This window comes from Thunnus thynnus, chromosome 15 (genome assembly GCF_963924715.1).
Source record: "Thunnus thynnus chromosome 15, fThuThy2.1, whole genome shotgun sequence".
Lineage (NCBI taxonomy): Eukaryota > Metazoa > Chordata > Actinopteri > Scombriformes > Scombridae > Thunnus > Thunnus thynnus.
This window is the reverse complement of record NC_089531.1, coordinates 19174076-19226457: the sequence shown is the minus strand read 5'-3', so window position 1 is coordinate 19226457 and position 52382 is coordinate 19174076. Positions and strand designations below refer to the sequence as shown.

Here is a 52382-nt window from a genome sequence, read left to right as displayed (position 1 = left end):
TGTGAGAGATCCATGGTTAATGCCTGAGAGAGAGAGTGAGCTGGGCTGACTGGTCATGCTGGCCTAATCCACAAGGACCACCGTGATAGAAAGAGCTATCTTACTAGGTTCAGGATCAGATCTTAAGAATGAAAAGAATATGTAAACTGAAGCTGTGCAATTATAAAAATTGCACCAGTAATGATGGTTAATTCACTCATGTACTAAAACAAATGAGACCTGAAATAGTCAGGTTTATAAGGAGAGACTTTAAATCACAATAGTGAATTATCACCCAACTATGTAAAACAAATGTTTTGGAAAGAATTATTAAGTTTAGTTATTGTTGTCTACTCAGTCTTTTCTTTAGAAAAGACCTGTCAGTCAATTGGGAGTGATAACAGGGACCAATGCTGTGTTTCACTTTTGATGGCGGGTCTAACATTTTGTTTACATTTGGAAAGTGACAGTAACATGTTTAAAATTCAGGAACAGAAAATTCAGTAAATACTATTAACTGACTTAAGACTGCAATAGATCCTGACACAGTAACATATTGCATAAAAATGACCCTGTGTGTCTAACCCTTTCTGTCATCTAAAAGGTGATCAGCCTTAACTGACAGCCCACACTAACTAACAGCATAGTAGAGCAGATATTGGGCAAATCCAGCTGCTTTTTAATTCAAAGCCTATGCTGTACAATCCCCTACTAACAAGCCTTTAGCTATCATTAACTGAGATAATTATCATTAGGTTAGGCAACAAGTACAGCAGGAAAGCAGACAAAGTCAAAATGATTCAGCAGGCCAACAACAATCAACAATGAACCCAGCATTACTAACATGAAAAAAATATGATCATGATAATTGGGTGGATTGCTCTTTCTTGTCATTATAATAAAGCTAATTGTGTTTTACCAGAAGAGTACTTCACCTTCAATAGATCTGAAGTACAGATTAAAATGTAATGAGTGGGGTAAGTGAGGGTATATATTATATACACACTTAGCGCTAATATGCATTTAAAGTCGGTGTCAAGTGGAGATAAAAACGAGAGCAAAAATTTTATGATCAACACTTTGAAGAGACCATAATCTACGGCCACGCCCGCACATTGCACTATATTGCACCGTGTGTGATCTAAGAGTCAAGAATCAAATAGTGCATTTGTATTTAAGACTTTACACATATTTACTTCACACAATTTTACAAAGAATAAATAAGACAGAATTATAAAAAATATCAGCGATAAAGAGTGCAGAATCTAAGCAATATGAGTACAAAATATAAGCAATATAAATTATAAAGTGCTATTAATGATAAACTATAACAAAAACACAGCTAATGAGGTGCAAGAGAATCAGCCGCAAAAATACAGTACAGGTGTGATGTACAGATATGAGTGATGGTGTATTGGGATGTTGAATGAAAGTGTATTGCACATGATCAGAGGCTTAAAGTGACATGTAAGTAAATAAATATTGCACATGCCCAATGATGGCAGCATATCAGTTTTAGTCTCAGACTGAGGCGATGTCTGAGTTTAATAGTGCCACAGCTTTTGGGAAGAAGCTGTTTGTCAGTCTATTTGTGTTTGTATGGATTGATCTGTAGCGTCTGTCTGATGGAAGGAGCTTGAACAGATGGTGTCCGGGATGTGTAATGTCTTTTATGATGTTCTTAGCCCTCCTCACACAGCGAGCGCTGATCACATGTGTGTATGCACACAAAGACACAGAAAGAGGTTGCACTTTAATTCATGAGGTGGTAAAGAACACACAGTGTAGTACAGTGTGTATGCAAATGCAAATCCCTAACTATATTAATGCCTAGTAAATAAATGAATAGCGAAACATACATGCAGATATTGAAGGGTTTGATGAGTATGAAAACAATATGACCTTTACAGTCACCAAATGTCAACCAATATGAACTCCTATGGGAGATTTTGGAGCGTGTGTTACACATCCATCATCAAAACACCAAATGAGTGAATAACTTTTGGAAGAAAAGTGGTTGTACAATCTACGCCAAGGACTAATCAAGCTGAATAAGGTGTTGACCCACCAGTTCATGGCAGGGCAACACCTTATGTAGAGACTTCATGTTTGATTTGATATGTCATCCATCTGTAGCACATAAACCCTATAAACACAGCCTGTGGCCATCTACTCTTTAGCTCTACAGCCAAGCACCATGTTTTCCCCTATTTTTCTGTCCAATTTGGTATGTCCAGTTCCCTTGAGCTGGATTTTGACTCTGCTAACTCTACTGTTACCCTGGGGAGGGTGAAGTCAGCCACATGCTTCCTCTGTTACATACTGAGCGCCCAGCTACTTCTTTTCACCTTCTAGAGAGGAGTTACTCCCGGAGGGTGTAAGGAACTGGAGGCTTATATAACATAAGCATGAGATTCCACCCAACTAAAAGGAATGACTGGGCCAGCAACCTCCCACCTGTAAAAACTGCTTTTGGAACGCACAACCAAGTTAGCAGCACACCTACTGGGAATTGAACTCCAGCCCCGTGCCACTCCCAAAACAAAAACAACCATAAAAATCCATTAATAATAAACGGTCACTCATGTCACATTCTGATGCCACATGTATGTGCCACATACATTCTGTCTCATTATGACCTAGACACACAGTGGATATGTCTGGACACGTCTGAATGGGGCTTAAATTCTTGAAAGGTGTCAGCTTGTTTGGCAGGGCAAAGACTTCTATTGACAGAAGGAACGAGGGAGAGGTGTACTAGATGACAAGCACGCCTGATGTGACAAGTGTGTTGGCCTTAATGTGAACCAAGCTTTGATTAAGACACCTTAATGAGATTTGGCCAGGGGTGAAATACACCGAGATAACTTTGTGTGCCTACGGATAAACATACACAAGGCACTCACATCTCCCTACGACAAACCAACTCAATGTACAAAGGTTTTATTCGACAAACTATGTGGGTAAGTTATTTGCTCAGGTGAGTTTATCAAAGTCAGACAGAATAAAAGTTAATGCCACTGTCCGCATTTAAACCTGATCACACTATCCAAAGAGCAACAAGTACGAAAAAACGAGGCGACATTTAAATAAGAAATGTGCAAACATGGCTATGAAATCAAATAACACAAGAATGCAAATCATAACAGATAACAAATAACTGACTAATATAAACACTGTGTCATTCGCAGTCCCAGCTTTAACCTCAGAGGTGAAGCAAACAGAGGGTAGTTAAACGGACTGAGGCCAGTGGTTTATTAGCAGAGAGGGTAGGCCTTGGATGATGATGATGATGATGATGATAATGGTGATGAGTGAGGCCTTGTATTAAAAGGTGCCAGTGGCTACATCTACCACAGTATGTCTGACCTTCCCTCCATAATAATGGTACCAATACAAACCTGGTAAAAAGCTAAAACCCTCGTCACAGAAACACAAGCCCATCATTCACTTCAGACTAAAGGTTACTTTGGTGACACATTTTACAAAGAGCAAATGCTACAGTTTAACACCTGACTGCACATTACACAGACGTCAGTACTCCCTGTCAGACATGAAGAATAGTGCAGTGGCAGCTAAAGCCTTATTACCGAGGCTAAACCTGTATTTAAACTGCTGGAGAGACGCCAAGAGGTGGTTAGGTCACCTGCCGCTCAGGTGAGGTGGACAGTGTGACCTGTTTGCTTATCAGCATATGTAATGGTCAATGCTCTTTCTATGTAAACCACACTCAGTCCATGCGTTCAGTCAGGGAACGAGTGTATTGAGAAATTGCATCACATGGGAACTGTAAAACTACAATGTCATCACAAGTCATGCTAAAAAAAAGGGCCAGTCAAGACATAATCACTATAACCACTGACCGGCAACAATGTACTGAGGACACCTTATTAATATTTTAAGACAAGCCAGTGTTAGACAAGTTGTCTGACTGACAGTCTGACTACTGAATGCCACTGGAAACATATCCACTGTGCATTAATGTCTCAGACTCAATGCACAACTAAAAGTAATATGAGAAGGAAATGCTACAACATGCATTACGATCCTTGCATTCAGCTGTCACTGCTTCTTATCAGAATCATCTTTATGGGCCAACTATGTGTACACATACAAGGAATTTGACTCCGGTTTAGTGGCTCTCGGTGTACTTACAATTAAGCAATCCTCAGAAACATACGCAAGAAATGACTATATACATGTGAATATACATATAGTAGATAATATGTATGGTAGCAGGTATGCTTGCCACCAACATAAAGTGTTGCTAACATTTAGAGAAGGCACATAAGTTAACATTAGTACACAACTATGCAGATAATTACCCCTGATACCAAACTTTCTCTCTCCTTTAGCGTCGGGCTTCAGTCTGTCTACCTGTCCAAACAGCTAACGCCCAGCTCACCTGTGTTTGTTGTGATGTAGAAATTCGTTTTTGAGGGACGTTACTCATAATCTAAACGCTTACTACCGACATTGCCTATGTCGAGCTAATTCCAACACGGGTGTTGACAGTACAAATATCCTAAGCTCGTCGTATTAACGTAGCGTTAGCTGTGTAATCCCGGGCTGACTGCCACTTATAGCAGGCAGCCTTTCTGGAGACACAGAGGCTGTGTGCCGCCCGTCCTCTCCCCGCTCAGGCTCTGTGTTTACCTGCGGGGCTCAAGGCGCTAGCTGCTACAAGCTAACTAGCCGTGTCTGTCACTGGAAAACAAACTAAGGTAACGATACACGCGTCTTTTTCACCGGCGCAGACTTACCTCTGCAAACATCGTCTAAAAGGCTGTGCGTGCGGTGGCTCTGGCTAACCCCACCACATTGTTACATACGAACAGGAGTGTTTTTTCTCGGTTAAAATCGCTCGTATTCCCAATCTCCGTACTCTCCTCGGAGCGTCGCCATGTTCGCAAGGTTTACGTCTCTCGGCTGCCCCGTTTCTCGACGTCGTCATGCGATTGGCTGGAAAGCGATGACGCAGAAACACACCCGTCACTGACTGACAGACACAAATGCAGTAACAATCACTTCTGTAATAATAATTATTTCTAACAGCTTTTACACAGATTTACCCCGACAAAAAAATTGACTGTGCAGTTATTCACTCTCAAAATTGACTCTCAGTTCTTTTGGAGTAGACATTAGAAGAATTATTGGCTGACTCCAGAAACACTGATGAAGTGTTATGAAGTTTAAGGAATTTCACAGTAAGATTCTTTTTCAAATATATATTCTTGCAAAGGAATAAAGAATGAACTGTAAAACCTTTCAGGAAATACTAGTTTTGGTTTGATTTTTTATTATGAACATGTTCAAAAAATTAGTAAGAAAACAAAACAAGAATAACAAATAAAATTAACAGAAAACATATACATTAAACTCTTTTAAAACAACATTAATGAATATTTCATGTCCAAAAAGGCTAAGTTAATATAAAAAAGACAAATAACCACACTGAACTGAATGTTGAATCCTCTCATACTAGGCTACTTATTCTACTTATATTTTAGCAAACAAAACTTGAAATATATGAGATCAACTGACAACAAAAAATAACTTTAAAAGATATATATATTTTGATGATTATTTTATATATAGAAAATATGACCCAGAGCATCATTAAAGGAACACTGTGTAGGATTTAGTGGCATCTAGTGGTGAAGTTGCAAATTTCAACCAACTGAATACTCCTCCTCCTCCCATTCCAAGTGTGTAGGATAACCTACAGTGGCTGTGAAACTCACAAAAAACATGAAAAGCCCTCTCAAGAGCGAGTGTTTGGTTTGTTCTGGGCTACCATCGAAACATGGTGGTGCAACATGGCAGGCTCCATGGAAGAGGACCCACCATAGATGTATAAAGAGAACTGGCTACAGCATCGAAGGCGCAGCCCCGTTCATTCCTATGAAAGTTGCTCAGTGGCGCATGAAGCCAAAAAAGCCACTTCCCACTGTAAAAAATTACCTGGATGAAAACATACTGCACACACTCTATGGGCCCAATGTGTCCATTGAGCATGCTCACTAGAGACTGCTAACAACTGGTTTAGCCCTCGGGCTAACTTGAATAGGAATAAAACAATTCAATCATGCGGCTCTTCTAGACTTTCAAAATGTGATCAGACTGAATGGATCAAATTCTGATAGTGAAACGAATCATTTCACAGGGGTTGTGGCGCTCAAAAAAATTATCTGCTGATTTACAAACGTCTCGTTCACAATGTAAGTCTATGGGAAAAAGTCTTCTTGGACCCAATAGCATCATGTGACATTGTAATTACATGGTATGGCCACTATGTCAAATTGATTTCAAAGCCTGGGGCTGTTCCTGGAGTCTTGGGACTCACTCCCTATGTAGATATAAAGAGATCATTCTAAGATAACGGAAACACCATGATTCTTATTTTCAGGTGATTATACACTAATTAAAACATACTTATGGATAATATATTCCATTTCTGCTAAGTTTGTTCTGCTAGATTCCACTAAATTCTATAGACTGCACCTTTAACTTATATTATGTACATCTCTGTTGGTGAGTCAGTACCAAAAAGATACAATTTTATTCTAACAGCATGTGGAGCTCATGTCTGACAGAATTAGGATACTTACACGTGCTGCAGCTATGCTTTAATAATACAGTGTCCCCTTGATATTAGACACTTTGGCCAAATAAAGTGCATTATTAGAAGGCTGCACAAGCAAAGCCAGAGTGCACTCTCTCTGATCACATGGTTGACCAGTGGCTACCTGCAAACCTGGCGATAATGCATAATTCATTTCCCCAGTGGCACCTTCATTAACCTGAGCTAAACCTTACACTGCCTGGCAAAGAGAGAGGAGCAGGAAGGGGAACAGAAACAAAGACGCAGAGACAAAGACTCCCAGAGTGACTGAAAAAGATTTCTAATTACAAGAGATCTCTGTGTTGTTGTAGGTCATGATACCTGTCTCCACGTGGGCAGAGTCCCAACTGGGTCACACAGCAGACAAGGATGAAGCAAAATAAAGTCGCTGGCTCCTCCGTGTTCAGGAGAGTGGAGCGCACTCATCAGGCTGCCCATTCTTTTAATGTCCAGCTGCATACAAAAGAGATCTCCCCTGCTCTCTCATGTTTCTTGTTCATGTGCCTGTCTCTATCTCCCTCTGTCACACACATACACTCAAACACACAGGCAAGTTAGGACAGTAGACTTTAAACCCATGCTTTATGAGTTATAAGGTTGTTATGAGAAAAAACATGTGACAAGCTAATTGGTGTTTTTGCATCCAGTTCTGTGAATACATGAAGGTTGTGATTTCCTGTATGCAGGAAATAAGATAGCGTTGGCTTGTTGATCAACCTGTTTCACGAATGTGCCATAATGTCAAACACAAAAACTTCTTCAAACCGCTGAATTGCACTGTCTCAGAAGACTTCCACTCCTGACACTTAGGTAGTAGTATTTTTAGAGACTGTACAGACTTCACTGGATTGCAGCTCCTACCCTGCAGTGTTATATCTTTACCACTAGAGGTCCCTATCAATCCATCACCAATCCACCTCCTGTAAATGGGGTGAGTATACGGGTCTAAGAAGAGGTATTAGTGGAATGTCTTAAATAAATCACTTTGTGCATGCCAATCATAGCTCCACGACATCCAGTAATCCCTTGGGAGAAAAGCACAATACTACTGCAATGATCCATAACATACTAGAAAGAATTTGAGTGATATTATTGAACATTTACATTTTTATGGTATATTTACCATAACATAGTAAATATACAGGTGTGAGCCAGGCAGAAAATTGCAAATTTGAAGACATTTACTGAAATAGTGAGTCACATACAGATCACACTGCTTCCTCCTCACCCTCTCACCCTTCTTGAAGCTCTTAAGCTCCACAGGAATCAGTGTATTTATGTAAATTTTGGCAAAAGTATGAATGTTTGCAATGTGAGGATCCTGACTGACAGGGATGATTAGGTGCTGCATTGGTGGTTTTAGAAGTTTTCTTCTCCTGAATCCTTGTCACCATCGTAATCCATTGTAAATGACTGAATTAAAGCCGACCACTTGAACCTATCGTTCATATCACAACATATTCCATATTCCCTTTTGATTGTACTGCGCTCCCCACCAAGATGAGCTATGGCCAGAGCTCCTCTGTCTCTGTTTTACCTGCTCCAAAGACTTTGGGCACATGTGCGTGTGCAGACCTCTTCATTAGTTGATTTGACAGGTTAATTTACAGTATCATGGTTAATAAGATATTGCTCCTCTGGAGTACTTTTGGGTTGCTTTTGGCACAAATTTTGGTGAGATACAAAGTCATAATATTCACCTGTGTACATCTGTTGCATGACCAGCAAGCTGCTTAACAGCTCAAAGTTCATTTGTCATTTAAAAGAGTCATTGACTTATTTCCAGACCTAACACACTCTGCTTAGTAAGCCAATGAGTGACCTGAAGCATGGTGGCCATGATGGTTTGGCCTAGAGGAGGAAGACCGGTGTGTCATAGTTCAGAGGTCGGGAGGTGGAATGTGACAGCCAATGGTAATTTAATGATGAAGAAAAGGCAAGTAGGTAAATATATTTGTTGTCGGCTTGGACCCTCAAATTTCCAAAATGTTACCTTTTAAACTACAAGAGAAACAGCTAAGTTTCAGCTTTGCCATGTTTTATTTAGTTTGAGAGGAAAAGTTTGTAAAACCACAAAGTTGTAAAAGCATCTCAGTCGATAACTGAGCATGTAATCTCTCTGTCTTTTTATAGATAGACATTATTGATAGATGACAGATAAACAGTCATAAATTCTATGTTGCAGCATTGTCCAAATGAAGAATACCGATCCAATAAAAGCTATGTATTAAGTTGGCCTGGGTATCATTTAAAACATTACAAGTACCAATACCAGTACCTTAGTGGTACTGATACCAATAATGTGCTTCATTCAATACCTTTTTTCTCCTTCACTCAATACCCATCTTGTGGATAGAACACATTTTGAAACTGTTCAAATTATTGAAATATTTATTAAATAACTGTACAAAACGGTACAATGAAGTATTATCTCCACAGACTGTATGGGTTGTAGCTGATGTGGTAGTGGGCCAAACACACATCGCGTTAAATTGAAGAATGCTTGTGGTGATTGGCTGTGAGCAAAACCACACAAATAGTCATTTTTTTCTAGATCTGGGTATAAAAAGGATTGAATGCAGGTATCGTTTGACTGGAGAAGTTTCTATACTACTTGGTACTGGGTTATTTCGGTCAATACCTTAAAGGTATCAAGTACTGATACCCAGCCCAAGTATTTAGCCATATTTTGGCAAAAACATGAGCCTTTGGAACATACAGAAGAGGTTGTTTATGCTGCAGGAGCAGCTTGAGAAGAATATAACTGACTAAATTCAGTTGACCACAAGCTACTGTTTTCTCTCAAGAAGGGAACTATAAACTTTTTATGACCACTTTGGGTATTTAATATCCAAAAAACAGATTTAGGAACAGTGTATCATTTTATCTCATAAAATACGTCAGTCATAAGGTCGTCACACAGAAGTAACAGAGGGAAGCTGTATTATGTAATTTGTGTGCTCCGTTGCACATTTGTGTGTGTGTTGATATTAAGCCTGTGGCGGGAGGGTGACACAATATAGATTAGGGGTGACACTGACTAAATGTTTGCAGATGAGGGCTCCCAATATCTAATCACCACGGTAACAAGGGTCACCAGAGTGGGCCAGCGGGCCAACTCGCCCAAGGCACTGAGGGTATTAATGGGGCAAGATATTTACTTCAGAATCAACCACTTGTGGGTATGAGTGCATGCATGAGGCTGAGTGTGTGTGTATGCCCTCAATTGTCCCTTGACCATTCGCCCGAGGGGAAAGTGTGTTTGGCCGCTAACACAACCTTCTCCCCCCTGACCTCAGCATAATCCACGCAGTCACAGTCCTGACAGAAGGAGAGGAGTGGACACTTCCTGGTGCACAACTGTGTCATTCTGTGTGCACATTCCTGTGGTCCAATTGTACCCACTGTCACACATGCACAACACAAGACGTATAGTTTACTGTCCTTGTGGGGAACATATTTCTCAGTGAATAATATTTGGCATGACATTGCACAAAGACAGAATAACAAGCCACATGCCGCTTCAGCACAGATAGCAGTCCAAAAAATCTTGCACACTAACCACAGTGCATTATAAAAGTGAGAGAAAGAAAGTAAAAACAAAAAAACAATAAGTGAACAGGTAAAAGAAAAGGACTTTTAACTCACAATTACAAATGCTGAAAAAATTGGGTCATGTTTTACATGGAATGCATTCATACAGTGTTTTTCAACCTGAGGTCAAATGCTAAAAGCCTCTCCTTCATTCACTCATTCACATACAACGATACTGAGCAATTTGAGATTTAGCGTTTTGCTCAAGGACACGTTGACATATGAATGGGAGGACTTGGAGATCAAACCACTAACCCTAAGATTAATGAACTGTTCTCCCACCTGGGCCACAGACACCTGCAAGTTACACGTGTGTCAGTAAAAAAAAAAAAAAAAGTATTTCAACAGAAAACAGTAAATCATGGCAACATAAGTCACACACAATCTACAGGGGACAAAAATATGACTGCCTTGCATGTAACCAAATATAACCCAGCTTTGAAGCAGCAATTTAGTTCCTCCGAGTCTTATTTCTTCTAGCTCATTTGACTTCTACTCAACAAAGCTATTAAGGGGTAGATAAATGTTCTAGATAAAAGAGTCAATATGTGAATACTCAATCACTTGTACTCTAAACGACTTATTTGCAAATTGCTGGCAATGGTTAAAATTTTACATACAAAGTGTTTTTGTGCATATGTTGTGTTGTCAATCCAACAAATAATGAAAAATGTTGACTGACCATCAAATTAGACTGAATAATTTGTTAATGTTTAAAACAGGCTCTACTTTTATGCACTTTAGTTTGCCTCACAAACTCCCATTAAAAGTATTGAGAAACATTTTGAGCATGGTGCAATTACTGTTTAAAGAGACAACCTTTTTGAAAAAGCTATTGTTTGTTTTTTCAAATCATTTTATCACATTGGTCCCACTTGAGCTTATGGTCAATAGCAAGCTTACAAATCCATATATCCACCAACTGATCAAATCTAAAATATACAAATAAATGTTTAACTGGACTCACACAAAGTAAAGTTGCAGGTGAGGTCACTGGAAAGAGGTTTTCCAGCGTTAATCGCCCACATTATGTGTTAAACTGGGTGGTTTTATTGTTTGTTCATTCTACTTCTCATAAAACCAGCACAAAATTGTTCTTTTTATCCTCTCCCTCAGCCTTTTCACAGTTGGGTTTATACAGTAAAATAATACAGCCATGAAGAGATAAGGAAGATCTGTGTTTCACTTTTCAAAAGAGTTCAAATAAACCTGCTTTTCATCCATTTAGGAAATTCCACAAAAGCGTTGTGGGGATACTGTGGGCAGGAATACCACAAGTCTTCAGGGAACACCGCAGGAGAATATTTCCCGGAATTTTGGGGCCTGTGCAACCACAGCAGCAACTCGTTTTGAGTCTGAATGCAGCTCACTTTGAGATAACGCAGGTAGCTGAGCTTTTTGTCTCCTTGACTGTTTCTCTCTGGAGTACCCGAAACGAAAACAATAAATGGAGAGAAGAGGACAAGGAGGGAGTGGAGGGGAAGGAGAAAAAAATAGAAGAGGAGAAAAAGGTGCATTTTTCAAATGGTGAATAATTTGTCTGCCCTGACATGATGCTGCGCAGGACCAGTTCCTGTGGCTCAGGTTTCAGTGTGTGTGTGTGTGAGTGTAAATGTGCTATGGGGGGAGGGTCACTTCCTGCACCAACTCCTGATTTTGAGGGCCTTTTAGATTTGTGGCAAAGTTGGAGAGAAGATGCAGTAAAAGCAGCGTAATAATATATCAAAAACCTGACTCTGAGCGACATTTTAGAGATGAAAATCTCACTCAGTAAACAGCTCTTTTTTCACAAACACAGGTAATAGATATAATACAATAAAAAAGGACCCTGTAAAGCAGAATTTATTAATAAAGGTTTGTTAAATGATTTACTCACTTTGGGATATGCAACCTGTATTATTTCATTGCAAAATCTTCCCCACATATTTGCGTGTGTGCGTGTGTGTGTGTGGGACAGAGTGTGGATTTGTGCATTAGCACATGCAGGTGCTGTTCATGTATGTGTGTGGCCTCGGTAAGATGTGGTGTATGGTCAGCTCTAAGCTAAACAACCTTGTTCAGACATTATGGTACCCCTCCCTTTAAATTCACGACATGCCCACCATTTAATAGCAGAGTCGATATCCTTGTGGTGCCTTTCCTAATAACCCCTGTTTATCTTAAAGCTGAGTGCCAGGATTTACCACGGTCAGGTTGTGTTATTATGTGAGGCACTTCCTCTCAGACGGCCTAGCCTGTCTGTTTGTTCAGCACTTTGTTTTAGCTTAGTTTTGCTTATTATATTTTCTCTCTTCTTCTTCTTCTTCACTTTATGCATGGTTGCGTGTGTGTTTGTGTGTGTGCGTGTGTGTGTGTGTGTGTCAAGCTTGAGGCTTGGCAGTGTCTGCTCTGAGGTTTCTGTGGCTGCAGGTAGCGGACCTGTTCACTTAAACACTGTACCTCTAATGTGCTCCAGATGATCCAACTATTTATAACTCTCCCAACACTTACACACACACACACACACACACACACACACACTCACACTCCTCTGCCTTGCTGTAATCCTGGCGCCTAGCTTTTTACTATGCTATCATTTCTTGAAACTAGTTTGGAAACTCTCTCTCTCTTTCACACACTCACACACACACAAACTCTCTCTCTCTCTCTCTCTCTCTCTCTCTCTCTCTCTCTCTCTCTCTCTCTCTCGCTCTCTCTCTCTCTCTCTCTCTCACCATCTCTGTGTTAATGTGTCCTTCCTTGCATTTATATGTTCTTTTGGTCTCAAGAGGACCTTTTGCCTCTTTTTTTTTTTTCAATAGGTGGTGTTACTTTACACTCTTTCCTGTTGTGCCATGACTCCAGTTTGTGTATGTGTGTGTGTCTGTGTGTTTGAGTGAGGACGCTGGCACTAACCATCACCAGGCAGCCAGTGGAGGAGAGTTATGGGGCATTTAGGCCTGTTTTACAGGACCTGAAAAAAAACATGCAAATGGTTCATATGACACCTAACGTCAGGCTTATAAAAATCACACGACCAACACCTTCTGAGAGAGAGAGAGAGAGAGGGAAGGGAGACGCAGACAGAAAAAACATAGTTAGAAAAGCAAATATAATGTTCTAATATTAATTTTTTTGCTAAGTAAAGAAAAAAAAAAAAAAAGAAAAACACCCACACACTGATTCATAGCACAATTGGCTAAAAAAATGCTGGCCGGCGATAATCACAGCATCAGCAAGACTTTGTTTTCTTACAGTCCTGGCATTTTTTTTCTTTGTCTCGTGTGGTTTTCTTACTTTGTTAAAGTACACTCACATGCTCCAGCACCGCACACACACTTTTGGTGGACGGCATTAAGTAAATGCTGAGGCATGGTGAGTGTTTTTGTATTTGTGTGTGTGTGTGTGTGTTTGTGTGTGTGTGTGTGGAGGTAAACAAAAAGGGGAGAAAGGGGTAGGGGGAGTTGAAAAAGTGGAGGAAATGAGAGGAGAAATATTAAACAGAGCGGGGGAGATTATACGATAGATAAAAGGAGAGAATACGGTGAAGAGGAGAAGAGAGAGAGGTTTAGAGAGCTGAGGGCTGAGGAAAGAGGGAGAAAAAGAGAGGCGGAAAGAAAGGAACAGACCACCTCAAAGTAACTAGAGAAGGACTGAGGAGGGAGAAATAAAGAAGGTGGAGAAAGAACGAGAGACCACCCCACAGTGAACACCAGAGGGAAAGCTGCAGTTCTCAACGTCTATTTCTCTCCCAGCACAGCTCCCTTTAGACCAACACTGAGGCTGTAGTTGCTCTTACTGCCAAGTTATTCCTCACTCTACCCTACCCTACTCTATGTGTGTGTGTGTGTGTGTGTGTGTGTGTGCATTCTCACTCATGACAGGGGCCCTCAGAACGCCAGTAAACTACGGCCGTGCTCAGGTTGCTTTCAACAGAGAAATGCTTGAAAACGATATAATACGGGATGATGCAACCTTGTGCATGCGTATATGTGTGCATGTGTCAAATGAATCTGTAAACAGAATCAGAACAATCCTCTCTACTATTAACACAACAAGGAAACACACATTTCCACATTGAAAGCCACACTCCCATCAGTGTGAATGGACCTATGTTGAGTCAAACAATGCCCTCTCTCTGTGGAAAAAACACACTGTGTGTTGTGCCTGACCTAGAGGGCCTTTCCACACTGATAGTCCATAGATCTATTCACGATAAGAGACTAGTGTGGTTTTATAAGGTAAACATGGAGAAAGCCCCTTTAACCGTCATCAATAGACCCCCTAAACTTCCACATTTTCAGACAGAATTAGACATTCAAACAGCTTAAATCCAATAAAGGAACTTTGTATAGGGTGCAGTAAATTAAGTTAGGAGAAAGAGCCTATGTGTTTGAATGAGCCGTGCTTGTCTTTGATAAAGTGCGTATGTTTATATTCCTAAAGCGGGGCCACTGTGATATTGTCTGGTATGTGGAGAGTTATAAGAGGCTTGCGCTTAACTCAATCTGCAAGATAAACAGCCCCAGGCAGGAGCGCTTCGTTCCCTTCTTCCTGCCTCATTTCTTCGGTTCTCTTCCTCTTTTTCTCACTTGTAAGCTCAAACTCTCTCAATCAGACATTTTTTCTTCTTATGCACCCCATCCTCCTCCATAATCCGTACTCGCTCCTCTGCCCGTCCATCTGAGAGGTATTAGTGAACTGAGTGGTCACTTTGTGGAGGTGAATGTGGTGGCTCGTGGTCCAGCTGGGGGTCACCGCAGTCTGGGGACAGGGTCATTTTGAGAGGTCACAGGTCAAGAATGATGGGTGCAGTTGGCACCGTCCTCAGGGAATGTGAGTGTGTGTGTGCTCAGTGTGTTACTGGGCTGCCAACTGGGAATGTGGACTCACTTCCTCTGTGTCAATTCCCTGTCACTCTGGCCCTGCTTGCTTTTACAGAAACCCCCCCAACCCTATAAAGCATTAATATGTCTTTCATAAGACCACAATACTGTACAGTATAATACAATTTAATGGTTATTTCATGCAAGTGTAAACTTTTCATGAGCTTAGAAAAACAGTGCTGTTTTTAGCTTTGTGTGTTTTCCAGATTCTCCAGAGGGTTCAGATTAGGTTTATGCAACATAAGCAGCAGGATCTTTTTTTCCCAATAAAGGAACATTTAATCATTCAATTCAAAATCACCAAATTGGAGATACCTTGTTTTCACTGGACAGTGATGTTGTGTTGATTACATGAGAGAAATACATTTTGTACCCAAACTGTCTCTTCAGGTATAAAAAGATAAAACACAAAATGACACAAAAGCCAGTTTGGACTCTTTGAGAATATTGTACTTCTTTCATAATAAATGTAAAATAATTAAGGCAGCATTTGATAATGTTGCAAATCTTTTGAAAGAGATAATTCACAAGTCTGGGACTCAGCAGCTAGAAAAACACACGTGTTTCTATACTGTTTGTTTCTAAAGAGCATCACAAAAACCTCTGGGTGAAGTAGAATTTAAGCTATATGTCTATATCTTCAAAACTTCAACCAGTTCACTGTTACAGTCAATTCCGCCAGTGACGGGTGGAGACTGAGGGTTGCAGTGATATGCAAAACAGTTTTTAATTTCATTTCAGAGGATGTCCTCAGGTATGATTGTCTTAGATTTGAGATGCGTCAAAATCAGCAGAGCACAAATAAAAAGAGACCTGAGAGCACACACAGGAACACAGGTAAACACAGTCATGATGAACACACACAAATACACAAAGTTAGACGCACACACCGCTTCAGGTTGAGATGAAACACAGATAATTAGCTGTAATGGAAACCAGACCTGCAAATCTAGTCTGTGTTTGTGTGTGTGTGTGTGTGTGTGTATGTCTGTCTCAGACCAACTTCCTCTCACCCCCCTGTCTTTTTATGGTGTTGAGGGTTAATGTAAACCAGGGCTAGTTACTCTGTAATGGGGAACTTCAAAAAGAGATGGAAGTGAAGGAGACCTAAAAAAGAGAGGTAAGACAGGTACGACTCTGCTAGAGCGATGAAACAAACCAACAAACTTTGCTATAGAGTTGGAAATCCATTTTTGCAAAGATTTACAGCTCCTGGCATTATTAAAACACACACAGGCCTGAACCTTTGACTTTTAGATCAGTTTAAAGACTGCAAGGCCAAAGCAGAGAGATGGAAACTGTGATTAATGAGTGGGAGAGAGTGTGTGTTTCAGTCATCAAAGACTCTATAAATCATAGCACACTTAAACCCAGAGAGCCAGATGCCTTCACACTGATAACAAGTGGTCATCCCATTACCTTCAAACGTCAGAGGGAGTGCAGGAGCTGAGTTGCAGGAGCCCTCTTCCCCCTCTTTCTTTCTCTCTCTGAGGAATGTATTTCCCTGTTTGGTAGGCGTGAGAAATCTCCCTCTGTGTGTGTATAACCTATATATGTGTGTGCGTGTGTTTGGAAGCCTCAGAGGTGACATTCCTCCGTGTCAGAGCAACAGCCTCAAGTTTAAGATAACACGGCCACGGCGATCTAAGGGTGGGAATCGATTCCCCCCGGTGGCTGGCGAGGGCCTCAGGTCAGAGCTGATGGCTTTACCTTCCGCACGCAACCCGTGATGCAAAAACACAGTAATGCTCCCATAATCATCCCTCGACAATCCTATGGAGAGCTGTGGAAATCACTAGTGAGTATCGAACTCAGTGTCTTTCCCCTCTCATTATCTGACTGATATCACTGTTGTACTCTTGTAATTGCTTATTCCTAGAGGAACTTTTTTACTGTGACATAGTAGCCCTCAAATGTTTATTACAGGTTTATTTGGTTTAAAGATTGTGAGGGTCCCATCTAGTCCCCAAGTCCTGTTCTCATGTTGTCCCACCCTACCTGAATACATCTAAGAATTAATTTTACTCAAGGATTTATTTTATATTTTAATTCGATCATATTAATTGAGAACTTTTAGAGAGGTCATGGTCAATTGGCCAAGTGAACAGACTTTTTTTACTTTGCTCAAGAGGATTCATTTTCTGCAGGTTGATGGCATGTGTGGCCTCTAATGAAGAGAGAGCTGATGTCTACATGACCCTTAATGTCCATATTGCAGAAGTCATTTCATTTGTCCCATTTTTCATTCCTATGGGGAAGCCAGAGGGCCGTCACATTTATACAAAGAGTTTTAAATGAAAAGTGAGGGTTTTTTTTGGCACAACCTCTCTTCATTTCACTTGATCTGTGGAAGAACCAACCAGCAGTAGTAGAAGAAGTATTCAGATCATTTACCTTAGTAGAAGTTGCAGAAAAGTCCACTACAAACAAAAGTCCAGCAATCAAAATCTTACTAAAGAATTTTTAAGAATTATTTACAGCAAAATGTACTTAAAGTATAAGTTAAAGTACTCGCAAAGCAGAATGAACCCTATGTGTGTTATACTTTTATATTATTGGATCATTAATATTGTTGCATTATCATATAATCTTTCAGTTTAATGCATCATATTTTATAAACTGATCACATCACTAGTATACTATACACTATAGCTGTCAAATAAATACTGTATAGTGAAGTTTAAAGTACAATATTTACCTCTGAAATGTAATAGAGTAGAAGTACAAAGTAGCAGAAAATGGAAATCCTCAAGTAAACCTCAAATAGTACTTAAGTACAATACTTGAATAGTGTACTTTCTCAACAATACTAACCATTAGAAATTAACAATTAGAATTTTTAAATCAAAAGCTGCATGAAAAGTTTACTGTGTGAAGCCAGTTTTGATATACAGATTAAGATTATTTTGTTTCCTCATTATATTACTATATTAAGTCTTGTTTTGATTATATATGATGTTTATCTGTGGATAACTAGTTCTGTTTCATCATAATTACAGGTATTTGCAATCACACGGTCCATCCAGTTTGCAGTATGACCCGTATCCACCCCTTTTATCTGTCAAAGCTCTTGGGGTAGCTGCTGTAGCACCTGCAGGAGACTCCCATGCTGACCTGTGGCTCAGAGGACATCTGGGAATATCATGCATGCCTCCCACAGCTTCACATTCACCCTGTTCAAACAGACCACCGGCTAATTATGGCTTTCCCAGATCCCTGAGCTCAAGAAATCACTACAGAATAAGCCACGGGTGTGAGTTGTTTTCTTTTGCCCCCTCCGCTGTGGTTTAGTTAACTGGGGATTCAGCAACAACCAGTAAAAATAAACTATCTTCATTGGCCTGAAGTGCTAAGACTATGGGAAACGACTTTGTTTCAAAATTTTCAGGTATTTAAAACAATTCTTGTGTGTCAATGAAGTGCCCTCATAAGTGAATTGTCTTCAAACTGACCAGTTTTTTTTATTGAGCATCTTAAGTTTTATAAAGAATATATACCCAGAAGGATACTTTCATTTTTTATTAGCAAATATTTACAAAACTCAAAATGTGCAGACTCCAGATCCATTCAGCATTCTGTGATATCCCAAAATAAATAACTTTTATTTGAGTGGGGGGAAATGAATTTCGAACCTGTGTAGAAAAATAAATACAAATACTTCATTTGCTGTGAAACACTGTCACAGGGAATGTGAAATGAATTGTCATTTTTCTCTCATGTTTCAAAACAGAGCAGTTCCTCAGAGCTCATTTTGTTTTTACAACATTCATAGTCGCAGTGGTCTTTCTTCATATCCGTCCTGTCCCATAAGTGCTCCCTTGCAAATATAACAGTCCATGCAACGGGAAATATGAAAAGCCCGCTCTCCTCTGAGGCCTGAAGCACAGCGGCTGGGCCTGGGCCTCAGCTGCGTTTTGCCTGTTTCAGTCTATCTGAAGAATCGGACTGATCCAATGGTCCTTCAGTCTGGATAATCTGTGAAAGAAATATTATGAAAAGAAGATAACTATAAATTTCTAGGACTTATTGTAGGCTGTGTCTTAATACATTTGAATATGTGCAATGTTGCAACCTGGTTGTGACCAAATGGAGACAAAGTTGTGCATATTTTCATCTTAAAACCCCCACCTTCACTTGTAAGTAGTATGATGTATACATTTCATATTATAAAGTGGTGACATATCTTGGCTCTTTTACAAGTTCTGCGTATAATTTGAGGTGGGTTTTTTTGTATCTTCTATGAGGACCTATGGCCTACTCCTTTCATAACAAAGATGACTCAAGCAAATTAATTGTGGAGGAGTTTGTGGGGGTTGTAAATACAAACAAACAAATATTGCCACCAGTGTATCCCTAATGGTTCAATATAACTATATTACTTTGATTTTTCTGTGCGTAAAATGCGCATGGGGACATTTTGGCACAACTTGGTACAGATTTCTGTCCCTGTAGGATGAAAAGTGAAAGGAGCTCAGCTTACCGTACTGTCCCATCCACAGCAGCCCTGCTAGTGGGACGCAGTAGACAAGGACCACGCGCCCCCCATCCTCCAGACCGAGAACGCGTAGCTCAGACGCTCGTGCGCCACGTAGCTGCAACTGGTCCCTCGCGCTTCCAACTCGTCGCTCTGCAGAACTTGGCACAGGAAGTCGATGTACCGGGCCGCCAGCTTCAATGTCTGGATCTTGCTGAGTTTGTCCGACGGGAGGGTAGGAATGATCTTACGTAACGACGTGAATGCCTCGTTAAGGGACTGCGTCCGTTGCCGCTCGCGGATGTTGGCCATCACGCGCTGTGTGTGTAGGTCATCAAAGGAAGGCTCAGGGCTGCTGCTGCCTTCGCTGCCGCCGCTCCCAGCGCTGCCGCCTCCGCCGTCGCAACTCTTCCTACATTTCTTCTTCCCGGGGTTCGCACTCTCCAAATCCCCATCTTCTTCCTCGTCCGCGCTCCTCCGTGTCGCTCGCCGCTTCCTCGCGCCTCTGCGCGGCAGCTGACGGTCGGTCTCCTCCTCGCTGTTTCCCGCACTGTCCATCGGGGAGGAGTCCTCTTCTCGCATCGTCTTTTCCAACACTTTTCTATGGCCTGTAGGACCGTTATGATCTCCTGCAACCCCTGACCCGTATCCCCTGAACTGGTTACAACATCAACAAACACTACAGGTAATAATGAGTGTGGTCTGCAATATGGGTGTGGGCTGATATCACGGTAAATCTCGTGCGCCACGGAAAGGGAGAGGTGTGTGCCAGACTGGGACGACCAGGGCTCTTATAGCGGGGAGCGGACAGGAGGATTTTGGGGAGCGCTGTGATTGGGTGAGGAGGGGTGTAACATAATACCGCAGGAGGAAAGGACTGGTTATAATATCAGGGATAGAGTATAAGACATTCAGGCTCATTCACACAAGACGGGGAAACGGGGGTGTATTTATGATGTAGGGGCGGTGTTGTTGAATCATACTGTAGGTGTAGCTTTGTGCAAGAACAAGATTTGTCCCTCCTTTAGGGATAAATCGTGCCTCTCCCACCCCACCCTATTGCCTCAAATGCATAATACTCCTTTTTTCCAAATACTCTGCTGACTTTATTCAAAATGAAACTGAGTATTTTTAATTCATTTGAAAGTCCATAAAGTTATTTTTGACAAGAAAGAAATCTGCTTCGTTTCATGTTCCGATCACCAGACAAGGCTCCTGTCTCACCTGCACATCTTGATGTAGGTGATATTTATATTTCTTATTTGGTTTCACTTAAAAAAGTGAAGTACATAAAGTTGTGCCACGGTCCCCAAACCCTTATCTTGTTACCCAGAGTTTGATCAACAACGTGAAGATAGAAATCTATGAAAACTGTCCATCAGCTGTAACAGGACATAACAGAAATTCTTCCACAAGTCTCTCTCTCTACGTGTCTAGACACTGCCTGAGATGGGAGCAGTGGTGGCGGTGAATATCAGACCTACTGAAACACAGGAGGTTGTCACAGCAGGAGGCCTCTGCTCCTTAAGCAGACCGAGGTGTTTATTTTCCCGTCAGCGGCCCCGCGTTGAGGTATGCGCTTAAATGGGTCTGACTCCCGCAGGGATCTCAACACCGCGGCTCAGGTTTAAAAGACGGGCCGTCCCAGGGAGCTCTCTGGGCGGATCCTTGCGCACAGCGGGGTCGCTAAGGCGGTGTACGGCTGGAGCGTAATGCAAACACTGGATGTGATAAAGATGGACAGGGGAAAGAGAAAGACCCACTCGTGCACACAGAGCCTAAACACGCACACATGACCACCCAGCTCTGGGGCCTGCCGAGAATATAATATGAAAATCCAGCAGAAATAGCCTACCTCTACATGTGGCTGAAACTAGATCTGGCAACTTTTGGAGGTGGTTTGTGGTGTGAGTTACCAGCTGTGAGGCCTCACCTCTGATGAAGGATGATGACACACAAGGAGGTCCGGTCTGACTGCGCCACAAGCGCCTTTCGGGCCTGCACTAAAAAGCCTATCTCTGTCTTTAACAGAAAGTGCATGTCTGGGGGTCTGCCACTCTGTTTACTCGGTCTCTCTCTTCTCTCTCATCATATCTCTGACTCAATTCACACCTCAGTGACAAAGATTATACCCAGCCTCATGGTGAGCCTCGGATTTGTGATTCAAATCCACTGCATAACCCTCATTAGCACGTGGCGCAGGTGATAGGGCTTTCATTGGCCAATAAATAGTTTGTTTGTTTGTTTTTCTATTTGAGGAAAACCTCTGGCTGCTCTTGTTCTCAGCCACACCTGATCCGCGACGAGCCAGGTGAGGCCAGCGTCCGTTTCGCTCTCCAAGGTGCTGAAAAAACTCACCTGAGTCTTCAGCCTCGCACTGCACTCTGACTCAAAAATCCTTAAGAAAATATTATATAAGCCAAGCCTATCTTCTAATGAATGTATGAAAGTTGTATTAAAGTGTACAGATTATGATCATTTACTTTTTAAACGGGGTTTGGATGCAGTCTCCTAAATAGGCCTACAAAATAAATGAGGCATGATCGATCATGACATGATATTCCTACACATTGGCCTAAACGAGTCTAAATCTAATTGTATGTTTTCTTTATAATTGAAATGCAGAGCAAATAACGCATACATTACTTATGCATACCCATACCTTTATTTTTTAAGCAATAATAATATTATATATAATAAAGAGGTTTTCTCAGCGTATTTATGTCACGTCTAATAATTTAATATAACAATAAAATGTTGTCACTGATATATTTTTCTCAGAAAAAATGTGCTTGACACTTTATAAGAAAAAAGTATAGTCTAAAATATTCTTTAAAATCCTGTAGTCTACATCTATGATTCCAGAGACTGGCCTATATCACAGTTTGGATATAAAAAGTGAACATTTAAAATAGTTCATCAGTTCGTCAATGTTTGTGTCTTTGTCGAATACAGCCCTGTTTATATTGAACTACTGTGACTCAGGTGTTCTCCAGCAGATCCTTCATGAAGGAGATATAGACGATGGCCAGGCGGAGCGTCTCAATGCGGGACAGTCTCTTCTCGTAGGCGAATGTAGGAACTTTCCTCCTTAGTTCATCAAACGCCTCATTCAGACTAAACATCCGCTTCCTTTCCCGCACATTGGCTGCTTGCCGCTGGACCACGGTGATGATCCGCCTCCGTTTGGACTGTGTGCGCCCGTGCGCCCCGCGGCTGTAGTACTTAGGTGAACCCATCACCAGATGCTGCGCAGTGCTCACCCCGTCCTCAAGGTCCCGGCTCCAGGGCGAGTCGCTCAGCCGCGACTGGTTGTTCGGACTAGAAGGGCTATCATCCACCTGCTGTTTTGGTCCCAAAGCGTACTTCTGCGGAAAATCCATCAGGTTTATTTCATTGACAAAATGTATTAACGTAGAGTCCAATAAGCGACCTTGCATCTCCATATTCAGTCCCCAACTGCAGTCTCACGGAGATTATGCCTCTTATAATATCTCTGCTATTCAGTCAAGCGCAAAAACTGACGCAAATCAAAGCTTTCAGGACTGGTTACAATCATTCACTAAAGCAGGAGAGCATCTCAACAAGTATATCCAGCCATCTCCAAATCCGGTCAGAGCACGACAGGGTGAGATCCTATTTGGCTCAAGTCCAAAGGCCTTTCCAGCTGTTTTAATAAGTCGCCTATGCCACCTCACAGCGCGACATCTTTCATACCCCCTCTAGCTCTGAATTGAGTCCATTTCTGCCGTGAGTCGGCCGGTGAGTGCGTTGAATCCGAGGAGAGAGGCTTAAAAAAAGGCCGAGAGGAAGCTGCAGGGCCCCGCCAATTGATGCGCTGTCCTCCTGGAGGCCCTTAATGAGCTTCTGAAGAACGGAGTCTCTCGACAGAGGGTCATACAGTCTTGTTTGCACTTTCCTCTCTGCTTCAGAGGCTAAATAATGACACTTTTATCACTTAAACAGGCCAGGGGAAGACCAAATACAACATTCCCTAACAGTCACTATACACCACAAGCTTTTCTGTTGCAAATTAAAGCAAATAGCTGTCCGTTTCCATGGCAGGACAGAGTCCACACTGCAGGGACTGCTGAGAAGGACATTGGTGTAACTGTGGGCTTTCGTCCTCTGGAGAGAGTGCTTGGTCATGAAGAAGTCTGCATTAGTGAGACTAAATTTGCTGTTGTTGTTTTTGATGATGATAGTGGTGATGACAAAGATGTGAAAAGTGAGTAGTGGCTGATCATTCAAGTCTGACCTGAACACTTGGTTAAGGCTTTGTTGAAACCAACCTTAAAACACAATGAAATTGACCGGCCAGCGTTTTTCATGCATTTCTGAAAACCAATAGTGAAACAATTGGTAGATAATTTCCCCACCTCTTTATGGTCAAGCTTCATGTGTCTAACATATCATTTTGTGCAGAGGAAATGCAGCTGTGAACAGTTGTTAGGTCTAATTTATTGCACATATTGCTTTGGTTATAACCTGCAAAGATTGACTGCTGTTAATTATAATGCTGAAGAGAGTAGAAGCACATGCACATATATACTTGTCTGTATCCAAAAGACTGGGAGCGGAGACTGTTGAACTACTTCACAGTGCTGTTAGATTATGTGTGGAGGGACATCAGCTCCACATTTGACTTGCCAAATAGAATTTCCTTCTTGGCTAACCCAATAAAGTTTTTCAAATTTAATACAATTTTACTTTAATGCAGGCAAACATTGATCTTCCTAATAACCGAATAGGCAGAAGGAAGGGTTATATTTGATACCGAAATCAGACTTGTGGGCTGCCAAAACAGCCTCCAGAGTTTTAGTTTCTTGGGGTTAAATAACTCACTCAAGGGCAACTAAACTATTGTGGTTGAAGGAGTTGGAGGGCTATGCTGTTCTGAAAGTTGCTGAATTCAGCCAATGTAGTGCTGGTGGTTTTATAGCTCACTCACATGATGACAAATTGTTCCAGAGGCTTGATTAAATCCAACTTTCAGCCTCACAAAACTGGACCAAGATAATTGATCTGACTAAAAGTATAACAAAATGACTAATCCCTGTGGATAAATTCTGCTTTGGGTTGTCCTATGTGGGAGGTTGTAGGTCACGACTGATCCCAGAATAACATGCATGTATGGCAGAGATCTGCACTGTAAGGGAAATTGCAATTCATGCAGGTATATGTTTAAAAGGTCAAACCTATGATGTTTTTTAATGACATTTATAGCCAGTATGGTAACACTTTATTATACATTATAATGTGGTCATAAGCAGACATTTTTGAGGAGTATTCGTTAATGCACTTTATCTACAACCACTCGTCATACGAAGCCTCTATACCTGGTGTATGTACAGATAGTTACGATATGTCTTAGTTTAACATTTTAAAACACACCTGTGAATAATTTGTACACATGCATAAGCAGTTAATAAATCATTTATAACACGCTGTGAGGATTTGTTCTCATCACAGCTATATTAAACATTCATCAATTGTTTATACACAATTTATGGTTGCATCATTGGATGAGTTTTGATAAAGACATTTACACAATTCCCTTATATTTGCTCACAAAGACATTACAGTGTGTTATAAACAATGAACTAAGTGTTCACATACTGCTTATTGATACTAAATAGGGGCATTAGACTATGTTCTAATAGTCATCATGAATCATACATAAACAGACATAAACTACTTCGGAGTTAGCCAATCCCCGTTTTGTTTTGGTGCTTTTACTCTCTCTTGTCATCCATTGAATGTAAATGATCAAGAAATAAGAAAAGTTGAAGGGCTGTTCTCAGCTTTATATCTGTTTTTGAAGTTCCCTGGTAGATCAACTTTCAGTAGCTGTGAACACATCAGCAACATGTAACAACAGTAACCCTCTGTCTTTTTGCATTTTGAAGTGCCTTATGCATTCCTGTGTGCTTATTTCATCTACACAAGAGTGTTAAAGCAGTCAGTGTCTGTGTTGTATACACACTCCAACCTAAGTGTATCTTCTCCATCTCCCACCGCTGCCTCTTCTTCCTCTCGCTCTCTGTTTTCCTGGCAGGCAGATAAACATGATGGGACATTCCGCCGGTTGTCGTGGAAACGCTGAGAAAGCACAGCTGGGCGGGAGAATATGAGGTAATCTCACCCTGGGGCTGCTGGGTAAATATTGGTCTTAAATAAGGAGTAAAACCCCAAAAGAGGCACACAAACACACAGACAGACACAGAGACACACACACACCTACAGGGGTTTAGACCTTCACACAGAACACTCATAATGGCCCCATTTCCTGCTCTGCTCTGTTATTACTGGTTGCACAGAGTGAAATTAATGATAGTTTTTGATGTGAATAAATGTTTGTGGAGGTAAATAATGGAGGTTTGACAGATACGACCTCAGTGTGAAACCTTGTGATGACGTATGGATTGGACGTTCAATTCAGTCAAGTGGATTTTCTTTATTTCTAGAAAAACAGTACATTTGTTGTCAGGTTATGATATAAATTTTTGATGTTTTAACAGAGAGTCTAAATGTATTAACACACAGCTTCAGTTTAAATTTTGAACCCAACTCAGTCCATAAATTGTGCATACATTATCCTACAGCACAACAGCAGAGAGAGCACTTGACACTAAATTCCTCTTGGAATTTGGGTCCATATATCACCAAAAATACCACAGTAAAATGTGAGTAGGCGGCCTGGGAAGAACCAAAGTTGGGTCTTGCATGTTGGGAAACACGATTTCATTGATTTCACATGATTGAGTATGAAAAAAAAGTGTGGATTTTTTTTGTGTGTGTGTGTTTATACTGTGAAGTTGAAGTTGTAATTTGGTAGTTTTTTATTACAGACATCACTGGAGAACAGTATGTGTCCAGTGTGCTGCTCAAGAGCAGCCAGAGCTGTTCTCACCATGTAAATCTGTCTTCCAACTCCTCCTCTGGCTCTGTCCTCGGTGTGCTATAAGAACACGGCCAAATCTCTCCCACCACCACTGTAAATCTGAAACTAGACACTTCTCTCTCATTCTGTTCCTTTGTCTGTTTCTCTCCCTGTCCAGAGAAAACTGTCTTTCTCAGTTGTCTCTGTTACTTTTTCTTTCTCTCTACATGTAACTGATTGAACATACATACAGTACAACCTTCACCTCTCTATCTTCTCTCTACAGTTGAGCTGGCGTGAAAGTTGATGCTGCATATGTTGTTGCAAAATAAGGCGGAATTGTTATACTTACATTATAAACCTTGCACAATATGTTTTGGCAGTACTGTGCTTAGTTACGGCCATGCCAATAAAGCAAATTTGGATTTTGAAGCTGAAAATTCAAGAGAATCAGGGAGTCAAAGGGAAACAGAGGGAGTAAGGGAGATGAGTTTAACTCCTGACCTATCTGCCTCTTCTTCATCGTGTCACCCTCATGCTTTCGCTCTCAGTCTTTCTTTCCTTTAGCTCTCCACACCCAGAATCTGACTCATTGGTTCACTTGTCCCACCTTCCTCTGCATCTCACCCTCTGATTGGCCGGGCACTTTAGCCAACAGCCAGTCATGGAGTGTTTACACAGCTGGGTGGCCAGTGAAAGGTAGGGCTCATGTATGTGTGTGTGTGTGCATGCTCGTGGAAGTTGGATAAACCCCAATACCACATCATATATCTCCTCTCCTCGCCCCCCTCCTCCTCCATTACTCCCCCTCTTCCTCTAAACCTACACCTCCCACTCGCCAAAACCGCTGCATGCCCTCAGCTCCTCCTTTCTGAATTACCCCTCCCTTTTTTAATCCAACCTCTCAACTGCCTCCGCCACCACCACACTAAAAATCTCATCGCGTGGCTCCCCTCCACCCACCCTCACCCGTGTCAGCACCTTGCCTCGGCTCGGCCCCCCCCCATTCTGCTGTCTGAGTAATGTCTGTGTTTATTTTCTGAAAGAAGGTCACCCACTCTTTACTGTGTATTTTAAGGGTGCCATGTTTCATTTGTTTTACGACTCATATTCTCTCTGTTGTGTTCTGCGTGCCTAAATTGCCGTGGAGACTGATGCCACGCTTTGATGATGATGATGATGATGATGATGATGATGATGATGACTAAGATCGGAGCGGCATGCCTAAAGCAGTTTGGCAGTGTAGGTTTTGTCCTCATGCAATTTGACTGTATGTGTGCTTGTCTGGGTTTGTTTGTGTATAAGTCGTAATTTGTTAAATCAGCGCCTTTCTGTGTTCACATTGATGTATTTTATGTGAAATATGTTTACACATGACTGTTCCAGATAGATTGGGCTTTTTTCAACTCACCACAGTGGTAGAACTGCTTCAGAAATGAGGCAAGTTGGAAAATATGGATAACACTGAAGAGGAATATCCCCAGTTCTCATAACTTTTGAATGAATGCATGAATGTTTCTCCCCTCTGCTCGATTGGCAGTGCTGGAGGGAGGCTTGTCAAGTATTCACAGTATCCAAGAGTCAAAAGAAATTTCCTCTCCTACCTTTTTTTGTCAAATATGATAGGACACAGTGTTTGGGAATTGTGCTGCATATTTATAAAGATTGGGTTGTAGCCCTTCCATACCTCAGGCAATTTATTTCTACCCTCAATGTGGATGCAAATGATAGATGTGGTCTGGCTGATCCTGACCAGACCCTGTAAAAAAAAAAAAAGATGACAACACAATAACAACCAATGGCACAAAAGGACTTAAAAACCAAATTGTGTTTCAATGCTCTTCTGTGAAATTGATTTTCTTGGTTTCTGGTGCTTGCCGCACTGTAAATTTTATAAACCGCCCATGGACTGGATATAAAGATGGATGTAGCGAGGTGTGATGTCACCCACTGGTTTGCACTGGAGCCCAGAGTTGCTGCACATGATGTTCGGCGACATGTTTTCCGTTTTTACGAGTGCAGGGAGTGCAGGGAGTCCCAGGAGCCCGATAGAGCAGCAGGTGAATGAACTGTCAATCACAGCTGTCAATCAACACCCACATGGCAGACATCAAAGCCTACTATAAGTCAGTCTTCAAATCTTATTAAAGGAGCTATAATTTCCAAAATGACCACCAGCACACTTATTAGAGGGCCTGAATTTAGTGATTGAGACTATAATGACTTGTTGGAAAAAATGACTGACTAAGTATTTCTAGAGAGATGTTGCTGCTTTTTGAATGAGAGTCATTTGTAGCCAGGGATTTTTTGGTGCCAGCATCTAGCATCCATCGGTGGCATTGCACTTTAAGGTACATTAGCTTTAACCTCAAGTTATGGTAGTTGCCGCTTGGTACAGACATGAGAGCAACAAGTTGTGGTTTTATGGGGGTTATATGCTGGACTTTTCCTTAGCTGGGTGCACTGGCTTCCTGGAGTCTTGTTGTCAATGCAAGAATGTCAGACAACTAGCAGAGGCTCTAGAAGTGGTCTGTACAGATGTGAGTGTAGTATCTCATCTAACTCTTGGCAAGAAAGCGAACAAGCATATTTCCCAAAATGTCTAACTACTCCTTTAAAATGAATGGTAGTAGAGTAGTAGACTGCACAGCTCCTGACAGCCTTAAACCTTTATGACAGCTAAACACAGTTTGTAGAATTGACTCAAATAAATGGAAATGCTTCTCTCAATCTGAATCTCAATCCAGTATCCTTCAGACACAGATAAGAAGACAGATCAGCTGATGTTTTGCAGCATTTCCCAAATTCACAGGAAAATTTTTTATTGCATGTCATCTTTAAAAAATGTGCTCACATCCTTTATGGAGTTTGAAAATGAAACTGAAGTAAGAGTTATAGAGGTTTTTGGAAAATCCCCTTCAGCTCATGTTCAGATGACACTGACTTGTACAATTCTTAGAAAAGAGATGCGTTATAGCTCTGTATAATGCACCTGTGGCACATGTTGATCATATATGCTACACTCTCAACCTTATTTGGCTACTATGACCTTCAAAAGAGCTGCTGTCTTTTTAGTGTGGATCTCTAAAATCCGTGAGGAAAATGAGGAAGATATATGTGTGTTTCTTTTTGTGTTAAACGTATTTGTCATATGTTGACTTTGTCAGTAATCAAAATGAGCTTGCTTGCCAGAGTCAGTGGTCAGTTCACTGATCAGAGGAGCCTCTTTCAAATTCTTGTCAATTACTTTATAAGTGCTTTTCCAGCAATCAGCCTGCCTGATATCGACTCAGTGGAGTGGGCGGATTCAAACGTCTGGACCCAGACAAGCAATCAGCTCTAATGTACACATCATCACCAGTGCTTTGGCCACCCAGGTTTCTCTTTCTTTTCATCTCTTCTTCTCTTTCTTTCTCTCTTTATCTTGCCCTCTTTCATACTCATACCTTCAGCTCTGCAGTGTGACATAAAGGTTGTCATAAAAAATGTAATAATAAAGTATTTAGTTGTGTCCTGGGTATTGTCCTGCAAAGCTACATGACTAAACATGAGATCATTTTTTCCAAACCCAGAAGCTTTTTTTCCCCTCATGGCTTATTTATTTTTCTGTGGTTTTGGGAGGTTTTAGTTGAAAGTCTGATGATATGCCGTGTGTGTTTCTCACTTTACCCCTCCCCTCATTACTCTCCGCTTTTCCGCTTTCCTCTCGATTTATAAGCTCAAGGTGATAAAGGTAATTTTTTTACATTAGCTTGTTGTTCCACAGTAAATCATGGGGCTCAATTTGGCTGTTATAATATGATTTGGCCTCATTCTTTCAGTATCAGCTTTGTCTCTGTGGATGATGTTACAATCATAATAGATGCATACAGTTAAGATTAAAAGTAAGTAACCTTATTTTTTTTACCTTTTGTCCTTTGCTTGCAATATTTCCCCAGTGTTTTGGGTGTAGGAGTTACGGTTTGGTCTGAACACTGTCTAGACGCCTGTGAGCCTCCCACTACCTTCTGATTATACTGAGCCCTATTAATCTCACTGGTCTGGCTGGCCAGGGCAGAGCACACACACACACACACACACACACACACACACACACACACACACACACACACACACACACACACACACACACACACAAAACACAAATACAAGTAGGCAGACAAAAAGAAAATAAGAAATTTCAGGTGCATAATAGAGTCCAAATAAAATAATGATATGATATGATAATGATATGCAAAATGGCAGAAGAATGGAAAAAAAAACAAACGTAAAGAATGCAAGATATGAACAATGTGTACAGTGTACAGAAACTAATATAAACGTGTTAGATGTTAAATGTGCATCACAGTCAGTTCCATAGAAAAACATGCATATACTGCTCAGTATGTCTATGTGCACAAAAAGTAGTATGCACCTGCACCTATTTTACAGATGTAGTGTTAGGACACTATTCAAACTGTTGAGTAAAATTTGAAATACCATAGTGTTGAAATAAAAATCCTACATTGAAACAAATATTACCCATAAATTGTGTTGAAGTGATAGTTCTTTAAGATTTACACATTTATGACTGAAGAAGTTGGAAAACTATCATATTAGAGAAGTTATAGTTGGTTGAAGAGCTACCTGGAGGACAGGTTTCAATATATTAAAATCATTTTTGGTAATTGTATAAATGATCCACAGAGCAAACTTACTATAGATAATTGAAAGAGTTAAACTGAATAAATACCTTCAAATTTAAAGGAATAGTTACATTTTGAGAAATATGCTTATTCGCTTACTTGCCAAGAGTTATTTGAGAAGATTGATACTGTCCGTTCAATATGATGTAACAACCATCAGCCGCTTAGCTTATCTTAGCATAAAGAGTAGAAATGGGGAAACTATATCCTGGCTCTGTCTAAAGGTAACAAATCTGTCTACCTGCGCCTCTAAAGCTCACTGATTAACATATTATATCTTTCATACAAAAACGAAAGTGAAAAAAACGGTTTTACTGGAGGTTTTATGCCAGACTATTTTTTGGCCTGGAGCAGTGACTGCCTGAAGTCTCTGCTGGTTGCCTGGCAACCTCACTGTTAGGGCAAGATTTCAAGAAGTCACTGCTCAGACAGAGCCAGACTCGCTGCTTCCCTTTTTCCAATCTTTATGCTAAGACAAGCTTATCAGCTGCTTGCTTATAGCTTCATAATTAGCACAAAAATATGAGAGTGATATCGATCTTCTCATCTAATTCTTGCAAAATAAGCAAATAAGTGTAGACTATTTCCCAAACTGTTAAACTATGGCTTAAAGGACCAGTGTGTAGGATTTATTGGCATCTAGTGGTGAGGTTGCAGATTGGGACAGACTGAATACCCCCTTCCCCCTCCCCTCCAAAATGTGTAGGAGAACCTATGGTGGCTGTGAAACTCGCAAACAACACAAAAAACACAAAAACGCAAAAAAACGCAAAAAATGCGAGAAAAAAATGCAAAAAATGCAAAAGACCATTTCTAGAGCCAGTGCTAGGTTTGTCTGCTCTGGGCTACTGTAGAAACATGGTAGTGCAACATGGTGGGCTCCGTGAAAGGGGACCCACTCCTTGTGTAGATATAAAGGGCTCATTCTAAGGTGACGAAAACACAATTCTTATTTTCAGGTGATTATAAACTAATTAAAACATACTTATGTATATAATATTACATTTTTGCCAAGTCAATTCCGCTAGATGCCAGTAAATTCTACATACCTCACCTCTAAACTTAAAAAAGTATGTAGTAAAGCAAAATGGAAAGATCAACTGAGGGATTAGTACCTCAAACCTTTACTTATCCAGCAAACAAAATAATGTCCCTGGAACATCACAATAGTCCCCTGAATGTCAGAGGGACATCCCCTGTTTGCTGGGCATGTAGGATAAAGTCCTTACTTTGTCATTGTCTACCTCTGTCCAGATGCAGAATGTGACACACACACGCAGAGACGAATAGGTTAGGTGTCATATGTAAGTTTAATTAACACATTTCACTTATGACTCCCCAAGGTATCCAAAAGATAATAACTGTGTGAAATTGGACAAACACACATGTACACATGTAGGCCTAAACACAATTCCCTTAAGCAAGGGAATGGTGTCACAGGAAACACCCGTCTGTCGTCGGCAGGGTTACTGAGGGCAGGATGGTGGGTGTCGGGTGCCAAGGAAACAAACTCACTATGGGAATCCAGCTCACCAAGCAAAAGTAACGTTTACTTTCAGGGTTAAATGTGTGTGTGTGCATGTGTGCTTGTATTCGTGTGTGTGTTCATTGATCCCTTGGGAAAGAGTTTAACGCTCGAGTCCGTCTGTGTGTGTGAGCATGGGCTATTTGCCTACCTGAGGGAGCAAGCTTAACGCATAAAAAACAGAGATGCAAAGCAGAAGTGCCAAAAATCTCTCAGAAATGCCTTTGAAAATGCCATAAAGGGATTTCATGGATGTCAGTAGGCCTGTGAGTGATGGGCTTTGATACGATTCAGTCCTGGCTGGGCCGTGTTGGAGGATATATGACCACAGTTGCACGGCTCTGACTGGTGGAACACTTAAGGTTTTATGACCTGCTGCCATTTGGGGCTCTGGGATAGAGCAGAGTGCCGACCACATACTAACTAATTAGGCCTAGCCAAAGGGGGTGTGCGAGGATGGGGATTTGTGGATTGCGGGTTGTGGATGTGGTGTGTCTGCATGAGTGAGAGAGCCAGTGAGTGTGTGGCATGGGTCGTTGCTGCCTGTGTGTGTCCTGAACCTGGAATATTGCGTCAGGGCGCCGTTTGTTCTCCATAAAGACTCCACGGGCTCTTTCATGTAGGAGCCGCCAGCCTGGAAACTTTGACACAGGAGATAGAGAGCCAGCCAACCTCTGCACACATGAGCACACACACACACACACCAGAAAACACTCCTAGAGAGGCAGCGAGAGGCAGACAGAGGTGTAAGGAAAAGATAGTCTTGCCTGCTCAATAAAAACAACACTCCTCCTATTGTCTCATCTCTCTCGCCCTCCCTCTTCTTCTCTCCATCGGAGGATCATGAAGATAAACGACCGTGCCTAGATATGAGAGTCCAGTGGCAGGAGGGGGGCGTCTGAAGTGGAATGTGTGTGAACTGCACGCCGCCTCCTATAAATCAGGGAGACAAGCAGGAGGAGGAGGAGGAGAGGGAAGGCAGGATGGGGAAAGATGGGGAGTCGGCATGAGGGAGTGATAGGAGGAATGACAAGATAAATGAGTGGTGATGGGGAGGGCGGGCACAGGTGCACACGGGCAGGGGTTGAAATCGGGCATAAGAGTGCGATAAAGGCAGAGGTAGGTCATGGGAGGACAAACAGAGAACCATTTAGAGTCCACTTGAGACTGTTTTTTAATCTCTCTCTACCTTCATATAATAAGTACTTTGTGTCATTGTACAGTTAAAACTGTGGCGGTAACTCAATCTGAGGTCAAACAGAGTATTCTGAGAATGCCGGGAGTGATTTGTAATGACTATGAGACTACATTGTACATTAGATCATCAAAAAAGTTTTAAATGGAGTTACTGTTCTTCTGCTAAAGGCTAAAATATGAGTAACATGAAACATGAGCTTGCATCTGTTCTATTTTGTATGTGAGCCTGCTGTTAGCAGGATTGACCCCGTAACATCTCAGTGAGTCAGTTCATTAAGTATTTAACTCTTCTAAAGAGTCCTTCATAAAGGGTTTATAAGTTGTAACTAATGTCTATATAAATGGTAATAATTCATTTACTAATACAAGTCAGTCACAAGCCATTAAAAAGATCCAATTTTGGGCTGCCAAGTTGTGATAAATCCCATTGATTGTCCTTTGCATTTGGTAATGATGCAGTTGCAATTCATTCATATGTGCTTGTGGATTTCGCCACATCACCTGAAGTTATAAATGTTAATAAGTCATTAATAAAGAGTTTTAATCATCAAAATTGCAGTTGTAATGGTTAATAAGTTTTTAATGGATTTTGTAACTTATAATACTTTTATTAAGGGCACCTCATCAGAGAGTAGTACCGTCATTTCTTAAGAGACACGGCTGTTTGGTTACAATCAGCCCTGGATAACATCAAGTGTAGTTCAATATAAATAGAACAACTGACTGAATTTGTTGCGGTGGTTAAAATGCTCTTAAGTTATCCTATCTTTGGGATATGGAAATGTAATATAAAAAAAAACATCAACAAAAAAAGGAGATATAAAGACCTTGGTGACAGAAATATACGATCAGGTGTTACGAGGATGAGGAGAGTTAATTGCAGCTCCTTATCTGACCTCTTTGGGCAGCACCCGATAAGCTCTCCAACTCTTAGCACCTCACAACTAATTAGACTCCCCACTGAAAGGCAGGATTTGTGTGTGTGTGTGTGTGTGGAGGTGGGGGTAAAGAAAACACAAAGATCTTTAGGCCGTCTCTCAGCACTTTATCACTTGACACCCACTGGTCAGCATAAAAGAGCTAGCCGTGAGAGGATTTGCCATGAAAAACATTAATTCTTGAAATTATTCGTCATTATACAGATATATTTTCCTACAAATCAAAGCAATGTTGTAGATGCTCAAACTTTTTTTAGATTTAACAGACCCCAGACATTTCAAATGAATAAAAACGTGAAAGCGGTATAAACATGTCAAAATATATATTTAATTTCCATTTCTGTTGGTTCTCAGTCAAATAAAGACAACACACCTTCCTGTGAAAACTATCCATGCAGGACAAATAATTCCTGACTGTACTGTCTGTCACTGTACAGGATGCATTTGTAGAATACTGAACATTTGCTGTAAAAACACTCTTCCTTCCTTGCAGCCATCATCGAGAAAATCCTATCAAGGAGAGGATGGTGGCAACAGAACATGTTTCTTAAATGGAGTTTGGCCTTCTCAATTGTCTAGCCTTTGACCCTCACTAACAAACAGGAGAAAATGTGGACAAGGTTTTACTCTTGTCTTATGTCCCAAGTGTGTTTCAATGAAGCAGTTTTGCTCCCCCATCAGGTAAAGTAAGGAAACTGCAATCCAATGAGTCCTTATGTGTGAAGTTTTCTTCTTTCTTCTCATCTGCATGTTTGACTCTCTGTTTAAATGATTTTAACGGAAGAACCCACTACGGGACAGAAATCTTGCTTGCTAAAACTGTGTTTAATCACTAAGGCACGTCAGTATATTCCTCCAGAACCACGGTTGTCATAAAAATGGCCTCAGTTATTATACACAACTTGCTTTCCAGACATAATACTTTTCTCAGGCAAACTGCTCAATGTCACTTTTCCTCTTCTTCTTGGACTTTGGTGGTTCAGATTCTTCGCTAAACCCTGATGTGATGTCACTACCAGTTTCGTGTTTCCTTTTCTTGTTTGGTTTGTCGCTATGGTAACCGCTGGAGTCGCTGCCGTGGATCTCCATTGGAGAGAGCTCCACCTCTTCGGCTTCTTCTTTCAGTCGCTTCTCCTTCTTCTTTTTCTTCTTCTTTTTCTCGCCGGCTTCATTGCCGTTCACGTCGTCTGTTGTTCCGTTCAGCTCTAGAGTGGTGTTGCCGTCCGGCTGGGAGCAGGACGTTACTGGTACCGCCTCTTCTCCCTCTTCCTCTTTGACTTTGTCCTTCTTCTTTTTCTTCTTTTTCTTGGGGGTATCATCAGGAGACTCCTCGGTGGGTTCTGGGGTCGGTTCCATGTCTGGTGGCTCTTGCTCGTCTGCAGGGATGTTCGACTCTGAGCTCTCACCCATAGCCAGCAGCTCCTGGACCCTGAGATACAAAAAGACATCAATCGAGGGTTTAACAACATCCTCAACACTTTGATTCCCAGACAATATACAGCGAGTTTCTACAACACAAAAGTATTCGCTTCAGGGAACATTCAAACAACACAGTAACATTCAAAAACTATCCAACAGCAAAACTGAGCTCTACTATCATTAGTATTCTACTTGATTATAGGGCTGGGCAAATAGAAAATAACAGAGTAACGCAGCTTCTTTAGGAGCGTTCAGTGTGGAGTGTGTGAGGCGAGTGTGCAGGGGAGAGATGCTCAAGACAGGCAGGTAGGTGTGCTGGATGTTATCAGTGAACTGTAAATATAACAAAGAATGTTCAGTATGCGCTACAGTGTGTCAGAAAATGAATGCTACAGCTCTTCAACAACCGAGCGGAGTTCCTAATTTTGTTTACCAGCAGCTGCATATGTTGACAGGGTTAATCCCAAACTTAACTACAACTTAACCCTGAATATAAAGCAGTATAGCAGTGTCTCCCTTATGTACCTGTCTGTTACACAAGCGTTTGTTAAAAATAATGTCACTCTAAAAGATCCGGATAATAAGATAATGAGATAAGTGTTAATCTATCAAATCTATTTACATGACTTATTATGACATTCACAAGATACGTTAAGGAAAGCCATGATTTACTTTAAATTTCCTGTTTTAGCAAACAAATACCTGAGTGTTCTTAACTTCTGAATATGGTAATAAATATGACTAACTCAGTGTTATTTTTCAGTACAAATAACTAATCAGAGCTCCACCGTGAGGACTGAGAATATTGTGCACAGGTGTACTTAACAAGATACTGTGAGTTAAAGATGACAATCGTGATATTGACTTCAGTATTATTACAAACAGAGAATCCAGATGAGATTATTTTAATGTGTAAAGAGCATTTTCAAATGTATTCCTCTTAGTGTGGACATGGCCCCAGATTGTAGCCTCTAGTGAACTCTCCATGTAAACTCCTTACCCACAGAAGTAAACAGAGATGTGCCGTGCTTGCAGAGATGATGCAGGTACAACAAGCACGCACACACACACACACACACACACACACACACACACACACACACACACACACACACGCATGCACACTTGCCTGGTTCTGTCCAGCCTTCCTCTGATCAGCAGGACCCCTGCAGTGTCGGCATCGAGCGCTGTCACCTCAAACTCCAGCTCAGCTCCGATCCTCGGCCCTGCGTCCCTCCAGGTCTCCATGGAGACCAGGTTGGGTTTGGGAATGCTGGCGTTGAAGCAGCCGTGCACCAGGCAGCCAACATGGCTTACACCTAATTTATTCACCTTACCCTGTAAACAGAAACACAGTAGAAATAAAATGATTTAAACACGATGCAGACAGGCCAGAGGTTTTAAAAAAAAACTTACAAATGTAGCTGTAAATGTAAATCAAATCTCACCAGCAGTTTCTGTCCTTTTTTGGGCTGAAATACAATAAAGTTGGCCTCTATGTCCATGTGGATGTAGCCGCTGTCATCGTAAATGTGTCCACGCTGCCCCACTATCCTGATGTTGTCGTAAGCTAAAGGAACTCCCTTCAGACTGCAAGAGAAAGACAGGACGAGTTGAGTTGAGCTTGGTGGGAACTAAAATAGTTTAATACAGTAAAATATGGCTTGGAACATTTTTCTGTTTGTCACATCAGCTCCATTTTTTACACCAAAAAACCCCCGCACATAAATACAACAGAATGCATGTCATAATGTCATCTTATGCTTAAAGCTGGAGTGCGGGACTTTTGTCTCCCCCTTCTGGCAGTGAGAGAAACAACAAAAACACTGTTGACACATCACAGGTTCAGTCGTAGCCTGCTCCGTCGCTACTGTTGCGGATGTAAAACAGTGGACAAATTGTTTTGAGCGTCACAAACCCCCCACAAAATGATTCATTTCACTATCAGGGAGGTGAATGTTATCAGAATTGATAACATTTGGAGAGTCTAGAGGAGCCGTACAATTAAATTATTTTATCCCCATTCAAGCTAGCAGAGGGCTAACCGACAGAAGTCTCTGTTGTGCATGCTCTGCCCATGGAGCATGCACAGTATGCATTCATCGCCACCGACATCAGATTTAGACACTCTGTATATTGTGAAATGCAGAGATATTTATCCAGCAGTAATAGAATTAATCAGCATTGTGTGAACTTGTTTGGCAAGGGCTTGAATGTAACAGACGTTCAATTATATGTAAAAGTTCCACGATGCAGGTTGAAATGAATAATTCATTAGTAAGTTGACTGACAGGAACTTACTGGACAGCAATTCTGATCGTCAGTGAATCACTTTAGTAACTTTACCAGTTGAGGCTTCTCAAATGTATTTGCTGCTTTTCTCTTCTTTATATCTTTGGTTTTGGACTGTTAGTAAGATGTAATCCATTTGAAGACATCACCTTGGGCTCTTGAAGATTGTAATAGAGTCTTTTCAGAATTTTTTTGACATTTTCTGAACTAAACTATTCATTGATTAATCAGAATATGGACAGAGATGAAAATGATCACGTTATCCTCACTCATTAAAGGTAGAGTCAGTCATTCTGGAAGAGGATTGTTGATATTTAAACTAAACACCCAAACAAATACACCCCACCCTTCATGCTCCTTCAGAAGCTCCGCCCGCCAAAATTCAAGGACGCACACTGCCACGGCAACGACCAAAAGAAAAATATGGCAGAATCCAGATTGATACATCAGCCGTAGAGTCACTTCTGTTCTTCTCACAGTTTATCACAAACAGAAAAAGTTTTTTGTCTCATGTGAGCACAACAGTCCATCCACACTCTCCACCTCTCTGCAGCCTCCACACTTCTCACTCGACCTTCGTTCAGCGTCCACAGAAGCAGCCGTCTGTCAGCTGCAGCTCGTGGGGAGCTGAGAGGACAGCAGCTGGACAAACTGCCTTCACAAGGCTGACTGACGGCAAAATTTACTGAACCAAAATAGTTTACATGTCAGCTCGACAGTCTTTGTATTTATTGATTCATTGATTTGGTTAATAAATTCGAAACAAATATGCATTGGGATATTTGTGTGATTTAAACAGCTGCTTGCTCAGATTATGCTTCACTAAACCCAAAATAAACGGACTCAGAGGATAAAAAAAAACACAGGGGGGCTCAATGAGACAGTTTTGGATTCAGTGTGGATTTATACATTTAATACAATGGAAGCGTATCTGTTCTGTGAGAAAACACTTTCTATATGAATTGGCCACAGCGGGTGCTGGAGACAAACAACTGTCATCATGTCATCACATAGACAGCTGCTCTGATGACTTTCCCCCATCCTGTGCCAGGCATGAATGCCCCCTGCTGACTGGCTGGAATAGTGTTGTGTGGCTCTTTGTTTGTTTCACATTTACAGAACCAGAGTTGTATATGAAGTCTGGATTTTTTTTTCAGCACACACACAGAACAGACGCCTAGCGGACCGTGAGGAGATATTCACTGAATCTGACAAAAAGTGTATTGAACAAGCTTTCTCCAGAATCACTGACTCAACCTTTAAACCGGTGGTTCTCAATCCTGCTTCTGGGTACCCCAATAGGTCTTTTACACAGTAGATATTTTGACATGTCACAATTGGAAAAACACAAGTGTAAATAATAAAATTAACAATGGCTGAATTCAATTTAGCTGCCTCAGTTTTAGCGTCCTGCACTCTGGTATTGTGCATGCTGGCTCCTTGTCACAACTTACTTATTTACTTACTTACTGGGCCACTTGAATATAGCAGAGCCATCGTCAATGTTATGAACACTGTGCTCATAACATCTGCTGTGACAAAGCCTTATAGTTACTGGTTTGAAAATCAAGGTTTTACATACAAAATATATGTGAGATATTATAAACTACTATGTGATGTGGATTAAACAATCCAACAGTATAAAAAGAAGTAAAAATGCTTTATTTTAACTGGTGGCAACATTAAACCTTGCATACACAGTGATGTATCAATAATAATCCAATAATGTACAGTAATACTGACAGTGCTCATCCTGCTTCATATCTCATAGCTTTACTTTCAATACATTTGAATGCAAGACTTTATTGTAGAGGAGTGTTTTTACCTTTAGGTCTTGCTGCTTTAAGTAATTAAAATAAGTGGACACTTTCTCAAAACTGCTTGGACTCAGTCTTGTTTACAGTCAATCAGCAGTGACAAGGAGGTGAAGCCATGGCCAGTAACTACAAACCTAAATTGTGTGTCCGATAATGGACCTACTATGGTGTTTTGAGCGCTTCCACGATGTTAACTGCTCGTTTCAAGACAGAAGACGGCTACATAAACAAAATACAGTCAGGCTTAACATTGCATGATGTTAGAAATAGTTGACATTGTTTTGTTAACGTGTTTGTGGACAGTAATGATGGGTGGTATCATGTGCGGCACAGCAGAAATATAGAAAACGCAGATAACGTTGTGTGGACAGAAGTTGTGTTTTTGTACTACCTCTCGGAGAACTTGAGCAGATCGGCCTCCAGTTCCTCCTGTATACCTGTCTTCTTCTTGTTCAGGTACAGGGGCGGCAGGGCGATGTGTCTCCGGTGCGTGTTCATGACCAGACACGAGTACGGCGCTGACAGCAGCTCGGAAGCGGCAGCGAACGACGGGACGGAGCACGGGACCGCGCCCGCGTCTCTGCCCGGCACAGAGGACTCTCCGGACGGCTGCTCCTCGGCGCGGGCAGCGGGGGTTTCGCCCGACATTTTCACATGTTTTGGGTCGTCTTCAGCATGTTCGTAGTTCGCCATGCTGTTTAGGAAGACCGGAAGACAAACAACAACCGACTTCCGCTTTAAGGAAGGCTCAACTTTTGTTAGATATTGAAAACGTTGTTTATGTTTCCCCCTGCTGGTGAGGAGGAGGAACGACAGGTGACGGTTCAAACCAGTGTTCAAGTTGAAACCCTTATATGTATTTTTGACCAGATAAATTACTGCTGTATTTACATATATGAACAAAAGATTTTTGAGTCATTTAATAATTGTTACATTTTTGTTTTATGATTGTGTTTAGCAAAATAATAAAAGCAACCCCTTGATAGTAACAGAAAATATAACTAGGATTTACCCACTTTCTTGTGCCCAAATGAACATTGACAGATGTTTTTCTTTCTATAATCATTCCTCCTGTTCATACTAGCCATTAAGAGATCCTTTCATAATGCACTTTCAATGTAAATGATGGGGGACAAAATCCACAGCCCTCCTTCTGTGCAAAAATGTATTTAAACGTTAATTTGGAGATAATATGAGGCTTCATCCAAATTAGTTAAATCAAGTCATTGTCTTTTCAGTGCCAAATTCCCTCTTTTTGTTACGGTCCTTCCACTGCAGCTGAACAGGAAAACACTGTCTGTCAAGACAGACAGAGGGATTTTTTTACTGAAAAGACTGTGGAAGATATCCACTTAATTTGACTGACTCAAACAGGTGGAGACTGATATTATCTTCAGATAAACCTTCAAATACATTTTTTTTCTCAGAATGAAGACTCTTGATTTTGTCCCCTATCAGTTACATTGTGAGTGTATTTGGAGAGGATCTTCTAATGGTCAGTATGAACAGGAGGAATGATTACAGTGAGTAAAACCTCTTTCAGTGTTTATATTGGCACCTGACTGTTGTTTTTAAAAAGACTTGAAAAATTGTGAAATTATCCCTTAAGACCATTGTTTCAGCTGATGCTATGGTTAGATGGTGCCAATTCCTAAATTAAACTATGTTCAGAAATGTTTTGGATGATATTTTTGAAAACTGATGTGAATCTTTCTAGTAATTGTGTGAAAGGCAAATGATTTACAATTACAGCATGCTGTTAACAGCCATGATGCACCCTGAAATACTTATTTACTTACAGAAAATTATGCATTTTCTTTCCACCATGTCCTTTGTTACGTAAACTTCAAGTCAGGTCTGACTAGCCTGGCAAGAATGCTGTAAAGCTGTTCATCAAGCATTGATTGATTCTGTATCTTGTTCTTACCTGCAATGGCACATTAAGATCATTAAGGTGACCTGAGGTGTCAGTTAGTGCAAAGAGTGCACATGCACACACACACACAGACACACACACATTTAGAATATTCTAGTGTTACTGTTTTCTGACAGAGCAGCACCACAGGAGGTCACATGATTCAGCATTTGACACACACATACACACAGACGCGCACACAAGCCCACACAGACACACACACACACAGACACAAGCAGGCAGTGTGCGGATCTGGTCCTCTCTGGGGCTCCGTGGCCAACTCCCGTCAGTTGTCACAGTGATAAATAGTGACGGGGTTTCTTAGTCAGCAAGAGCTCCCAGCGGCTTCTGCTGCTGTAGGCCATAGTTAACACACACACACCCCGCTGTTTGGTGCTATCTGGAGTAGGCAAACATCGTAATGAGGTATTGAGCAGCATGATGTTGTCAGAGCAATTGTATGTCTTCATAAGAGCTCACAGCTGTGTCTGTGTCTGTGCATGCACGCGAGCGTCGTGAGTGTTATTGTTTTTTATTGCTGTGTCTGCTTTTGCTTTGTGAAGCACTTAATATCCAGGTTTGAAAGCTGCTGTAAAATAGATTTACTTCATCACATAACTTTATGATGAGAATGTGAACCCTGAGCAGAGCCAAAAGCATCACTGTGTTAAACTGAGATCCTGTAGGGATGCCGTGGCTTCTTAAATCCAGCTTCACATTGACTATGTTGACAGTGTGTGATATTGCACACTTGGTTTTAAGATTAACTGCATGCATTTATTGAAAGATAAACATTTATTGTATTTAGACATTTCAGTATGATGAAATGGGCCCAATCTCCATATTTTGGGATCAAACTCATCCTCCTGCTCAATTAATCTATCAAAAACAACTGCAATGAAAAATATTATAGAACTGAAATAATCCACGCTAGACTGACCGTCGTTCAGATTTGTCATACTTTAATTGAATTCACTTTTATAAGAAGCATTTATAAAAAATATGTTTGATTTATAGATACGTCTAGAGTCCCGATATACAAGCATGATATACAGTACATTGCGCATCAATGTATTTTCATGTCAAAGCATTCCATTATCAGATGATATATACAGTTTACTGATCTCAAGATCTGCATTCCATAAACCCATAACGAGAAGAGAGAGAGGGACTAAGGGCATCAAGACTGAAATAGCAGTAGCTCTTCAAAACAAGTGAATCAGCTGCATGCTTGGTTTGTGCTCATCACTTTGAGGCATCTGATTGGATAAAAACTATCCTGTTCTGCTCATTAGTTTAAAGGTCAGATGATGTCACGCAAATGTCTGTCACCTGAATTGTCACCCAAACGGCGGCTCTCCATCCCGGCTTTGGTTTGAGTTAAACAGAGGGAGGGGTTTGAACCCGTGTTTGCATAATTATTCAGAAACACAAACGCCTCCCTCTTAGTGTCCAAATGTTGGTTTTGCTCCGGCTACAGAAAGACCTGGGTTCACTCCCCTGTAGTCAGGATATGGTTATATGCTGCAGCCGCAGAAGTACATGCTGTATTTGTCTGCTGACAGCAAGCGATTCATAAACTGTCTCTGTTTCAGTGTGTGCAAGTCGCCTTTGTTGGTGTTGGTGGTGCGTCATCATGGTGATATGGCGGTGTGTCCATTGTAGGAGATCTGAGGGATGCCATTACTGGAGTTGTCCAGGATCTCCTGTTAGGGACACACACACAAAAAACATATTTCCATGAACTTTCAAGCCTTTTTCAGTCATTCTCCTTCACCTGTTGGAGACCATCATGTTGACAAGTGCACCAATATGAAGCTGTCTCTTGCTATCATGTCCTACCTTCTCAGTCATCTCGTGTGAATGGTGCAGCGAGTGCTCCCTCTCCAGGAACATCCTCTGTTGCTCGGAGCTAGCCAGGCGACAGGTCAGCCATGTGGATAAGGTACAGGAGGAGATGCCTGGACAAGACAGAAAAAGGGAGAAACAATGGAGGAATTCTTTATTTTTTAAGATTCCCCCCTGACATGTTTTATAACATGAAAATCATTAGAAAATCCTGAATCTGTGAAAATGCAGCTGTTTAACTCCTGGACACAAGTTGTTTTCTACTTCACAGAAAAAAACCCATTCTCAGTGTTTCTCAGGTTTCAGGCCTCCGTGTATGCAAGATGTGTACTGGACCATGATTGGCTTCCTAACTAGTTGTGACATCACAATTGTGTTTTTACGTGCACGTGTTAAACTTTCAACCTTCAGTAGATGAATGTGAAAACATTCAAGTGTAAATACAGAACATCACTCTGCACAGCCAAGCTCAAACATCTGACTGGAATAACAGTAAGAAAAACATATTTTTGAGTGGAGGTGGAGTTTACAGGAAGAGTTTGTTATCCCATCTTCAGTGCGTCATACTCTTTATAAGATGTTAGAGATGTGGTGAGGAAAACAGACTTTAGGGAAGATTCAGAAGAAAAAACTCAGCAGAGTTTGATTTTTACGGGAAAACAGCTACATCACATATTGTTGTGTTGTTTAATTTCATGTTTACCCAGACAGGCCAGAGTCATGGCAGCCAGGTGGATCGAGTGCATGGAGTCTGGTCGTTTGCTCAGTGCGCGAACAAACTGGAAGTTGAGGATACCACCGATCAGACCGCAGATACAACACGCTGAAAACAGGATCATCTGAGAGACAGAGAGAAACAGATAGAGAGAGAGATAGTGTGTGTGTTTATGCTAATGAAAATGGCGAAATTGATATCCCATCCACAAATATGTAAACAAACTGACAAAATATGATGAGATGGGAGATACAAACTACTATTAAGCTTCCATCTCCATCATTCAGCTGTTTTGGATGGCGGCTGCTGCAATGAGTAATGTGTATCAGACAAAATAAATCTCATTTCCTATTAGAAAATTGGAACGCTCTCAAAGCAAACTGTCTCATCCAGAAATATTGCACAGCTTGTAAATATGCTTGCATCACTCATTTGGTGTGTGAGTGTGTGTGTGTGTGTGTGTCCTGACTGTGTGTTAGAGGGTTGGCAAGATTTTTACTCTCAGCCTGTAATAAATCATACATTACAGATTACTTGAATTGTAATCAGCAACTGGAAAATTCAATCCCAGTATGAGAATCCCATTTTTCCAGCGTGAGCTGATGGGAAAATGATTGCAGTTCCGTTACTTTGCAGTCAGAATAATAAAATCCAATTGCTTCAATACAACTCTCTGTTGATTGTGTATGCAGGTATGTGTGTGTGTGTCTATTGTTTCTAGAGTACAGGTTCTCTTTCATTGCTCCCAGTACAGATGCCTTTAGTGCCTTTAACCGCATGGAAAAGGGCATCTCCAATTTCAGTCATTATCCGGTGAAGTGTGGAGAGCGGCTGGCAGGAGTCCGGAGCCAAACCAACCTAATGCAATCATCACCCCACAGGCAGACAGGGAGGGAGGGGAAGGAATGAGATGAGCAGAGGAAGATGGAGAGGGTTAGAGCACCGAAACGAGTGGGAGGATGAGAGTGAGCCGAGAAGGCAGAGAGATGGATGAGAGCGATGAAAACGGGAAAGAAATGGAGAAAGAGACTATAGGTGGGGATGGATAGGGTGAGACAGAAGGAGATAAAGGTTGAGGGATGTCTCTGTTACAGCAGATTGTGCTGACATTGATCCATCATTAGTACCTTATCCGCAGGAGAGAGAGAGACAGACAGACAGACAGCCAGACAGACAGAGAGAGTCGGAGACAAACACGAGGGCTCGGAGACAGTGAGAGTGTGTGAGGCGATCATTGAGTGAAAAAGACAGAAAGAATGACAGAAAGTGAAGAGGAGAGGTGACTGCTTGTCTCCTCTGGTTTCCTCAGATGTCTCTTTCAGAACACACTGTATGCACCTGCTCAGAGGGCAACACACACACACATACATATATACACACACCTTTGAGTGTTCGACAGGGTTGGACCGTCTTTACTTGGAAACTTCCAGGGGTACACAGTCCTTGTGTGTGTTGTCAATACTCACGATACAGAGCCAATACATTTGCATCCTCCAGACTCAACATCGATACATACACTTGAGAGTACATATGCTATATAACTGCTGTGCATGGACTGATATTTGACACTATTCTCTATTGTTTTCATTGAATATGAGTATTTGGGGTTCAAAATAATCTTTCAATGGAGAAACATAAAGCTAACTGTCCATTTTCTGTACATAATAATCAACATCGATTCAGGTTTCGTAAAGGCTCTCTTGCTTAACAAAATGGAAAATGTAGTGTCGGAATTTTGTTTCCAGTGGTCTTTGTTCCAGTCAGCTGGAACTAGATCTTGATAACATGGATCAAATCTTTAATGGATGAATTGGCCTTCAAAACCCATCACTCAGTGTTTTGTCATGTTTCATCTCATCAAGTTTGTTTGAGGCCAGCATAACCAAGGGCGAGAAAATCTGACAAGAACAGAGGGGAAGATGAGAGGGAGAAAGACGGAGACACACAGAGAGATGAAATAATGTCTGATTTCCACTGAATACTAATTTTTAATTGTAAGGATGGAAACTTTCTGAAAAGCATGAAATGCTATAACACTTTAAAGGGGACATATTATGCACATTTCCATGTCTGTATTTTTATTCTGGAGCTCTACTGGAATATCTTTGCATGATTTACAGTTCAAAAAAGCTCCTTATTGATTTTATATTGGCTCTTTATGCAGCCCCTCAGTTCAGCCTCTGTCTGAAAAAGGTCGTTTTAGATCCTGTCTCTTTAAGACCCTCCTCTTGATGAGTGCACTCTATTCTTATTGGTTAGCTTTTAGAAGCTGCCCCATAGCAGACTTTCAGTGCTTCCAGAGGCCACGCAAATAAACAGTAGTAGCGGAATTTCACTTCTTTTTCTTGTTCTTTACTCAAAATGGAAACTTCACAAATACATCCGTTCAAGCCCAAATCCAATCCGAAATATGCAAGTGGACAATGTGAACAGTCCATGGAACAGCCTTAGCAACAAAGAGTACGAAACAGATGGCCTTCTGTGGGCATGCATGAATGATCTGGGGTATTCACGGGGAGGAAGTAGAGGTAACTTAGCAAACAGAGTGTTAAGAGCAGGTTGAAGCTCTGCCTTTTGACTTGCAGGGAGCATTTTTACATATTTTAGTTTTAGACCTTTGACAATGTTTAACATGGATATCCAAAATTATAACCATATATACAGTAAAAGACAGAAAATCACAAAAAGCATATTATATCCCCTTTAACTTTTAAAGTTTTGTGTCATGCTTGTGTCATCACACACTTGTGTGTCACATCACTTGAATGCTCTTCCTGTTTGCTGCGGTAAGAATATGCTCTTTATAGAGATCACAATCTAATTTTCATAAGAAAAGATAAAGAACAGATGACTGGCTCTTAGGGGGAAACAAACAAACAAAAGATATACAAGTACTTACAATAAGGCCCGTCCTCTTTCGAGCACACAGCACTCCACACATCCCACAGACCAGAAACTGAATAGAGAGAGAACAACACAAGAGTCAATAAACAATTCCAGAAGTAAGTTTATAACTGAGAAAATTACTGGTTAAGAAACTATATAAACTTCCCTTCCTGATTACCCTTCTTGACAACAGGAAGGATGAATGTATTGTGTACACAGAGTTCTTCAGATGCAATTTTCTCCCCCTAAAAATAGAGTGTGTCATTGTGGGTTTCTAGCAGGAAGCCATATTGTCCTGGATGTCAGTGATTCAGACTGAACTGGAACAGCACGGTGGCGTATTCTGCTGGCAGAGTGAGCTTATAAGTGAGACAGCACATTGAGCTGTGAGCTGCAATATTTTGCTGAGTTGCAAGCAGCAGTCTGTGTGTGTGAGTGTGTGTGTGTGTGTGTGTGTGTGTGTGTGATGACTTATGGGCTTTCTGTCAATTCCAATCTCAGTATCAGTTACAGTACCTGTTGTAGTTTGACAGTACTTTATTGGGCATTGTTAATGGTCTAAAAGGTACATTTAGTTTGTCTTCTCTTTGTTTTTTGTCCAACTGTAATCACATTTTATTTTGGCAGTGGCTTTAAAAAAGTTAATAGTTGCTTTTTATCATTAAAAGGAAGAAAAAAAGGTCCTTGGGAAAATATCAGAAACACTTCTTTTGCTCTCAGTGGCTGGAGGTGTCTGTGTTGGCAGCAGCTGGCAGGCTGAGCCTGGCAGGGGAACTAGAGACAAAGTAAACAAACAAGCGTACAAGTCACGGGCAGACTGTGTGTTATTAGCAGTGGTATTGAAGAATAAGCACCACACCAGCATCTAACTGGACCAAAGTGACATTTGCAGGTACCATGCTGTTTAACGTGCTGCAGCTGAGCTGCTAATTAGCTATTTAAGCCTGCTGACTGTCATTAGTGGTCTGGCAATTTTTCACCGCTGAATGTTTATAAGGTACAGGACAAGATGTGTGTTCATGTTTAAGAAGGCCACTCCAGCAGGAGAGCTCATGTGGGTTGTTGTTCAGCGTCTGTGGCCCTTTGTTGTGAAGCCGGATGCTAAAATGAAGCATTTGTATTCACTGTGTGGAAACTCCATCTGAGTAGACAAAGTCCAAACAATATTCTGATGAATCAACACAACCATAGGGGGCAAAATTTGTACCTTTTTGTGTATGTTTTTTTTTTGTTTGTTTTTTTTTCTCAAAGGAGCACACAGGACATAATTTACAGATATGTATGCTGTAAAAAAAAAATCAGTCATCAGTATCAGTTGGACTTTAAGACACAAAACAGTTTACAAATATGGTGAAATGAGTTCCTCAGTGTCACTTTAAAAACATTTTTAATAATCTAGTATCTTATAGATACAGAAAAAAAAGATTCATTTCCCTTTTAATTCATATTTGTAACATCTGTAGATACTGTACTATATAACACATCACACAACCTCAGAACCTTGAGGGTCTGTCTGCCCTCGGGATTTAGCTAAGTTTGTTTATTTTCACATTTTTAAGGATGCATTGATTTAAATTGAGATCGGGCCTTTTGTTTAGATATTACAGTCTCAAAAAGTCTTCTGGATCATGTCTATTCATTGAATGCACCAGACAAAAGCAGTTTGCATCCGAAACAGACAACAGTCTTAAAGAACGACTCTCCAGTGAACTCAGCACAAAACTTAAAATATCTAATCTGACTCATCTCATGTGTCAACAAACTGTTTCATAACTTCCGCTAAAGCCATGTATATGCACTGAAAAATACAGGAAATGATTGACGATCTCTTTCCTGTTTCTGCAGGACAGTAAATCTATCATCCCGAAACTTTGAACATTTAATTTGTTGGAAATAATGTAGAACTGTGACTGCAATTAATGTTTGACATCCAATCTACTATAAGGACAGTGGTCAGTCAGTCAGTCTTAATGACAGCAGACCTAAACCTTTCGGTGATCATGAGACAAAGGTGGCTGACTCAGCAGACAGCGCTCAACAGCTGATGAGGTTGAACACATAGACGTCACATTGCATATCAGCTTTGTACGCTGTGGAAGTGCACACATTTCACATGCGCAGACACATTCAAATATGCAACCAATACTAATCTCTTTCTCCCTCTTTTTGTTTTATGTACACAAAGGAGTCTTTTAGATACTCAAAACTTTGTAGATATGTTTCTTTTATGATATATGGCCACTAAAAATGTCAGAAACTCCACTTTTTACTGTTCAGTAGCAGAATCAAGTCAACAAGGCTGAAATTGGTGCAGCAATCGGGGAAGACATATGCAGAAGACAGAGAGGATGATTGCGGGTAAAAGCTTTGACCCTCGCCAGCTCTGAGCAACAATTCAAGCATGAATTAATGAGACTGATCTTTAGCTCCAGCACAGAGGCATCTAATAGACTCTCCGACATCTAACAGGCAAACGCATGAAGTCTTTCAAACCGAACATAACCACAATGTTTTAGTCTCAACCACAGATCTTAACACTGGGAGGATGTTGTTAAAAATAAAAAGGTGGATAAACCACAACATCCAGTTAGTGATTAATATTGGGAAAACAATGACCAATATGAACAAAAACTGAGACTATTCTTTCTCAAACCAACACTCAATAAAATGATAATAATGAAAAAGCTTATAATTGAACCATAGAAAAAAAAACTTTTTAGGAAAATGTTCATTCTGATTTTTAAGTGTTTTCCAATAATATTTTATCAAATCCAAACTTATAGTTAGTGTCATTGTATGAAAATCATCAACCAAACCAAAAGAATCCCCTTCATGTTAACAAAGATGTGTATTGCAACGCAACTTCTACCATTATGCTGATAAACTGACAAAGATCATATTAAAACGACCATTATCCTTATTTCAAAGTAGAATCAATCATTCATTTTCCTTTACACACCTTTGTGGTCACATGCCTTATTTTCATTTTATACAAAGGTGTACAGTCTGAAGTCTTAAAGAATCACAAAAAAAAAACATTCCTTATAAAGGTGGATAAGTATAAAGGCTGATGCTTCTGAGTTTAAACGGCCTGTGCCCTGCATTACATCCCTGGACATACTTAACCTTTCTGGGGGTAAATAAGGGGGAAAGTAAGGATAAGAGTTATTCCCAGGACATACACAGAGTCCGCTCCAGACCGGGGAAGCGTCGCCTTGCTGCGGCTTGTGCTCTCCCCGGACCCAGCTGATGCCCACGGCTCCCAGGACGATGCTCGCCACACCCAGGCCCACCTCCACCAAGGACAGCAGGAGCAGGCTCCACAGGATCTTACGGCTGGAGCACATCCTGCCCCGGGCATCTCTCCAGCTCCAGCAGGAGGCGGACAGAGGGCGAGAGGAGTCCGCTTCTCGGTGCTCCGAGGACGGCGCAGCTCTACTGACTCATACCCGGCAGGAAAACAGGGATTTATCCAAACAAGTAGGTCCAAGTAGAGTCAAAAGAGTAAAGGGAACCTAAGAGATTAGAAAAGTATATAAAACTGGAGCTAGAAGCGGTCTGGCTTTGCGGTATTATTCTAATGAGAGCGCTCTGTTGAAGTTCCTCCGTTTGCAGAAGTGCGTGTGTGCCGCCTAGCGCTGTCCAAGGTGCTTAAGCACCAAAGCAAATACAAACGCACACGCGCGCGCGCACAATAAATGAAGGCACGCGCACGCACACAAGCGCGCAATCCACAGCCGTAGCCAGTACTTTATAAAGACTGAGGTCATGTGTTGCAGCCTCCGCTCCCATGTGGAAGAATTCAAACGATATAGGCAGGAATTAAATGGACCCAAAGCCAAAGACTCATTTCAATCAAGTTTGTGTGAATTAATGTGTCACTAACTAAAAAGAAAAGTACAGAGATTTATAGGGCCTTTCAACAGCAGGGCAATTCAAAGTGCTTTACAAAAGAACACAATAAGAGATCAAATTAAGCGAAAATCGAATAAAACGGATACATTACAGTGCTGCTTGAGTGTAGTGCAAGATGATTATTTCAAGTAGTACTCCTGTGTAGTTTCCTTTTACAAGAATTGAAATTTGGAGCACATTTCTGGGAGAGTTTGCTCCAGATATGTATGATAATCCTGGCAACTGCACACACAGATTTTATGTATCAAGACTGGCTTTGTCTGGGTTGCTTAGAGAAATAACACACACATACACAACAGACTCACAGATATACAAGATTGCTGTTATAATTGTTGCAACTTAGACAAGCTGTTCTAAAATTTTAACCGTTAACTCTTAACTGAATTGCATATTGCACCACTCAGAGCAGCGACACACCTGCAAGATAATCTCATCCTACATCTCTTCTTCCTGCAAGAACATACAACCTGGAGTAGCTTATAAGAATATGTAGCACTCTAGTGACTAATGTTTCAGGTTCTTGGGCCCTTTTCCCCCCAATAGTTACCTACAAAACCATATACTGACATCACTTCTGGTCTTTGCTCCCTTTCATTCTCTTTCCCAGTCTGAACCAAAGAAAGTCTTTATGTTAATTATGTTAATTTAATGATTCTGGACACTAAACTAGATCACAATCATTGGATGTGATCCATGCTTTGCCTCATAAATATTCAAGCCAGTTGGGAGTTAATGACTCATTGGTGTTACAGAGTGTAATTTACTGTCAACCGTGTGTGTTTTACTGTAGATTACACTTAAAATTGACAA

At 41.0% G+C, this 52382-nt stretch overlaps 5 protein-coding genes across 6 annotated transcripts in view; all 5 read right to left on the bottom strand.

Moving 5' to 3' along the window:
• Window positions 1–4909, bottom strand: part of snx13 (sorting nexin 13) — a 23582-nt gene extending 18673 nt beyond the window's left edge. For both annotated transcript variants that reach the window (XM_067611188.1, XM_067611190.1), the window contains exon 1: window positions 4743–4909. In XM_067611188.1, the coding sequence (XP_067467289.1) occupies window positions 4743–4754 (12 nt within the window). In that variant the 5' untranslated portion in view covers window positions 4755–4909. The remainder of the gene's footprint in view (window positions 1–4742) is intronic.
• A 13658-nt stretch (window positions 4910–18567) lies between these two features.
• twist1a (twist family bHLH transcription factor 1a) lies at window positions 18568–20301 on the bottom strand. The gene is made up of 2 exons (XM_067611187.1): window positions 19544–20301; window positions 18568–19038 (listed from the first exon to the last, which is right to left on the bottom strand). The coding sequence occupies exon 1, from the start codon at window positions 20117–20119 to the stop codon at window positions 19571–19573; it is 549 nt and encodes a 182-aa protein (XP_067467288.1). The 5' UTR covers window positions 20120–20301; the 3' UTR covers window positions 18568–19038; window positions 19544–19570.
• Window positions 20302–22518: 2217 nt separating this feature from the next.
• Window positions 22519–22977, bottom strand: LOC137198650 (fer3-like protein). The gene has a single exon (XM_067612521.1). The coding sequence runs from the start codon at window positions 22975–22977 to the stop codon at window positions 22519–22521; it is 459 nt and encodes a 152-aa protein (XP_067468622.1).
• A 12094-nt stretch (window positions 22978–35071) lies between these two features.
• Window positions 35072–41022, bottom strand: polr1f (RNA polymerase I subunit F). The gene is made up of 4 exons (XM_067611180.1): window positions 40685–41022; window positions 37633–37774; window positions 37314–37522; window positions 35072–36194 (listed from the first exon to the last, which is right to left on the bottom strand). The coding sequence occupies exons 1-4, from the start codon at window positions 40984–40986 to the stop codon at window positions 35693–35695; spliced, it is 1155 nt and encodes a 384-aa protein (XP_067467281.1). The 5' UTR covers window positions 40987–41022; the 3' UTR covers window positions 35072–35692.
• Window positions 41023–43150: 2128 nt separating this feature from the next.
• On the bottom strand, window positions 43151–51302 carry LOC137198210 (transmembrane protein 196). Its single transcript, XM_067611886.1, has 5 exons — window positions 50840–51302; window positions 47671–47727; window positions 44760–44895; window positions 44051–44169; window positions 43151–43914 (listed from the first exon to the last, which is right to left on the bottom strand). Exons 1-5 carry the CDS (start codon window positions 51002–51004, stop codon window positions 43843–43845), a joined length of 549 nt encoding a protein of 182 aa, XP_067467987.1. The 5' UTR covers window positions 51005–51302; the 3' UTR covers window positions 43151–43842.
• Window positions 51303–52382: the final 1080 nt, after the last annotated feature.

Coding starts and splice junctions, on each gene's coding strand:
- twist1a (XM_067611187.1), bottom strand. CDS start 20,119: ATGCGAGAAGAGGACTCCTCCCCGATGGACAGTGCGGGAAACAGCGAG.
- LOC137198650 (XM_067612521.1), bottom strand. CDS start 22,977: ATGCAAGGTCGCTTATTGGACTCTACGTTAATACATTTTGTCAATGAA.
- polr1f (XM_067611180.1), bottom strand. CDS start 40,986: ATGGCGAACTACGAACATGCTGAAGACGACCCAAAACATGTGAAAATG. Junction 37,775..40,684: donor CTGCTCAAGTTCTCCGAGAG/GTAGTACAAAAA, acceptor TTTCTCTTGCAG/TCTGAAGGGAGTTCCTTTAG. Junction 36,195..37,313: donor GGAAGGCTGGACAGAACCAG/GCAAGTGTGCAT, acceptor TTTGTATCTCAG/GGTCCAGGAGCTGCTGGCTA.
- LOC137198210 (XM_067611886.1), bottom strand. CDS start 51,004: ATGTGCTCCAGCCGTAAGATCCTGTGGAGCCTGCTCCTGCTGTCCTTG. Junction 44,896..47,670: donor GAAAGAGGACGGGCCTTATT/GTAAGTACTTGT, acceptor TCTGTCTCTCAG/ATGATCCTGTTTTCAGCGTG. Junction 43,915..44,050: donor CACACGAGATGACTGAGAAG/GTAGGACATGAT, acceptor TGTCCCTAACAG/GAGATCCTGGACAACTCCAG.